At 66.3% G+C, this 50,521-nt stretch overlaps 1 protein-coding gene across 1 annotated transcript; it reads left to right on the top strand.

Moving 5' to 3' along the window:
• Positions 1–2,593: 2,593 nt before the first annotated feature.
• LOC135173984 (myosin-binding protein C, fast-type-like) lies at positions 2,594–47,835 on the top strand (the record flags this gene model as incomplete). The annotated part of the gene is made up of 14 exons (XM_064141215.1): positions 2,594–2,760; positions 7,784–7,949; positions 13,805–13,911; positions 14,353–14,382; positions 16,526–16,665; positions 20,872–21,031; positions 26,423–26,527; positions 31,655–31,843; positions 35,209–35,343; positions 36,861–37,028; positions 38,336–38,424; positions 39,288–39,483; positions 43,998–44,137; positions 47,676–47,835. Coding segments are annotated over 14 exons (1,952 nt in total), but the record flags the coding sequence as incomplete, so codon positions are not given.
• Positions 47,836–50,521: the final 2,686 nt, after the last annotated feature.

Here is a 50,521-nt window from a genome sequence, read left to right as displayed (position 1 = left end):
TCCTCCTCCTCCTCCTCCTCCTCCTCCTCCTCCTCCTCCTCCTCCTCCTCCTCCTCCCCCACCACCACCTCCTCCTCCTCCTCCTCCTCCTCCTCCTCCTCCCTCACCTCCACTTCCATCATCTCCACCTCCACCACCCTCTCCATCATCACTTCCACCTCCACCATCTCCACCTCCACCTCCACTTCCTCCACCACCCTTTGTCCACCACCTCCATCATCACCTCCACCTCCACTTCCACCTCCAGCTCCTCCAGCTCCAGCTCCCTCACCTCCACTTCCACCACCCTTTGTCCACCACCTCCATCATCTCTTCCACCTCCTCCACCTCCTCCACCTCCACTTCCTCCACCACCTCTCATCATTTGTCCACCGTCTCCACCTCCACCACCTCCACCTCCACTTCCACCTCCTCCATATCCATCACCTCCTCCTCCACCTCCACTTCCTCCGCCACTTCCACCACCCTCTGTCCACCACCTCCACCTCCACCTCCACTTCCTCCACCACCCCTTGTCCACCACCTCCACCACCTCCATCATCACCTCCACCTCCACCACCTCCACTTCCACCACCTCCACCTCCATCTCCACTTCCTCCTCCACCACTTCCACCACCCTTTGTCCACCACCACCATCATCACTTCCACCTCCACCTCCACCATCTCTACCTCCACCACCTCCACCTCCATCTCCACTTCCTCCACCATTTCCACCACCCTTTGTCCACCATCTCCACCTCCACTTCCACCTCCACCTCCTCCACCTCCACCTCCACTTCCTCCACCACTCTTTGTCCACCACCTCTACCTCCTCCACCTCTACTTCCACCTCCACCACCTCCACCTCCATCTCCACTTCCTCCTCCACCACTTCCACCACCCTTTGTCCACCACCTCCATCATCACTTCCACATCCACTTCCACCATCTCTACCTCCACCACCTCCACCTCCATCTCCACTTCCTCCACCATTTCCACCACCCTTTGTCCACCATCTCCACCTCCACTTCCACCTCCACCTCCTCCACCTCCACCTCCACCTCCACTTCCTCCACCACTCTTTGTCCACCACCTCTACCTCCTCCACCTCTACTTCCTCCTCCACCACTTCCACCATCCTTTGTCCACCACCTCCACCCCCTCCACCTCCACCCCCTCCATCACCCCCTCCCCCCCCCAGGCTGAAGGGTGGGGTGGAGCTGACCCGGGAGGAGACCTTCAAGTACCGCTTCAAGAAGGACCTCCTCCTCCACCTCCTCCTCCACCTCCACTTCCTCCACCACTCTTTGTCCACCACCTCCACCTCCTCCACCTCCACTTCCACCTCCACCTCCTCCATCTCCACCTCCACTTCCTCCACCACTTCCTCCACCACTCTTTGTCCGTCACCTCCACCTCCACCTCCATCTCCACCTCCTCCATCATCACTTCCACCTCCACCTCCTCCACCTCCACCACCCTTTGTCCACCGTCTCCATTATCACTTCCACCTCCTCCACCTCCACCTCCACTTCCTCCACCACTCTTTGTCCACCACCTCTACCTCCTCCACCTCTACTTCCTCCTCCACCACTTCCACCATCCTTTGTCCACCATCTCCGCCTCCACTTCCACCTCCACTTCCTCCACCACTCTTTGTCCACCACCTCCACCACCTCCATCATCACTTCCACCTCCTCCACCTCCAACTCTATCGCCTCCACCTCCACCACCTCCATCATCACTTCCACCTCCACCTCCACCACCCCACCCTCCACCTCCTCCACCTCCACTTCCACCTCCACCTCCACCACCTCCATCATCACTTCCACCTCCACCTCCACCACCCCACCCTCCACCTCCTCCACCTCCACTTCCACCTCCACCTCCACCACCTCCACCTCCACCTCCACTTCCACCTCCACCTCCACCACCACTTCCTCCACCACTCTTTGTCCACCTCCTCCACCTCCACCTCCACCTCCACCACTTCCATCATCACTTCCACCTCCACCTCCTCCACCTCCACCACCCTTTGTCCACCGTCTCCATTATCACTTCCACCTCCTCCACCTCCACCTCCACTTCCTCCACCACTCTTTGTCCACCACCTCTACCTCCTCCACCTCTACTTCCTCCTCCACCACTTCCACCATCCTTTGTCCACCATCTCCGCCTCCACTTCCACCTCCACTTCCTCCATCTCCACCTCCACCACCTCCACCTCCACTTCCTCCACCACTCTTTGTCCACCACCTCCACCACCTCCATCATCACTTCCACCTCCACCTCCTCCACCTCCAACTCTATCGCCTCCACCTCCACCACCTCCATCATCACTTCCACCTCCACCTCCACCACCCCACCCTCCACCTCCTCCACCTCCACTTCCACCTCCACCTCCACCACCTCCACCTCCACCTCCACTTCCACCTCCACCTCCACCACCTCCACCTCCACCTCCACCTCCACCACCTCCATCATCACTTCCACCTCCACCTCCACCATCTCCACCTCCACCTCCACCTCCTCCACCTCCACTTCCACCGCCACCTCCTCCACCACTCCTTGTCCACCACCTCCACCCCCTCCACCTCCACCCCTCCCCCCCCAGGCTGAAGGATGGGGTGGAGCTGACCCGGGAGGAGACCTTCAAGTACCGCTTCAAGAAGGACGGGAGGAAGCACTTCCTCATCATCAACGAGGCCACCCTGGAGGACTCAGGGCGCTACAAGATCATGACCAACGGCGGCGAGAGCGAGGCTGACGTCAGCGTGGAAGGTCTCCTGCTCCCCTCCCCCACCCACCCAGCCCCAACACCCCCCCAGGGCCTCCTGCACAGCCTGCCCAGGGAGCCTCAGAGCTGCTCTGCAGTCCTGCAGGCTCTGAGGGGTCTTTGGGAGGTGCTGGAGGGGTCTGGGAGGCTTCCAGAAGGTGCTGGAGGTGTTTGAGAGGCTTCCAGAAGGTGCTGGAGGTGTCTGAGAGGCATCCAGAAGGTCCTACAGATGTCTGAGAGGTCCTGGAGGCATCTGAGAGGGAGCTTGAGAGGTTCTGTGGAGTCCTGCAGGTTCTGAGGGGTCTTTGGAAGGTGCTGGAGGTGTCTGAGAGGCTTCCAGAAGGTGCTGGAGGTGTCTGAGAGGGAGCTTGAGAGCTTCTCTGGAGTGCTGCAGGCTCTGAGGGGTCTCTAGAAGGTGCTGGAGGTGTCTGAGAGGCATCCAGAAGGTGCTGGAGGTGTCTGAGAGGCATCCAGAAGGTGCTGGAGGTGTTTGAGAGGCATCCAGAAGGTCCTAAAGGTGTCTGAGAGGTCCTGGAGGCATCTGAGAGGGAGCTTGAGAGCTGCTCTGGAGTCCTGCAGGTTCTGAGGGGTCTCTAGAAGGTGCTGGAGGTGTCTGAGAGGCTTCCAGAAGGTGCTGGAGGTGTCTGAGAGGCTTCCAGAAGGTGCTGGAGGTGTCTGGGAGGGAGCTTGAGAGGTTCTGTGGAGTCCTGCAGGTCCCTCAGGAGCTCCTGCAGGTTCTGAGAGGGCTTTGGAAGGTCCTGGAGGTGTCTGAGAGGCATCCAGAAGGTGCTGGAGGTGTTTGAGAGGCTTCCAGAAGGTGCTGGAGGTGTCTGAGAGGTCCTTGAGCCATCTGAGAGGGAGCTTGAGAGGTTCTGTGGAGTCCTGCAGGTCCCCTCAGGAGCTCCTGCAGGTTCTGAGGGGTCCTTAGAAGGTGCTGGAGGTGTCTGAGAGGCTTCCAGAAGGTGCTGGAGGTGTCTGGGAGGGAGCTTGAGAGGTTCTGTGGAGTCCTGGAGGTCCCTCAGGAGCTCCTGCAGGCTCTGAGGGGTCTCTAGAAGGTGCTGGAGGTGTCTGGGAGGCATCCAGAAGGTGCTGGAGGTGTTTGAGAGGCATCCAGAAGGTCCTACAGATGTCTGAGAGGTCCTGGAGCCATCTGAGAGGGAGTTTGAGAGGTTCTGTGGAGTCCTGCAGGTTCTGAGGGGTCTTTGGAAGGTGCTGGAGGTGTTTGAGAGGCATCCAGAAGGTGCTGGAGGTGTCTGAGAGGTCCTGGAGGCATCTGGGAGGGAGCTTGAGAGGTTCTCTGGAGTCCTGCAGGTCCCCTCAGGAGCTCCTGCGTGTTCTGAGAGGGCTTTGGAAGGTCCTAGAGGTGTCTGGGAGGGAGCTTGAGAGCTTCTCCGGTGTCCTGCAGGTTCTGAGGGGTCTTTAGAAGGTGCTGGAGGTGTCTGAGAGGCCTCCAGAAGGTCCTGGAGGTGTCTGAGAGGCATCTAGAAGGTGCTGGAGGTGTCTGAGAGGGAGCTTGAGAGGTTCTCTGGAGTTCTGCAGGTCTCCTCAGGAGCTCCTGCAGGTTCTGAGGGGTGTTTGGAAGGTGCTGGAGGTGCCTGAGAGGCATCCAAAAGGTCCTGGACATGTTTGGGAGGGAGCTTGAGAGGCTCTGTGGAGTCCTGGAGGTCTCTCAGGAGCTCCTGCAGGCTCTGAGTGGTCTTTGGAAGGTGCTGGAGGTGTCTGAGAGGTCCTGGAGGCATCTGGGAGGGAGCTTGAGAGGACCTCTCGGAGCCTCCATTGGTGGAGACCTCAAAGATGACCTCTTGGAGCCTCCGTGGGGACCACCTCCAGGAGGACCTCTTGGAGCCTCCCTTGGTGGACTCCTCCTGGAGCCTCCATTGGGAACACCTCAGAGAGGACCTCTTGGAGCCTCCATGGGGACCACCTCCAGGAGGACCTCTTGGAGCCTCCATGGGGACCACCTTAGAGATGACCTCTTGGAGCCTCAATTGGTGGACTCCTTCTGGAGCCTCCATGGGGAACACCTCAGAGAGGACCTCTTGGAGCCTCCATTGATGGAGACCTCTTGGAGCCTCCATTGGCAGAGACTTCTTGGAGCCTCCATTGGAGGAGACCTCCTGGAGCCTCCATGGGGAAGACCTCAGAGAGGACCTATTGGAGCCTCCATTAATGGAGATTCCTTGGAGCTTCCATGGGGACCACATCCAGGAGGACCTCTTGGAGCCTCTCTTGGTGGACTCCTCTTGAAGCCTCCATTGGTGGTCTCCTCTTGGAGCCTCCATTGGCAGAGACTTCTTGGAGCCTCAATTGGTGGAGACCTCTTGGAGCCTCCATGGGGAAGACCTTAGAGAGGACCTCTTGGAGCCTCCCTTGGCAGGGACCTCTTGGAGCCTCCATGGAGACCACCTCAGAGAGGACCTTTTGGAGTCTCCATTGATGGAGACCTCTTGGAGCCTCCATTGGAGGACACCTCTCAGAGCCTCCATGGGGAAGACCTCAGAGAGGACCTCTTGGAGCCTCCATGGGTGGACTTCTCCTGGAGCCTCCATGGGGACCACCTCCAGGAGGACCTCTCTGAGCCTCCCTTGGTGGACTCCTCCTGGAGTCTCCATGGGGAAGACCTCCAGGAGGACCTCTTGGAGCCTCCATTGATGGAGACCTCTTGGAGCCTCCATTGGAGGAGACCTCCTGGAGACTCCATGGGGAACCACTCAGAGAGGACCTCTTGGAGCCTCCCTTGGTGGAGTCCTCCTGCAGCCTCCATGGGGAACACCTCCAGGAGGACCTCTTGGAGCCTCCATGGGGACCACCTCCAGGAGGACCTCTCTGAGCCTCCCTTGGTGGACTCCTCCTGGAGCCTCCCTGGGGACCACCTCCAGGAGGACCTCTTGGAGCCTCTATGGGGACCACCTCCAGGAGGACCTCTCTGAGCCTCCCTTGGTGGACTCCTCCTGGACCCTCCATTGGGGACCACCTCCAGGAGGACCTCTTGGAGCCTCCTTTGGTGGACTCCTCCTGCAGCCTCCATGGGGACCACCTCAGAGAGGACCTCTTGGAGCCTCCCTTGGTAGACTCCTCCTGGAGCCTCCATTGGGAACACCTCAGAGAGGACCTCTTGGAGCCTCCCTTGGTGGACTCCTCTTGAAGCCTCCATTGGCAGAGACTTCTTGGAGCCTCAGTTGGTGGAGACCTCTTGGAGCCTCCAAGGGGAACACCTCCAGGAGGACTTCTTGGAGCCTCCATTGGTGGACTCCTTCTGGAGCCTCCCTGGGGACCACCTCCAGGAGGACCTCTTGGAGCCTCCATGGGGAAGACCTCAGAGAGGACCTCTTGGAGCCTCCATTGGCAGAGACCTCTTGGAGCTTCCATTGGCAGAGACTACTTGGAGCCTCCATTGGTGGACTCCTCCTGGAGCCTCCATGGAGATCACCTCAGAGAGGACCTTTTGGAGCCTCCATTGATGGAGACCTCTTGGAGCCTCCCTTGGTGGTCTCCTCTTGGAGCCTCCATTGGCAGAGACTTCTTGGAGCCTCAATTGGCAGGGACCTCTTGGAGCCTCCATGGAGACCACCTCAGAGAGGACCTTTTGGAGCCTCCCTTGGTGGACTCCTCCTGCAGCCTCCATGGGGAACACCTCCAGGAGGACCTCTCTGAGCATCCATTGGTGGAGACCTCTTGGAGCCTCCATGGGGAACACCTCAGAGAGGATCTCTTGGATCCTCCATTAATGGAGATCCCTTGGAGATTCCATGGGGACCACCTCAGAGAGGACCTCTTGGAGCCTCCATGGGGACCACCTCAGAGAGGACCTCTTGGAGCCTCCCTTGGTGGACTCCTCCTGAAGCCTCCATGGGGAGCACCTCCAGGAGGACCTCTTGGAGCCTCCATTGATGGAGACCTCTCAGAGCCTCCCTTGGTGGACTCCTCCTGCAGCCTCCCTGGGGACCACCTCCAGGAGGATCTCTCAGAGCCTCCCTTGGTGGACTCCTCCTGCAGCCTCCCTGGGGACCACCTCCAGGAGGACCTCTCAGAGCCTCCCTTGGTGGACTCCTCCTGCAGCCTCCATGGGGAACACCTCAGAGAGGACCTCTTGGAGCCTCCATTGATGGAGTCCTCCTGCAGCCTCCCTTGGTGGACTCCTCCTGGAGCCTCCCTGAGGACCACCTCCAGGAGGACCTCTTGGAGCCTCCCTTGGGGGAGACCTCTTTAAGCCTCCCTGGGGACCACCTCCAGGAGGACCTCTTGGAGCCTCCCTTGGTGGACTCCTCCTGGAGCCTCCCTGGGGACCACCTCCAGGAGAACCTCTTGGAGCCTCCCTGGGGACCACCTTAGGGATGACCTCTTGGAGCCTCAATTGGTGGACTCCTCCTAGAGCTTCCATGGGGAAGACCTCAGAGAGGACCTCTTGGAGCCTCCATTGATGGAGACCTCTTGGAGCCTCAATTGGTGGAGACCTCCAGGAGGACCTCTTGAAGCCTCCATGGGGAGCACCTCCAGGAGGACCTCTTGGAGCCTTCATGGGGACCACCTTAGAGAGGACCTCTTGGAGCCTCCCTTGATGGAGACCTCTTGGAGCCTCCATTGATGGAGACCTCTTGGAGCCTCCCTTGATGGAGACCTCTTGGAGCCTCCCTTGGTGGACTCCTCCTGGAGCCTCCATGGGGACCACCTCCAGGAGGACCTCTTGGAGCCTCCCTTGGGGGAGACCTCTTTAAGCCTCCATGGGGACCACCTCCAGGAGGACCTCTTGGAGCCTCCCTTGGTGGACTCCTCCTGGAGCCTCCCTGAGGACCACCTCCAGGAGGACCTCTTGGAGCCTCCCTTGGTGGACTCCTCCTGCAGCCTCCCTGGGGACCACCTCCAGGAGGACCTCTCTGAGCCTCCCCTGGCCAGAGGCTCCCCAGGGGCTGCTCTCTCGCTGCCTGCAGCGGTGGCAGAGGAGCCCCTGGGGAGGCCCTGGGGGGGCCCTGGGGAGGCCCTGGGGGGGCCGTGGTGGCCTCAGCTGAGGCTCTGTGGCGCCCCCTGCAGAGAAGCAGCTGGAGGTGCTGCAGGACATCGCCGACCTGACGGTGCAGGCCTCGGACCAGGCAGTGTTCAAGTGCGAGGTCTCGGACGAGAAGGTCACAGGGAGGTGGTTCAAGAACGGGGTGGAGGTGAAGCCCTCCAAGAGGATCCACATCACCCACATGGGCAGGTGGGTGGGCACCTGGGCAGGGGTGGGCACAGGGTGGGCATGGGGAGGGAGGTGGAGGTGCCAGGGAGGAGCTCAGAGGGGATTGGAGGTGCCAAGAATGGGTTGGAGGTGCCAAGGAGGAGCTCAAAATGGTCTGGAGGTGCCAAGGAGGAGCTCAGAGGGGGTTGGAGGTGCCAAGGAGGAGCTCAGAGGGGGTTGGAGGTGCAGGTTGGAGGTGAAGCCCTCCAAGAGGATCCACATCACCCACATGGGCAGGTGGGTGGGCACCTGGGCAGGGGTGGGCACCTGGGCAAGGGTGGGCACCGGGGGGGAGCAGGGGAGGAGGGAGATGGAGGTGCCAAGGAGGAGCTCAGAGGGGATGGAGGTGCCAAGGTGGAGGTGAAGCCCTCCAAGAGGATCCACATCACCCACACGGGCAGGTGGGTGGGCACCTGGGCAGGGGTGGGCACCCGGGGGGGGAGCAGGGGAGGTGTCAAGGAGGAGCTCAGAGGGGTTGGAGGTGCCAAGGAGGATCTCAGAGAGGGTTTGGAGGTGCCAAGAGTAGGTTGAAGGTGTCAACGTAGAGCTCAGAGAGGGTTGGAGGTGGCTGAGGAGGGGTTGGAGGTGCCAAGGTGGAGCTGAGGAGGGGTTGGAGGTGCCAAGAGTAGGTTGGAGGTGCCAAGGAGGAGCTGAGGAGGGGTTGGAGGTGCCAAGAGTAGGTTGGAGGTGCCAAGGAGGAGCTCAGGAGGGGTTGGAGGTGCCAAGAGTAGGTTGGAGGTGCCAAGGAGGAGCTCAGGAGGGGTTGGAGGTGGCTGAGGATGGGTTGGAGGTGGTTCAAGAGCAGGGTGGAGGTGAAGCCCTCCAAGAGGATCCACATCACCCACATGGGCAGGTGGGTGGGCACCTGGGCAGGGGTGGGCACCTGGGCAAGGGTGGGCACCGGGGGGGAGCAGGGGAGGAGGGCGATGGAGGTGCCAAGGAGGAGCTCAGAGGGGATGGAGGTGCCAAGGTGGAGCTGAGGAGGGGTTGGAGGTGCCAAGGAGGAGCTCAGAGGGGTTGGAGGTGCAGGGTGGAGGTGAAGCCCTCCAAGAGGATCCACATCACCCACACGGGCAGGTGGGTGGGCACCTGGGCAAGGGTGGGCACGGGGAGGGAGGTGGAGGTAGAGAGGAGGAGCTCAGAGGGGGTTGGAGGTGCCAAGGAGGAGCTCAGAGGGGGTTGGAGGTGCCAAGGAGGAGGTGAGGAGGGGTTGGAGGTGCCAAGGTGGAGCTGAGGAGGGGTTGGAGGTGCCAAGGTGGAGCTCAGAGGGGGTTGGAGGGGCAGGGTGGAGGTGAAGCCCACCAAGAGGATCCACATCACCCACATGGGCAGGTGGGTGGGCACCTGGGGTGGGGGACAGGGCTAGGGAGGGGGTTGGAGGTGCCAAGGTGGAGCTCAAAATGGTCTGGAGGTGCAAGGGATGAGCTGAGAAGAGTTTGGAGATGGCTGGGGAGGGATTGGAGGTGCCAAGAATGTGTTGGAGGTGCCAAGGAGGAGGTGAGGAGGGGTTGGAAGTGCCAAGGTGGAGCTCAGAGGGGGTTGGAGGTGCCAAGGAGGAGCTCAGAGGGGGTTGGAGGTGGCTGAGGAGGGGTTGGAGGTGCCAAGGAGGAGCTCAGAGGGGGTTGGAGGTGCCAAGGTGGAGCTCAGAGGGGGTTGGAGGTGGCTGGAGAGGGGTTGGAGGTGCCAAGGAGGCACTCAGAGGGGGTTGGAGGTGCCAAGGTGGAGCTGAGAAGGGTTGGGAGGTGCCAAGGTGCAACTCAGAGGGGGTTGGAGGTGATTGGGGAGGGGTTGGAGGTGCCAAGGAGGAGCTCAGAGGGAGTTTGGAGGTGGCTGGGGAGGGGTTGAAGGTGGCAAGGTGGAGCTCAGAGAGGTTGGAGGTGCCAAGGTGGAGCTCAGAGGGGGTTTGGAGGTGCCAAGAGTAGGTTGGAGGTGCCAAGGAGGAGCTCAGGAGGGTTTGGAGGTGGCTGAGGAGGGGTTGGAGGTGCCAAGGAGGAGCTCAGAGTGGGTTGGAGGTGCCAAGGTGGAGGTGAAGCCCTCCAAGAGGATCCACATCACCCACATGGGCAGGTGGGTGGGCACCTGGGCAAGGGTGGGCACCAGGGGTGGGGGGCAGGGCTGGGGAGGGGGTTGGAGGTGCCAGGGAGGAGCTGAGAAGGGTTGAGAGGTGCCAAGAGTAGGTTGAAGGAGCCAAGGAGGAGCTGAGGAGGGGTTGGAGGTGCCAAGGAGGAGCTCAGAGAGGGTTTGGAGGTGCCAAGAGTAGGTTGAAGGAGCCAAGGAGGAGCTGAGGAGGGGTTGGAGGTGCCAAGGAGGAGCTCAGAGAGGGTTTGGAGGTGCCAAGAGTAGGTTGGAGGTGCCAAGGACAGGTTGGAGGTGCCAAGGAGGAGCTCAGAGGGGTTGGAGGTGGCTGAGGAGGGGTTGGAGGTGCCAAGGTGGAGGTGAAGCCCTCCAAGAGGATCCACATCACCCACACGGGCAGGTGGGTGGGCACCTGGGCAGGGGTGGGCACGGGGTGGGAGGTGGAGGTGCCAGGGAGGAGCTCAGAGGGGATTGGAGGTGCCAAGAGTAGGTTGGAGGTGCCAAGGAGGAGCTCAGGAGGGGTTGGAGGTGGCTGACGAGGGGTTGGAGGTGATTGGGGAGGGGTTGGAGGTGCCAAGAATGGGTTGGAGGTGCCAAGGAGGAGCTCAGAGGGGTTGGAGGTGCAGGGTGGAGGTGAAGCCCTCCAAGAGGATCCACATCACCCACACGGGCAGGTGGGTGGGCACCTGGGCAAGGGTGGGCACCAGGGGTGGGGGGCAGGGCTGGGGAGGGGGTTGGAGGTGCCAGGGAGGAGCTCAGAGGGGATTGGAGGTGCCAAGGAGGAGGTGAGGAGGGGTTGGAGGTGCCAAGGTGGAGCTGAGGAGGGGTTGGAGGTGGCAAGGAGGAGCTCAGAGGGGTTGGAGGTGCCAAGGAGGAGCTCAGAGGGGATTGGAGGTGCCAAGGAGGAGCTCAGAGGGGTTGGAGGTGCCAAGGTGGAGCTCAGAGGGGGTTGGAGGGGCAGGGTGGAGGTGAAGCCCTCCAAGAGGATCCACATCACCCACACGGGCAGGTGGGTGGGCACCTGGGGTGGGGGACAGGGCTAGGGAGGGGGTTGGAGGTGCCAAGGTGGAGCTCAAAATGGTCTGGAGGTGCCAAGGATGAGCTGAGAAGAGTTTGGAGATGGCTGGGGAGGGATTGGAGGTGCCAAGAATGTGTTGGAGGTGCCAAGGAGGAGCTGAGGAGGAGTTGGAAGTGCCAAGGTGGAGCTCAGAGGGGGTTGGAGGTGCCAAGGAGGAGCTGAGGAGGGGGTTGGAGGTGGCTGAGGAGGGGTTGGAGGTGCCAAGGAGGAGCTCAGAGGGGGTTGGAGGTGTCAAGAATGGGTTGGAGGTGCCAAGGTGGAGCTCAGAGGGGGTTGGAGGTGGCTGGAGAGGGGTTGGAGGTGCCAAGGAGGCACTCAGAGGGGGTTGGAGGTGCCAAGGTGGAGCTGAGAAGGGTTGGGAGGTGCCAAGGTGCAACTCAGAGGGGGTTGGAGGTGCCAAGGAGGAGCTCAGAGGGAGTTTGGAGGTGGCTGGGGAGGGGTTGAAGGTGGCAAGGTGGAGCTCAGAGAGGTTGGAGGTGCCAATGAGGAGCTCAGAGGGGGTTGGAGGTGCCAAGGAAGAGCTCAGAGAGGGTTTGGAAGTGCCAAGAGTAGGTTGGAGGTGCCAAGGAGGAGCTCAGAGGGGGTTGGAGGTGCCAAGGAGGAGGTGAGGAGGGGTTGGAGGTGCCAAGGAGGAGCTCAGAGGGGTTGGAGGTGCCAAGGTGGAGGTGAAGCCCTCAAAGAGGATCCACATCACCCACACGGGCAGGTGGGTGGGCACCTGGGCAAGGGTGGGCACCGGGGGGGAGCAGGGGAGGTACCAGGGAGGAGCTGAGAAGGGTTGGGAGGTGCCAAGAGTAGGTTGGAGGTGCCAAGGAGGAGCTGGAGAGGGGTTGGAAGTGCCAAGGAGGCACTCAGAGGGGGTTGGAGGTGCCAAGCTGGAGCTGAGGAGGGGTTGGAGGTGCCAAGAGTAGGTTGGAGGTGCCAAGGTGGAGCTCAGGGGGGGTTGGAGGTGCCAAGGTGGAGCTCAGAGAGGATCTGGAGGTGCCAAGAGTAGGTTGAAGGTGCCAAGGTGGAGCTCAGAGGGGTTGGAGGTGCCAAGGAGGAGCTCAGGAGGGGTTGGAGGTGCCAAGGAGGAGCTCAGAGGGGTTGGAGGAGCCAAGGAGGAGCTCAGAGAGGGTTGGAGGTGCCAGGGAGGAGCTGAGGTGGATTTTGGTGCCAACCAAGGGCATCTGGGTGGCATTTGGTGCCCCTGTGACCATCTGGAGTCATTTCTGGTGCCACCCATGGGCACCTGGGGTGGCATTTGGTGCCCCTGTGGGCATCTGGAGTCACCTCTGGTGCCACCCATGGGCACCTGGGGTGGCATTTGGGGCCCCTGTGGGCATCAGGAATCACTTCTGGTGCCCCTATGGGCATCTGGGGTGGCATTTGGTGCCCCTGTGGGCATCAGGAATCACTTCTGGTGCCCCTATGGGCATCTGGGGTGGCATTTGGTGCCCCTGTGGGCATCTGGAGTCACCTCTGGTGCCACCCATGGGCATCTGAGGTGGCATTTGGTGCCCCTGTGGGCATCTGAGGTGGCATTTGCTGCCTCTGTGGGCATCTGGAGTCACTTCTGGTGCCACCCATGGGCATCTGGGGTGGCATTTGGTGCCCCTGTAGGCATCTGGAGTCACCTCTGGTGCCCCCATGGGCATCTGAGGTGGCATTTGGTGCCCCTGTAGGCATCTGAAGTGGCTTTTCGTGCCCCCAAGGGCATCTGGGGTGCCCCTGTAGGCACCTGAGGTGTCTCCTGGTGCCACCCATGGGCATCTGAGGTGGCATTTTCTGCCCCTGTGGGCATCTGAGGTGGCATTTGCTGCCCCTTTGGGCATCTGGGGTGGCATTTGGTGACCCCATGGGCATCAGGAGTCACTTCTGGTGCCCCTGTGGGCATCTGGGGTGGCATTTGGTGCCCCTGTGGGCATCAGGAGTCACTTCTGGTGCCACCCATGGGCATCTCAGGTGGCATTTGGTGCCCCTGTGGGCATCTGGGGTGGCATTTGCTGCCTCTGTGGGCATCTGAGGTGGCATTTGGTGCCCCCGTGGGCATCTGGAGTCATTTCTGGTGCCCCTGTGGGCATATGGAGTCACTTCTGGTGCCTCTGTGGGCATCTGGGGTGGCATTTGGTGCCCCCATGGACATCTGGAGTGACTCCTGGTGCCACCCATGGGCATCTGGGGTGGCATTTGGTGCCCCTGTGGGCATCTGGAGTCACTTCTGGTGCCCCCGTGGGCATCTGGAGCCACTTCTGGTGCCCCTATGGGCATCTGAGGTGGCATTTGGTGCCTCTGTGACCATCTGGAGTCACCTCTGGTGCCACCCATGGGCATCTGGGGTGGCATTTGCTGCCCCTGTGGGCATCTGGGGTGGCATTTGGTGCCCCTGTGGGCATCTGAGGTGGCACTTGGTGCCCCCATGGGCATCTGGGGTGGCATTTGTTTCCCCTGTGGGCATCTGGGGTGGCATTTGGTGCCCCTGTGGGCATCTGGGGTGGCATTTGGTGCCCCTGTGGGCATCTGGAGTCACCTCTGGTGCCACCCATGGGCACCTGGGGTGGCATTTGGGTGGCTCCATGGGATTTGGGGTTGCTCCTGGTGCCCCCATGGGCATCTGGGGTGGCATTTGGTGCCTCTGTGACCATCTGGAGTCACCTCTGGTGCCACCCATGGGCATCTGAGGTGGCATTTGGTGCCCCCCCAGGATCCACAAGCTGGTGATCGATGATGTGAGGCCTGAGGACGAAGGGGACTACACCTTCGTGCCCGATGGCTATGCCCTGTCCCTCTCTGCCAAGCTCAACTTCCTGGGTGGGCACCGCGGGGGGCACCTGGGGGGGCTGGGGATGGCACTTGGGGGGCTGGGGATGGCACTTGGGGGGCACTTGGGGGCACTTATGGGGCACTTGGGGGCACTTCTGGGGCTGGGGGTGGCACTTGGAGGGCACTTAGGGGCACTTATGGGGCTGAGGGTGGCACTTGGGGGGCACCAGAGGTCACCTGTGGTGCAGGGTGGCACTTATGGGGCTGGGGATGGCACTTGGGGGGCACTTGGGGGCACTTATGGGGCTGGGGGTGGCACTTGGGGGGCACTTTGGGGCACTTATGGGGCACTTGTGGGCTGGGGGTGGCACTTGGGGGGCACTTGTGGGGCTGGGGGTGGCACTTGAGGGGCTGGGGGTGGCACTTGGGGGGCACTGGTGGGTCCCAGAGGTGCCCATTTAATGCCCTCCCCAACTTGTCCCCCCCCAGAGATCAAGGTCGAGTATGTGCCAAAGCAAGGTGAGGAGCTGGGAGGGCACTGGGAGGGCACTGGGAGGGCACTGGGGAGGCACTGGTGGCACTGATTGGTGGCACTGGTGGCCCTGGGATGGCACTGGTGGCACTGATGGGTGCCAATGGTGGCCCTGAGAGGGCACTGGGAGGGCACTGATTGGTGGCCCTGGGATGGCACTGGAGGCACTGATTGGTGGCACTGGTGGCACTGGGAGGGCACTGGGAGGGCACTGGTGGCACTGATGGGTGCCAATGGTGGCCCTGGGAGGGCACTGGTGGCACTGGGAGGGCACTGCTGGCACTGATTGGTGCCACTGGTGGCACTGAGATGCTGCCAGGGTGGCACTGATGGCACTGAGGTGGCACTAAGGTGACACTGCAGCCACTGGGGTGGCACTGGGGTGGCATTGGAGTGCCATTGGGGTGGCCCTGAGGTGGCCCTGAGGTGGCCCTGAGGTGGCACTGAGGTGGCACTGGGATGGCACTGAGGTGGCACTAGGGGTACTAGGGTGGCACTAGGGTGTCACTAATGTCACTGGAGTCACTGGGGTGGCACTAGGGTGGCACTGGGGTGGCACTGGAGTCACTGGGGTGGCACTAGGGTGGCACTGGGGTGAATGGGGTGGCACTGGGTGGCACTAGTGGCACTGAGGTGGCATTGGGTTGGCACTAGTGGCACTGGGGTGGCACTGGGGTGGCACTGGGGTGGCACTAATGTCACTGGGATGGCACTGGGGTGCCACTGGAGTCAGTGGGGTGGCACTGGGTTGGCACTAGGGGTACTGGGGTGGCATTAGGGTGCCCCTAGTGGCACTGGGGTGGCACTGGAGTGGCATTGGGTTGGCACTAGGGGTACTGGGTTGGCACTGGGGTGGCATTGGGGTGGCACTGGGGTGTCACTAGGGTGCCACTAGTGGCACTGGGGTGGCATTGGGTTGGCACTGGGGTGTCAGTAGGGTGCCACTAATGGCACTGAGGTGGCACTGGAGCGAATGGGATGTCAATAGGGTGCCACTAGTGTCACTGGGGTGGCACTGGGTTGGCACTGGGGTGTCACTGGGGTGGCATTGGGTGTCACTGGGTGGCACTACTGGCACTGGGGTGGCACTGGGGTGCCACTAGTGTAATTAGGGTGGCACTAGGTTGGCACTGAGTTGGCACTAGGGGCACTGGGGTGGCATTTGGGTGCCACTGGTGGCACTGGGGTGAATGGGGTGGCACTGGGGTGCCACTAATGTCACTGGGGTGGCAGTGGGGTTGGCAGCGGGGTTGGCAGTGGGGTTGGCAATGGGGTTGGCAGTGGGGTTGGCAGTGGGGTTGGCACCGGGGTTGGCACCGGCATTGGCACCGGGGTTGGCAGTGGGGTTGGCAGCGGGGTTGGCACCGGATTGGCAGTGGGTTGGCAGTGGGTTGGCACTGGCTTGGCACCGGCGTTGGCACTGGGGTTGGCACTGGGGGTGACACTGGCGTTGGCACCGGGGTTGGCAGTGGGTTGGCAGTGGGTTGGCAGTGGGGTTGCCACTGGGTTGGCAGTGGGTTGGCAGTGGGTTGGCAGTGGGGTTGGCACCGGTGTTGGCAGTGGGGTTGCCACTGGGTTGGCAGTGGGTTGGCAGTGGGTTGGCAGTGGGGTTGGCACCGGCGTTGGCACTGGGGTTGGCACCGGGGTTGGCAGTGGGTTGGCAGTGGGTTGGCAGTGGGGTTGGCAGTGGGGTTGGCACTGAGGTTGGCAGTGGGGTTGGCACCGGCGTTGGCACTGGGTTGGCAGCGGGGTTGGCACTGGGTTGGCACAGGGGTTGACACTGGCTTGGCACCGGCATTGGCACTGGGGTTGGCACTGGGGGTGACACCGGGGTTGGCACTGGGTTGGCAGTGGGGTTGGCAGTGGGGTTGGCAGTGGGGTTGGCACTGGGTTGACACCGGCGTTGGCACTGGGGTTGGCACTGGGGGTGGCACCGGCGTTGGCACCGGGGTTGGCACTGGATTTGGAACCAGGGCTGGCAGTGGGATTGGCACTGGGTTGGCAGTGGGGTTGGCACCGGGCTTGGCACCGGGGTTGGCAGTGGGGTTGGCAGCGGGCTTGCCACTGGGTTGGCACCGGGGTTGGCAGTGGGTTGGCAGTGAGGTTGGCACCGGTGCCCGCTGCCCGCAGAGCCGCCCAAGATCCACCTGGAGTGCTCGGGGGCGGCGGCAGAGCAGGTGGTGGTGGTGGTGGCCGGGAACAAACTGCGCCTGGATGTGCCCATCAGCGGCGAGCCCGCGCCCAGCGTCAGCTGGCACAAGGACCAGCAGGTGGCGCCCACCACCCCCTCCCCTGCCCCCGACCCACCACCCCCTCCCCTGCCCCCGACCCACCACCCTCTCCCCTGCCCCCGACCCCCGACCCTCTCCCCTGCCCCCGACCCCCCTCTGCCCTCCCCACGATCCTCTCCCCCTGCCCTCTCCCCCCCGACCCTCTCCCCTGCCCCCCTCTGTCCTCCCCTGACCCTCTCCCCTGTGCCCCCCCGACCCTCTCCCCCTGTCCCCTCTCCCCTCTCCCTGTCCTTTGCCCCCACTCCCCCGGCCCCCTCTGCCCTCCCCACGATCCTCTCCCTCTGCCCCCCCTGCACCCCCCCGACCCTTTCCCCTGCACCCCGCACCCCCCGACCCTCTCCCTTATGCCCCCGACCCTCTCCCACCTCTGCCCTCCCCTCTGACCCTCTCCCCCTGCCCCCCTGCCCTCCCCCAACCCTCTCCCCTGCCCCCCTGCCCTCCCCACGATCCTCTCCTTCTGCCCCCTCTGCATCCCCTGCCCTCCCCCGACCCTCTCCCCCTGCACCCTCCCCCCCTCCGCCCTCCCCACGATCCTCTCCCTCTGTCCCCTCTGCACCCCCTGCACCCTGTCCTCCCCCGACCCTCTCCCCTGTGCCCCCCCGACCCTCTCCCCCCCGTCCCCTCTCCCCCGCGCCCCCCCCTTCCCCTCCCCTCTGTCCCCCTCTCCACTCCCCCTGTCCTTTGCCCCCACTCCCCCTGCCCCCTCTGCCCTCCCCACGATCCTCTCCCTCTGCCCCCCCTGCGCCCCCCCGACCCTCTCCCCTGCACCCCTCACCCCCCGACCCTCTCCCTTATGCTCCCCGACCCTCTCCCACCTCTGCCCTCCCCTCTGACCCTCTCCCCCTGCCCCCCTGCCCTCCCCCGACCCTCTCCCCCTGCCCCCTCCCCCCCTCTGCCCTCCCCTGACCCTCTCCCTCTGCCCCCTCTGCACCCCCTGCCCCCTCCCCCCCCTCTACCCTCCCCCGTCCCTCTCCCCCTGCACCCTCACCCCCTGCCCTCCCCGACCCTCTCCCCCTGTCCTCTCCATCCTGCCCCCTCTGCCCTCCCCCGACCCTCTCCCCCTGCTCCCTCCCCCCCTCTGCCCTCCCCACGATCCTCTCCCTCTGCCCCCCCTGCACCCTTCCCTCCCCCGACCCTCCCCTTGCCCCCTCCCCGACCCTCTCCCCCTGCCCCCCCTGCACCCCCAGACCCTCTCCCCTGCGCCCCCCCCACCCCTCTCCCTCTGTCCCCTCCCCTCTGTCCCCTCTCCTCTTCCCCTGTCCTTTGCTCCCACTCCCCCTGCCCCCTCTGCCCTCCCCCCGACCCTCTCCTTCTGCCCCCTCTGCACCCCCTGCCCTCCCCCCGACCCTCGATGTCCCCAACCCCTCCTCACCCCATTGGGTGCCCCCTGGGTGCCCCCAGCCCCCCCAGCGCCCCCTCCCCGTGCCCACAGGGGCTCAGTGCTGGGGCAGGGACAGGACCCTGCATGTCCCCAAGGTCCCCAATGTCCCCTGGGTGCCCCCAGCGCCCCCTCCCCCGTGCCAGGGACAGGTCCCTGCATGTCCCCAAGCCCCTCCACGCCCCCTTGGGTGCCCCCAGTGCCCCCTCCCCGTGCCCGCAGGGGCTCAGTGCTGGGGCAGGGACAGGACCCTCGATGTCCCCAAGGCCCCCAATGTCCCCTGGGTGCCCCCAGCCCCCCCCCAGCGCCCCGTGCCCGCTGTGCCCGCAGGAGCTGAGTGCCACCGAGGGCAGGGTGCGGCTGGAGCAGGGACAGGACCCTGCATGTCCCCAACCCCTCCTCACCGCTTGGGTGTCCCCAAATGCCCCCTGGGTGTCCCCAGCGCCCCCTCCCCGTGCCAGGGACAGGACCCTGCATGTCCCCAAGGTCCCCAATGTCCCCTGGGTGCCCCCAGTGCCCCCTCCCCTGTGCCAGGGACAGGACCCTGCATGTCCCCAAGGTCCCCAATGTCCCCTGGGTGTCCCCAGTGCCCCCTCCCCTGTGCCAGGGACAGGACCCTGCATGTCCCCAACCCCTCCTCACCCCCTTGGGTGCCCCCAATGTCCCCAGTGCCCCTTCCCCGTGCCCGCAGCAGCTCAGTGCCACCCCGGGCAGGGCATAGCTGCAGCAGGGACAGGACCCTGCATGTCCCCAAGGTCCCCAATGCCCCCTGGGTGTCCCCAGTGCCCCCTCCCCGTGCCAGCTGTGCCCTCAGCAGCTCAGTGCTGCGGCAGGGACAGGACCCTGCATGTCCCCAAGGTCCCCAAGCCCCCTGGGTGTCCCCAGTGCCCCCTCCCCCGTGCCAGGGACAGGACCCTCGATGTCCCCAAGCCCTCCACACCCCCCTGGGTGCCCCCTGGGTGCCCCCTCCCCGTGCCAGCTGTGCCCGCAGGGGCTCAGTGCTGGGGCAGGGACAGGACCCTGCATGTCCCCAACCCCTCCTCACCCCCTTGGGTGCCCCCAATGTCCCCAGTGCCCCCTCCCCGTGCCCGCAGCAGCTCAGTGCCACCCCGAGCAGGGCACAGCTGCGGCAGGGACAGGACCCTGCATGTCCCCAACCCCTCCACGCCCCCTATGGTGCCCCCAGTGCCCCCTCCCCGTGCCAGTTGTGCCCACAGCAGCTCAGTGCTGGGGCAGGGACAGGACCCTGCATGTCCCCAAGGTCCCCAATGCCCCCTGGGTGCCCCCAGTGCCCCCTCCCCCGTGCCAGGGACAGGACCCTGCATGTCCCCAAGGTCCCCAAGCCCCCTTGGGTGCCCCAAATGTCCCCTGAGTGCCCCCAGTGCCCCCTCCCCGTGCCAGCTGTGCCCGCAGCAGCTCAGTGCTGGGGCAGGGGCAGGACCCTGCATGTCCCCAAGGTCCCCAAGCCCCCTTGGGTGCCCCCAGCGCCCACTGCCCCGTGCCAGCTGTGCCCACAGCAGCTCAGTGCTGCAGCAGGGACAGGATCCTCGATGTCCCCAAGCCCTCCTCACCCCTTGGGTGCCCCCTGGGTGCCCCCAGTGCCCCCTCCCCTGTGCCAGGGACAGGACCCTGCATGTCCCCAAGGTCCCCAAGCCCCATTGGGTGCCCCCAGTGCCCCTTCCCCCGTGCCAGGGACAGGTCCCTCGATGTCCCCAACCCCTCCACGCCCCCTTGGGTGCCCCCAGCGCCCCCCCAGCGCCCCGTGCCCGCTGTGCCCGCAGGAGCTGAGTGCCACCGAGGGCAGGGTGCGGCTGGAGCAGGGACAGGACCCTGCATGTCCCCAAGGTCCCCAAGCCCCCAACGTCCCTAATGCCCCCTGGGTGTCCCCAGTGCCCCCTCCCCGTGCCCACAGCAGCTCAGTGCCACCCCGGGCAGGGCACAGCTGCGGCAGGGACAGGACCCTGCATGTCCCCAACCCCTCCTCACCCCATTGGGTGCCCCCTGGGTGCCCCCAGCCCCCCCAGCGCCCCCTCCCCTTGCCCACAGGGGCTCAGTGCTGGGGCAGGGACAGGACCCTGCATGTCCCCAAGGTCCCCAAGCCCCCTTGGATGCCCCCAGTGCCCCCTCCCCCGTGCCAGGGACAGGTCCCTCGATGTCCCCAACCCCTCCACGCCCTCTTGGGTGCCCCCAGCGCCCCCTCCCCGTGCCAGCTGTGCCCGCAGGGGCTCAGTGCTGGGGCAGGGACAGGACCCTGCATGTCCCCAACCCCTCCACACCCCTTGGGTGCCCCCAGCGCCCCCTCCCCGTGCCAGCTGTGCCCGCAGGGGCTCAGTGCTAGGGCAGGGACAGGTCCCTCGATGTCCCCAAGCCCTCCACACCCTCTTGGGTGCCCCCAGCGCCCCCTCCCCCGTCCCAGGGACAGGACCCTGCATGTCCCCAACCCCTCCACGCCCCCTTGGGTGCCCCCAGCGCCCCCCCAGCGCCCCGTGCCCGCTGTGCCCGCAGGAGCTGAGTGCCACCGAGGGCAGGGTGCGGCTGGAGCAGGGACAGGACCCTGCATGTCCCCAACCCCTCCTCACCCCTTGGGTGCCCCAAATGCCCCCTGGGTGCCCCCAGCGCCCCCTCCCCCGTGCCAGGGACAGGACCCTCGATGTCCCCAAGCCCCTCCACACCCCCTCAGTGTCCCCAATGTCCCCTGCGTGTCCCCAGTGCCCCCTCCCCCGTGCCAGGGACAGGTCCCTCGATGTCCCCAACCCCTCCACGTCCCCTTGGGTGCCCCCAGCGCCCCGTGCCCGCTGTGCCCGCAGGAGCTGAGTGCCACCGAGGGCAGGGTGCGGCTGGAGCAGCGCCAGGACCTGAGCAGCTTTGTCATCGAGAGCGCCGAGCGCGGGGACGAAGGCAGCTACCGGATCCGAGTGACAAACCCCGCGGGGGAGGACACTGCCAGCATCCGCCTCAGGGTCGTGGGTACGGACACGGGGGGGGGGCTGGGGACACTGAGGGGACACTGCCAGCATCCGCCTCAGGGTCGTGGGTACGGACACGGGGTGGGGCTGGGGGGTCACAGGGGACATTGGGGACACCCAGGGGACATTGGGGACAGCACAGGGGGTCTGGGTGGGACACTGAGGGGACATTGGGGACACCCAGGGGACATTGGGGACACTGCCAGCATCCGCCTCAGGGTCGTGGGTACAGACACGGGGGGGCACAGGGGACATTGGGGACACCCAGGGGACATTAGGGACAGCAAAGGGGACATTGGGGACACTGCCAGCATCTGCCTCAGGGTCGTGGGTGAGGACCTGGGGGGGCACAGGGGACATTGGGGACACTGAGGGGACATTGGGGACACTGCCAGCATCTGCCTCAGGGTCGTGGGTGAGCACCCGGGGGGGCACAGGGGACATTGGGGACATTGGGGACACCCAGGGGACGTTGGGGACATTGAGGGGATATTGGGGACAGCACCGGGGGTCTGGGGGGGACACTGAGGGGACACTGGGGACAGCACAGGGGACATTGGGGACACTGTTAGCATCTGCCTCAGGGTCGTGGGTGAGGACCTGGGGGGTCTGGGGGGGACACTGAGGGGACACTGGGGACAGCACAGGGGACATTGGGGACACTGTTAGCATCTGCCTCAGGGTCGTGGGTGAGGACCTGGGGGGGGCTGGGGACGTTGGGGACAGCAAAGTGGGGGCTGTGGACACCCAGGGGACATTGGGGACACTGCCAGCATCCACCTCAGGGTCGTGGGTGAGGACCTGGGGGGGCTGGGGGGGCACAGGGGACACTGGGGACACTGAGGGGACATTGGGGACAGCAAAGGGGATCTGGGGGGGACACTGAGGGGACACTGGGGACACCCAGGGGACATTGGGGACAGCAAAGGGGACATTGGGGACACTGCCAGCATCCGCCTCAGGGTCGTGGGTACAGACACGGGGGGGGGATGGGGACATTGGGGACACCCAGGGGACATTAGGGACAGCAAAGGGGACATTGGGGACACTGCCAGCATCTGCCTCAGGGTCGTGGGTGAGGACCTGGGGGGGCACAGGAGACATTGGGGACACTGAGGGGACATTGGGGACAGCAAAGGGGGTCTGGGGGGGACACCCAGGGGACATTGGGGACAGCACAGGGAGGCTGGGGACACCCAGGGGACATTTGGGACACTGCCAGCATCTGCCTCAGGGTCGTGGGTGAGGACCTGGGGGGGCTGGGGGGGCACAGAGGACATTGGGGACACTGAGGGGACATTGGGGACACTGCCAGCATCCGCCTCAGGGTCGTGGGTACGGACACGGGGCGGGGATGGGGACATTGGGGACACTGAGGGGACATTGGGGACAGCAAAGGGGGTCTGAGTGGGACACTGAGGGGACATTGGGGACACTGAGGGGACGTTGGGGACACTGAGGGGACGTTGGGGACACTGCCAGCATCTGCCTCAGGGTCGTGGGTACAGACACGGGGGGCTGGGGGCACCCAGGGGACATTGGGGACAGCACAGGGAGGCTGGGGACACCCAGGGGACATTTGGGACACTGCCAGCATCTGCCTCAGGGTCGTGGGTGAGCTCCTGGGGGGCCTGGGGGGGACACTGAGGGGACATTGGGGACAGCACAGGGGGTCTGGGGAGGACACCCAGGGGACGTTGGGGACACTGCCAGCATCTGCCTCAGGGTCGTGGGTGAGCACCCGGGGGGGCTGGGGGCACTGAGGGGACATTGGAGACAACAAAGGGGGTCTGGGGACGCCCAGGGGACATTGGGGACAGCACAGGGAGGCTGAGGACACCCAGGGGACATTTGGGACACTGCCAGCATCTGCCTCAGGGTCGTGGGTATGGACACGGGGGGGCTGGGGACACTGAGGGGACATTGGGGACACTGAGGGGACATTGGGGACACTGAGGGGACACTGTCAGCATCTGCCTCAGGGTCGTGGGTAAGCTCCTGGGGGGGCACAGAGGACATTGGGGACACTGAGGGGACATTGGGGACACTGCCAGCATCCGCCTCAGGGTCGTGGGTACAGACACGGGGGGGCTGGGGGCACTGAGGGGACATTGGGGACACTGAGGGGACATTGGGGACACTGAGGGGACATTGGGGACAGCAAAGGGGGTCTGGGGGGGACACCCAGGGGACATTGGGGACAGCACAGGGGGGCTGGGGACACCTAGAGGGGGCTGGGGACACCCAAGCGAGGGGGGGCTGGGAACATTGGGGACACCCAGGGGACGCTGGGGACAGCACAGGGGACATTGGGGACACCCAGGGGACATTGGGGACACCCAGGGGACGCTGGGGACACCCAGGGGACATTGGGGACACCCAGGGGACGTTGGGGACAGCACAGGGGGTCTGGGGGGGGACACTGAGGGGGGGCTGGGGACATCAAGGGGACATTGGGGACAGCACAGGGGGACACTGGGGACAGCAAAGGGGGGCTGGGGGGGGACACTGAGGGGGGGCTGGAGACATTGGGGGGGCTCTGGGGACCTGGGGACAGGACAAGGAGGGGCTGGGGACACCCAGGCGAGGGGGGGCTGGGGACGTTGGGGACAGCACAGGGGGTCTGGGGGGGACACCCAGGGGACATTGGGGACACTGCCAGCATCTGCCTCAGGGTCGTGGGTGAGCTCCTGGGGGGGCTGGGGACACTGAGGGGACATTGGGGACAGCAAAGGGGGGCTGGGGGGGACACTGAGGGGACATTTGGGACACTGAGGGGACATTGGGGACACCCAGGGGACATTGGGGACACTGCCAGCATCCGCCTCAGGGTCGTGGGTACGGACACGGGGGGGCTGGGAGGGCACAGGGGACATTGGGGACACCCAGGGGACATTGGGGACACTGCCAGCATCCGCCTCAGGGCCGTGGGTACGGACATGGGGGGGCTGGGAGGGCACAGGGGACATTGGGGACACCCAGGGGACATTGGGGACACTGCCAGCATCTGCCTCAGGGCCGTGGGTACGGACATGGGGGGGCTGGGAGGGCACAGGGGACATTGGGGACACCCAGGGGACATTGGGGACACTGCCAGCATCTGCCTCAGGGCCGTGGGTGAGCACCCGGGGGGGCTGGGGGGGCACAGGGGACACTGGGGACAGCACAGGGGACATTGGGGACACGGAGGGGACATTGGGGACACTGTTAGCATCTGCCTCAGGGTCGTGGGTGAGGACCTGGGGGGGGCTGGGGACATTGGGGACAGCAAAGTGGGGGCTGTGGACACCCAGGGGACATTGGGGACACTGCCAGCATCCACCTCAGGGTCGTGGGTGAGGACCTGGGGGGGCTGGGGGGGCACATTGGGGACACTGGGGACACCCAGGGGACATTGGGGACAGCAAAGGGGATCTGGGGGGGACACTGAGGGGACACTGGGGACACCCTGGGGACATTGGGGACGCTGCCAGCATCCGCCTCAGGGTCGTGGGTACGGACACGGGGGGGCTGGGGGGGGCACAGGGGACACTGGGGACACCCAGGGGACATTGGGGACAGCAAAGGGGACATTGGGGACAGCAAAGGGGACATTCGGGACACTGCCAGCATCTGCCTCAGGGTCGTGGGTGAGGACCTGGGGGGGCACAGGGGACATTGGGGACACTGAGGGGACATTGGGGACAGCAAAGGGGACATTGGGGACACCCAGGGGACATTGGGGGCACTGCCAGCATCCGCCTCAGGGTCGTGGGTGAGGACCTGGGGGGGCACAGGGGACATTGGGGACACTGAGGGGACATTGGGGACAGCAAAGGGGACATTGGGGACACTGCCAGCATCTGCCTCAGGGTCGTGGGTGAGGACCTGGGGGGGCACAGGGGACATTGGGGACACCCAGGGGACATTGGGGACACTGCCAGCATCTGCCTCAGGGCCGTGGGTGAGCACCCGGGGGGGCTGGGGGGGCACAGGGGACACTGGGGACAGCACAGGGGACATTGGGGACACGGAGGGGACATTGGGGACACTGTTAGCATCTGCCTCAGGGTCGTGGGTGAGGACCTGGGGGGGGCTGGGGACATTGGGGACAGCAAAGGGGGGGCTGTGGACACCCAGGGGACATTGGGGACACTGCCAGCATCCACCTCAGGGTCGTGGGTGAGGACCTGGGGGGGCTGGGGGGGCACATTGGGGACACTGGGGACACCCAGGGGACATTGGGGACAGCAAAGGGGATCTGGGGGGGACACTGAGGGGACACTGGGGACACCCTGGGGACATTGGGGACGCTGCCAGCATCCGCCTCAGGGTCGTGGGTACGGACACGGGGGGGCTGGGGGGGCACAGGGGACACTGGGGACACCCAGGGGACATTGGGGACAGCAAAGGGGACATTGGGGACAGCAAAGGGGACATTCGGGACACTGCCAGCATCTGCCTCAGGGTCGTGGGTGAGGACCTGGGGGGGCACAGGGGACATTGGGGACACTGAGGGGACATTGGGGACAGCAAAGGGGACATTGGGGACACCCAGGGGACATTGGGGGCACTGCCAGCATCCGCCTCAGGGTCGTGGGTGAGGACCTGGGGGGGCACAGGGGACATTGGGGACACTGAGGGGACATTGGGGACAGCAAAGGGGACATTGGGGACACTGCCAGCATCTGCCTCAGGGTCGTGGGTGAGGACCTGGGGGGGCACAGGGGACATTGGGGACACCCAGGGGACATTGGGGACACTGCCAGCATCTGCCTCAGGGCCGTGGGTGAGCACCCGGGGGGGCTGGGGGGGCACAGGGGACACTGGGGACAGCACAGGGGACATTGGGGACACTGTTAGCATCTGCCTCAGGGTCGTGGGTGAGGACCTGGGGGGGGCTGGGGACATTGGGGACAGCAAAGTGGGGGCTGTGGACACCCAGGGGACATTGGGGACACTGCCAGCATCCCCCTCGGGGTCGTGGGTGAGGACCTGGGGGGGCTGGGGGGGCACATTGGGGACAGCAGAGGGGTGCTGGGGGGGACACCCAGGGGACATTGGGGACAGCACAGGGGGGCTGGGGGGGACACCCAGGGGACATTGGGGACAGCACAGGGGGGCTGGGGGGGGACACTGAGGGAGGGCTGGGGACATTGGGGGGCGTTGGGGACCTGGGGACAGCACGGGGGGGGGGGACACCAGGGTGGGGAGGGGGGATGGGGACCTTGGGGACAGCACAGGGGGGGGCTGGGGACACCCAGGGGGCAGCAAGGGGGGGGTGGGGTTGGGGACAGCGAGAGGATGCTGTGGGCACTGGGGGGGGGGGGCAGGGTGCCCGCGGGCGGTGGCCGCGCAGGGCAGTGCCAATGTCCCCTCCTGTCCCCTCCTGTCCCCTCCTGTCCCCCCCCAGACGTCCCTGACCCCCCCGAGGCCGTGCGGGTGACGTCGGTGGGCGAGGACTGGGCTGTGGTGGAGTGGCAGCCGCCAGCCTACGACGGGGGACAGCCTGTGATAGGTGGGCACCCCTGGCACCCCTGTGCCACCCCTGTGCCACCCCTGTGCCACCCCTGCCACCTGCACCCCTTTCTGTGCTCCCCCTGCCACCTGTGCCACCTGTGCCACCTGTGCTACCTGTGTCACCTCTGCCACCTGTGCCAATTGTGCCACCCCTGTGCCAGCCCTGTGCCACCCCTGCCACCTGTGCTACATGTGCCACCCTTGCCACCTGCACCCCCTTCTGTGCCACCCCTGCCACCTGTGCCACCTATGCCACCTGTGCCAATTGTGCCACCCCTGTGCCACCCCTGTGCCACCCCTGACACCCCTGTGCCACCCCTGTGCCTCCCCTGTGCCACCCCTGTGCCACCCCTGGCACCCCTGTGCCACCCCTGTGCCATCCCTGGCACCCCTGGCACCCCTGTGCCACCCCTGTGCCACCCCTGGCACCCCTGTGCCACCCCTGTGCCTCCCCTGTGCCACCCCTGTGTCACCCCTGGCACCCCTGTGCCACCCCTGTGCCACCCCTGACACCCCTGTGCTACCCCTGGCACTCCTGCCACCTGTGCTACATGTGCCACCCTTGCCACCTGCACCCCCTTCTGTGCCACCACTGCCACCTGTGCCACCTATGCCACCTGTGCCAATTGTGCCACCCCTGTGCCACCCCTGTGCCACCCCTGCATCTGCACCCCCTTCTGTGCTACCTGTGCCACCCCTGCCTCCTGTGCTACCTGTGCCACCCCTGCCTCCTGTGTCACCTGTGCCACCCCTGCCACCCCTGTGCCACCCCTGTGCCTCCCCTGTGGCACCCCTGCCACCCCTGTGCCACCCCTGTGCCTCCCCTGTGGCACCCCTGACACCTGTGCCACCCCTGGCACCCCTGGCACCCCTGGCACCCCGTGCCTCCCCTGTGCCACCCCTGTGCCATCCCTGTGCCACCCCTGCATCTGCACCCCCTTCTGTGCTACCTGTGCCACCCCTGCCACCTGTGTCTCCTGTGCTTCCTGTGCCACCTGTGCTACCTGTGCCACCCCTGGCACCCCTGGCACCCCTGGCACCCCTGTGCCACCCCTGTGCCACCCCTGCCAACCCTGTGCCACCCCTGCATCTGCACGCCCTTCTGTGCTACCTGTGCCACCCCTGCCTCCTGTGTCACCTGTGCCACCCCTGTGCCACCCCTGCCACCCCTGCCACCCCTGTGCTACCCCTGTGCCTCCCCTGTGCCACCCCTGTGCCACCCCTGGCACCCCTGTGCCACCCCTGCCACCCCTGCCACCTGTGCCATCTGTGTCACCTGTGCCACCTGTGCCACCCCTGCCACCTGTGCTACCTGTGCCACGTTTGTCATCTGTGCCACCTGTGCTACATGTGCCACCCCTGCATCTGCACCCCTTCTATGCCACCTGTGCCACCCTTGCCACCTGCACCCCCTCCTGTGCCCCCTGTGCCACCTCTGCCACCTGTGCCACTCCGGCCACCTGTGCCACCTGTGCCCCCCCTGCCACCTGCACCCTTTTCTGTGCTCCCCCTGCCACCTGTGCCACCTGTGCCACCTGTGCCACCTGTGCTACCTGTGCCACCCCTGCCACCTGTGCTACCTGTGCCACCCCTGGCACCCCTGCACCTGCAACCCCTTTGGTGCCACCTGTGCCCATACCCGTGCCCCCTGTGCCCACGCCCGTGCCAGTGCCCGCAGGGTACCTGCTGGAGCGCAAGCAGCAGGGCTCGGGGCGCTGGGTGGAGCTCAACTGCGAGGCACTTCTGTGCCCTCTGTGCCCCCTGTACCCCTTTCTGTGCCCTCTGTGTCCTCTGTACCCTCTCTTCTCCCTCTGTCCCTGTACCCCCGTGCCCTTCATGCCCACCCCCGTGCCAGTGCCCGCAGGGTCCCTGCTGCAGCGGCAGGATCAGAGCTGCCTGCGCTGGGTGGAGCTCAACTGCGAGGCGCTTCTGTGCCCTCTGTGCCCTCTCTACCCCCTTCTGTGCCCTCTCTGCTCCCTCTGCCCATGCCCATGCCCACCCCCGTGCCAGTGCCCGCAGGGTCCCTGCTGCAGCGGCAGGATCAGAGCTGCCTGCGCTGGGTGGAGCTCAACTTTGAGGCACTTTTGTGCCCTCTCTGCTCCCTCTGCTGCCTCTGCTGCCTCTGCCCCTGTATCCCCCGTGCCCCCCGTGCCCCCTGTGCCCACCGTGCCCGCAGGGTACCTGCTGGAGCGCAAGAAGCAGGGCTCGGGGCGCTGGATGAAGCTGAACTGCGAGGCATTTCTGTGCCCTCTATGCCCTCTCTGCTCCCTCTGCTGCCTCTGCCCCTGTACCCCCCGTGCCCCCCGTGCCCCCTGTGCCCACGCCGGTGCCCATGCCCGCAGGGTCCCTGCTGCAGCGGCAGGATCAGAGCTGCCTGCGCTGGGTGGAGCTCAACTCCGAGGCACTTCTGTGCCCTCTGTACGCCCTTCTGTGCCCTCTCTGCCCCCTTTGCCCATGCCCATGCCCACCCCCGTGCCAGTGCCTGCAGGGTCCCTGCTGCAGCGGCAGGATCAGAGCTGCCTGCGCTGGGTGGAGCTGAACTCCGAGGCACTTCTGTGCCTTCTGTGCCCTCTGTACCCCCTTCTGTGCCCATGCCCGTGCCCGTACCCATACCCATACCCACTCCCGTGCCCACGCCGGTGCCCCTTGGTGCCCGCAGGGTACCTGCTGGAGCGCAAGCAGCAGGGCTCGGGGCGCTGGGTGGAGCTGAACTCCGAGGCACTTCTGTGCCCTCTGTACCCTCTCTGCTCCCTCTGCTGCCTCTGCCCCTGTACCCCCCGTGCCCCCTGTGCCCACCCCCGTGCCAGTGCCCGCAGGGTCCCTGCTGCAGCGGCAGGATCAGAGCTGCCTGCGCTGGGTGGAGCTCAACTTCGAGGCACTTCTGTGCCTTCTGTGCCCTCTGTACCCCCTTCTGTGCCCATGCCCGTGCCCGTACTCATACCCATACCCACTCCCGTGCCCACGCCGGTGCCCGCCGTGCCCGCAGGGTCCCTGCTGGAGTGCAAGCAGCAGGGCTCGGGGCGCTGGGTGGAGCTGAACTCCGAGGCACTTCTGTGCCCTCTGTGCCCTCTCTGGTCCTTCTGCTGCCTCTGTCCCTGTACCCCCTGTGCCCTCTGTGCCAGTGCCCGCAGGGTCCCTGCTGCAGCGGCAGGATCAGAGCTGCCTGCGCTGGGTGAAGCTCAACTGCGAGGCACTTCTGTGCTTTCTGTGCCCTCTGTGCTCCCTTCTGTGCCCTCTGTGCCCCCTTCTGTGCCCTCTCTGCTCCCTCTGCCCATGCCCATGCCCACCCCCGTGCCAGTGCCCACAGGGTCCCTGCTGCATCGGCAGGATCAGAGCTGCCTGCGCTGGGTGGAGCTCAACTTTGAGGCACTTTTGTGCCCTCTCTGCTCCCTCTGCTGCCTCTGCTGCCTCTGCCCCTGTATCCCCCGTGCCCCCCGTGCCCCCTGTGCCCACCGTGCCCGCAGGGTACCTGCTGGAGCGCAAGCAGCAGGGCTCGGGGCGCTGGGTGGAGCTGAACTTCGAGGCACTTCTGTGCCTTCTGTGCCCTCTATACTCTCTCTCCTCCCTCTGCCCATGCCCATACCCACCCCCGTGCCCCCCCCCGTGCCTGCTGTGCCTGCAGGGTACCTGCTAGAGCAGGATCAGAGCTGCCTGCGCTGGGTGGAGCTCAACTCCGAGGCACTTCTGTGCCCTCTATGCCCTCTCTACCCCCTTCTGTGCCCTCTATGCCCTCTCTACCCCCTTCTGTGCCCTCTCTGCTCCCTCTACCCATGCCCATACCCACTCCCGTGCCCACCCCCGTGCCCGTGCCCGCAGGGTACCTGCTGGAGCGCAAGAAGCAGGGCTCGGGGCGCTGGGTGGAGCTCAACTTCGAGGCACTTCTGTGCCCCCTGTACCCTCTCTGCTCCCTCTGCTCCCTCTGCTGCCTCTGCCCCTGTACCCCCCGTGCCCCCTGTGCCCACGCCGGTGCCCATGCCCGCAGGGTCCCTGCTGCAGCGGCAGGATCAGAGCTGCCTGCGCTGGGTGGAGCTCAACTCCGAGGCGCTTCTGTGCCGTCTATGCCCTCTGTACCCCTTTCTTTGCCCTCTGTACCCTTTCTGCTCCCTCTGCCCATGCCCATACCCACTCCCGTGCCCACGCCGGTGCCCCTTGGTGCCCGCAGGGTACCTGCTGGAGCGCAAGCAGCAGGGCTCGGGGCGCTGGGTGGAGCTCAACTTCGAGGCACTTCTGTGCTCTCTATGCCCTCTGTACCCCTTTCTGTGCCCCCTGTGCCCTCTGTGCCCCTTTCTGTGCCCATGCCCGTGCCCATGCCCACCCCGGTGCCCCCTGGTGCCCGCAGGGTACCTGCTGGAGCGCAAGCAGCAGGGCTCGGGGCGCTGGGTGGAGCTGAACTTCGAGGTGCTTCTGTGCCCTCTGTGTCCTCTGTACCCCCTTCTGTGCCCTCTGTGCCCTCTCTGCTCCCTCTGCCCATGCCCATGCCCACCCCCGTGCCAGTGCCCGCAGGGTCCCTGCTGCAGCGGCAGGATCAGAGCTGCCTGCGCTGGGTGGAGCTCAACTGCGAGGCACTTCTGTGCCTTCTGTGCCCTCTGTGCCCTCTCTTCTCCCTCTGCCCATGCCCATACCCACTCCCGTGCCCACCCCCGTGCCCGTGCCCGCAGGGTCCCTGCTGGAGCGCAGGAAGCAGGGCTCGGGGCGCTGGGTGGAGCTCAACTTCGAGGCACTTCTGTGCACCCTGTGCCCCTTTCTGTGCCCTCTGTGCCCTCTCTGCTCCCTATACCCATGCCCGTGCCCACCCCCGTGCCCGTGCCCGCAGGGTCCCTGCTGCAGCGGCAGGATCAGAGCTGCCTGCGCTGGGTGGAGTTCAACTTTGAGGCACTTCTGTGCCCTCTGTGCCCTCTCTGCTCCCTCTGCTGCCTCTGCTGCCTTTGCCCCTGTACCCCCCGTGCCCCCTGTGCCCACGCCCGTGCCCGTGCCCGCAGGGTACCTGCTGGAGCGCAAGAAGCAGGGCTCGGGGCGCTGGATGAAGCTGAACTTCGAGGCGCTTCTGTGCCCTCTGTGCCCTCTCTGCTCCCTCTACCCGTGCCCATACCCACTCCCGTGCCCACGCCGGTGCCCATGCCCGCAGGGTACCTGCTGGAGCGCAAGAAGCAGGGCTCGGGGCGCTGGATGAAGCTGAACTTCGAGGCGCTGGCGGCGCTGCGCTTCGAGGCTCGCAGGATGATCGAGGGAGTCCTCTACGAGCTCAGAGTCTTCGCCCAAAATGCCATCGGCGTCTCCCAGCCCAGCCTCAACTCCCAGCCCTTCATGCCCATCGGTGCCCGCTGCTGGGGGGGGCGGGCAGGGGCACTGGGAGGGCACTGGGAGGGAGTGGGAGGGGTTGGGAGAGGTTGGAGGGGAACTGGGAGGGACTGGGAGGGCACTGGGAGGGGATGGGAGAAGCTGGGAGGGGCTGGGAGGCAATAGGAGGGGCTGGAAGGGCACTGGGAGGGCACTGGGAGGGGATGGGAGGGGCTGGGAGGGGATGGGAGGGGATGGGAGGGGATGGGAGGGGATGGGAGGGGATGGGAGGGGATGGGAGAGGTTGGAAGGGCACTAGGAGGGGATGGGAGGGAGTGGGAGGGGATGGAAGGAGATGGGAGGGGACTGGGAGGGGATGGGAGAGGATGGGAGAGGATGGGAGGGAGTGGGAGGGTCTGGGATGGACTGGGAGGGGTTGGAAGGGCACTAGGAGGGGATGGGAGGGAGTGGGAGGAGATGGGAGGGAGTGGGAGGGGATGGGAGGGGATGGGAGAGGATGGGAGGGGATGGGAGGGGACTGGGAGGGGATGGGAGGGAGTGGGAGGGGATGGGAGGGAGTGGGAGGGGATGGGAGGGGGTGGGAGGGAGTGGGAGGGGATGGGAGGGGATGGGAGGGGATGGGAGAGGATGGGAGGGGATGGGAGGGGATGGGAGGGGATGGGAGAGGATGGGAGGGGATGGGAGGGGATGGGAGGGGATGGGAGGGGATGGGAGGGGATGGGAGGGGATGGGAGAGGTTGGAAGGGCACTGGGAGGGGATGGGAGGAGCTGGGAGGGGATGGGAGGGGATGGGAGGGGATGGGAGGGGATGGGAGGGGTTGGAAGGGCACTAGGAGGGGATGGGAGGGAGTGGGAGGGGATGGGAGGGGATGGGAGAGGTTGGAAGGGCACTACGAGGGGATGGGAGGGAGTGGGAGGGGATGGGAGGAGATGGGAGGGGACTGGGAGGGGATGGGATAGGATGGGAGAGGATGGGAGGGGATGGGAGAGGATGGGAGAGGATGGGAGGGAGTGGGAGGGGATGGGAGAGGATGGGAGGGGATGGGAGAGGATGGGAGGGGATGGGAGGGGATGGGAGGGGATGGGAGAGGATGGGAGGGGATGGGAGGGGACTGGGAGGGGATGGGAGGGAGTGGGAGGGGATGGGAGGGAGTGGGAGGGGATGGGAGGGGGTGGGAGGGAGTGGGAGGGGATGGGAGGGGATGGGAGGGGATGGGAGGGGATGGGAGGGGATGGGAGAGGATGGGAGGGGATGGGAGGGGATGGGAGGGGATGGGAGGGGATGGGAGGGGATGGGAGGGGATGGGAGAGGATGGGAGGGGATGGGAGGGGATGGGAGGGGATGGGAGGGGATGGGAGAGGTTGGAAGGGCACTGGGAGGGGATGGGAGGAGCTGGGAGGGGATGGGAGGGGATGGGAGGGGATGGGAGGGGATGGGAGGGGATGGGAGGGGATGGGAGGGGTTGGAAGGGCACTAGGAGGGGATGGGAGGGAGTGGGAGGGGATGGGAGGGGATGGGAGAGGTTGGAAGGGCACTACGAGGGGATGGGAGGGAGTGGGAGGGGATGGGAGGAGATGGGAGGGGACTGGGAGGGGATGGGATAGGATGGGAGAGGATGGGAGGGAGTGGGAGGGTCTGGGATGGACTGGGAGGGGTTGGAAGGGCACTAGGAGGGGATGGGAGGGAGTGGGAGGGGATGGGAGGGGATGGGAGGGGATGGGAGGAGATGGGAGGGGATGGGAGGGGATGGGAGGGGATGGGAGGGGGTGGGAGGGGATGGGAGGGGATGGGAGGGGATGGGAGGAGATGGGAGGGGATGGGAGGGGATGGGAGGGGATGGGAGGGGGTGGGAGGGGATGGGAGGGGATGGGAGGGGATGGGAGGGAGTGGGAGGGGATGGGAGGGGGTGGGAGGGGATGGGAGGGGATGGGAGGGGATGGGAGGGGATGGGAGAGGATGGGAGGGGATGGGAGGGGATGGGAGAGGATGGGAGAGGATGGGAGAGGATGGGAGGGGATGGGAGAGGATGGGAGGGGATGGGAGGGGATGGGAGAGGATGGGAGGGGATGGGAGAGGATGGGAGGGAGTGGGAGGGGATGGGAGAGGATGGGAGAGGATGGGAGGGGATGGGAGAGGATGGGAGGGGATGGGAGGGGATGGGAGAGGATGGGAGGGGATGGGAGAGGATGGGAGGGAGTGGGAGGGGATGGGAGAGGATGGGAGAGGATGGGAGGGGATGGGAGAGGATGGGAGGGGATGGGAGGGGATGGGAGAGGATGGGAGGGGATGGGAGGGGATGGGAGGGGATGGGAGGGGATGGGAGAGGATGGGAGAGGATGGGAGGGGATGGGAGGGGATGGGAGGGGATGGGAGGGGATGGGAGGGGATGGGAGAGGATGGGAGGGGATGGGAGAGGATGGGAGGGAGTGGGAGGGGATGGGAGGGGATGGGAGAGGATGGGAGGGGATGGGAGGGACTGGGAGGGGATGGGAGGGGATGGGAGGGGATGGGAGGGGATGGGAGGGGATGGGAGGGGATGGGAGGGGATGGGAGGGGATGGGAGGAGATGGGAGGGGATGGGAGGGGATGGGAGGGGATGGGAGAGGCACTGGGAGGAGCTGGGAGGGCACTGGGATGGACTGGAAGGGGATGGGAGAGGATGGGAGGGGATGGGAGGGGAACTGGGAGGGCACTGGGAGGGGCACTGGGAGGGCACTGGGAGGGCGCTGGGAGGGCACTGGGAGGGGCACTGGGAGGGGACTGGGAGGGCACTGGGAGGGGCACTGGGAGGGGACTGGGAGGGGCACTGGGAGGGGCACTGGGTGGGGCACTGGGAGGGGACTGGGAGGGGCACAGGGAGGGGCACTCGGAGGGGCACTGGGAGGGCACTGGAAGGGGACTGGGAGGGGACTGGGTGGGGACTGGGAGGGGCACTGGGAGGGGACTGGGAGGGGACTGGGGGGGGACTGGGTGGGGACTGGGAGGGCACTGGGAGGGGACTGGGAGGGGACTGTGGGGGGTCTAAAAGGGTCTGGGGGGGTCCCGAGTGGGTCTGGGGGGGTCTGGGAGGGGTCTAAAAGGGTCTGGGGGGGTCCTGAGTGGGTCTGGGAGGTCTTGAGTGGATCTGGGGGGGTCTAAAAGGGTCTGGGGGGGTCCCGAATGGGTCTGGGGGGGTCCTGAGTGGGTCTGGGGGGGTCCCGAGTGGGTCTGGGGAGGTCCTGAGTGGGTCTGGAGAGGTCCTGAGTGGGTCGGGGGTGCCCGAGGGAGGTCCGGGGGGGGGGTCCCGAGTGGCTCCCGAGTGGGTGGTCCCCAGGGGGCAGGGTTTTGGGTGGGTGGGTGGGGGTGCTGTGTCTCTGACGTCACTTTTGCCCCCCCCCCAGCCCCCACGAGCGAGCCCACGCACCTGGTGCTGGATGACGTCACCGACACCACGGCCACGCTCAAGTGGCGCCCCCCCGAGCGCGTGGGGGCTGGGGGCATCGACGGCTACCTGGTGGAGTACTGCAAGGAGGGAGGTGCGTGGGGGGGGGGGTCACGCGTGGGGGGGGGGCTGGGAGCTGGGGGAGGGGCGTGGCCGTGTGTGTGGGGGGGGGGGTGAGGGTGGAGGTTTGTCTGTGTGTTTGGGGGGGGTTCGTGAGTGGGGGGGGTCGTGCGTGGGGGGGGGGCTCGGGGGAGGTGTGTGAGTGTCCGTGCGTGGGGGGGGGTTCTTGCGTGGGGGGAGGGTGAGGGGGCGTGTCCGTGCGTGGGCGGGGGTCGTGCGGGGGGGGGTGGGGGCTGAGAGGGGGGAGGGTGTCCCCGTGCGTGGGGGGGGGGCTTACAAGGGGGGGTGTGTGTCCGTGCGTGGGGGGGGGGATCCGTGCGTGGGGGGGCTGTGAGGGGGGGTGTGAGGGAGGGAGTCTGTGCGTGGCGGTGGTTTCATGCTTGGGGGTGGGTTCATGCGTGGGGGGGGGGGTCCGTGTGTTGGGGGTCCATGCGTGGGGGGGTTCGTACGTGGGGGGGGGGGGGGCTGAGGGGGCGTGTCCATGCGTGGGGAGGTCGTGCGTGGGGGGGCTGTGAGGGGGGGTTGTGTGTCCGTACGTGGGGGGATTCGTGCGTGGGGGGGGTGCTGAGGGGGCGTGTCCGTGCGTGGGGGGGTCGTGCGTGTGGGGGGTCGTGAGTGGGGGGTCTGTGAGGGGGGGGGTGTGTGTTCGTGTGTGGGGGGGCTTCATGCGTGGGGGGGGGGGGGGGCTTAGAGTGGTCCTGACACTTCGTGGGGGGGTCCCTAACTCTTGGGGGGGGGTCCTCAAATTTAGATGGAGTGGCCTCAAATTTGGGGGGGGGGGTCCTTAAATGAGGGGGGGGGTCGGAGCCTTGGGTGGGGGTCGTGGATCCATTGGGGTGGGGAGGGGTCGCGGGTGGGGGAGGGGGCAGGGTCGTAGTGGGGAGGGGAGGAAGGGGAAAAGAGAGACCCCCCCCCGGGGGGGGTTGTGAGGGGGAGACTGTGAGGGAGGGGGGTCCGTGCGTGGGGGGGGTTGGTGCGTGGGGGGAGGGTCGTGCGGGGGGGGGTTGTGGGGGGGGGTCAGTGAGGGAGGGGGTCCGTGCGTGGGGGGGTTTGGTGCGTGGGGGGCGGGTCGTGCGGGGGGGGGGTTCATGCGTGGGGGGACTGAGCGGGGGGGGTTTCGTGCGTGGGGGGGTTCGTGCGTGGGGGGCTGGGGGGTGTGTGTGTCCGTGCGGAGGGGGGGACTGTGAGGGAGGGGTCCGTGCGTGGGGGGGGTGCTGAGGGTGGAGGTTCGTGCGTGGGGGGGGGGGGGGTTCGTGTGTGTGTGTGGTCTGTGCGTGGGGGGTTTCGTGCGTGGGGGTGGGGGTCGTGCGTGGGGGGCTTGGGGGGGGGGGGTGTGTGTCCGTGGGGGGGGGGCTGTGAGGGGGGGGCTGTGGGGGGGATGTTCGTGCGTGGGGGGTCTGTGAGGGTGGAGGTTCGTGGGGGGGGGGTGGGGGAGGGGCAGGTTCGTGTCCCTCCAACCCTCTCCCCGCCCCCCCCCCCCCCCCCCCGCAGAGGACACCTGGACCCCCGCCCACGAGGGGCTGGTGGAGCGCTGCGGCGTGACCGTGCGTGGGCTGCCCACGGGCGAGAGGCTCCTGTTCAGGGTGCGGGCAGTGAACATCGCCGGCAAGAGCCCCCCCGCGGCGCTGCCGCAGCCTGTGACCATCCGAGAGATCGTGGGTGGGTGCGGGGGGGGCTGGGGGGGGATTGGGGGTGGGGAGGGGGTCCTAGGGGGGGCTGGAGGGGTCCGGAGGGGTTTTGGGGGGGTCTGAAGGGGGCTTAGGGGGGGCTGGAGGAGGTGGGGAGGGGTTGGGGGGGTCTGGAGGGGGTTTGGGGGGGTCTGGAAGGGGTCGGGAGGGCTTGGGGGGGGGTCTGAAGGGATTGGGGAGGGCTTAGGGGGGGTCTGGAGGGGGTTTGGGGGGGGTCTGGAGGGGGGTGGGGGGGCTGAAGGGGGTGGGGAGGTCTTGGGGGGGTCTGAAGGGGGCTTGGGGGGGTCTGGAGGGGTTGGGGAGGGCTTAGGAGGGGTCTGGAGGGGGTTTGGGGGGGGTCTGAAGAGGGTGGGGAGGGCTTGGGGGGGGTCTGGAGGGGGTTTGGGGGGTCTGGAGGGGGTCGTGAGGGGTCTGGGTGGGGGCTTGGGGGGGCTAAAGGGGGCTTAGGGGGGTCAGGAGGGGGTTTGGGGGAGCTGGAGGGGGTGGGGAGGGGGTTTGGGGGGGCTGAAGGGGGTCTGGGGGGGGCTGAAGGGGGTCGGGAGAGGTCTGGGGGGGTCTATGGGTCTGGGGGGGTCAGGAGGGGTCTATGGGTCTGGGGGGGCTCAGGGGGGTCAGGAGGGGTCTATGGGTCTGGGGGGGGTCAGGGGGTCAGGGGGGGTCTATGGGGTCTGAGGGGGGCTCAGGGGGGGTCAGGAGGGGTCTATGAGTCTGGGGGGGCCCAGCAGGGCTCAGGGGGGGTCTATGGGTCTGGGGGGGCTCAGGGCGGTCAGGAGGGGTCTATGGGTCTGGGGGGGCTCAGGGGGGGTCTATGGGTCTGGGGGGGCTCAGGAGGGGTCTATGGGTCTGGGGGGGCTCAGGGGGGGTCAGGGGGGGTCTATGGGGTCTGAGGGGGCTCAGGGGGGGTCAGGGGGGTCTATGGGGTCAGGGGGGCTCAGGGGGGGTCTCTGGTGTCTGGGGGGGTCAGGAGGGGTCTCTGGGTCTGGGGGGGTCAGGGGGGGTCTCTGTTTCTGGGGGGGTCAGGAGGGGTCTATAGGGTCTGGGGGGGCTCAGGAGGGGTCTATGGGGTCAGGGGGGCTCAGGGGGGGTCTCTGGGTCTGGGGGGGTCTCTGGGTCTCTGGGTCTGGGGGGGTCAGGGGGGGTCTATGGGTCAGGGGGGGTCAGGAGGGGGTCTGTACGTTCTGGGGGGGTCAGGAGGGGTCTGTACGTTCTGGGGTGGGTCAGGGGGGGTCCGATGTGAGGAGGGGGTCTGAGGGGGGTCCCTGCCCCCCCCCCCCGCAGAGCGCCCCCGGATCCGCCTGCCCAGGCAGCTGCGGCAGAGCTACGTGCGGAGGGTGGGGGAGCAGGTGAACCTCGTGATCCCCTTCCAGGTGTGTGGGGGGGGCCGGGGGGGTCCGGGGGGGGTCCGGGGGGGGTCCGGGGGGGGTGCTGGGCGGGGCAGGTGAACCTCGTGATCCCCTTCCAGGTGTGGGGGGGGGGCTGGAGGGTCTGGGGGGGGTCTAGGGGGAGCAGGTGAACCTCGTGATCCCCTTCCAGGTGCGGGGGGGGGTCCGGGGGGGGTCTAGGGGGGTTCTCGGGGGGGGTCTGGGGGGGGCAGGTGAACCTCGTGATCCCCTTCCAGGTGTGTGGGGGGGGGTCCGAGGGGGTCCGGGGGGGGCTGGGAGGGTCCGGGCGGGGTCTAGGGGGGGCCTAGGGGGGGTCTCGGGGGGGTCTCGGGGGGGTCTGGGGGCACTGATGGTGTCTGGGGGGGGGCGGGAGTGGCGGGGGGGGACAGGTGAACCTCGTGATCCCCTTCCAGGTGCGGGGGGGGGCACCGAGGGGGTCAGGGTGGGGCTGGGAGGGGTCAGAGAGGCTTTGGGGGGGGGTCCTGGGGGGGGTGGGATGGTCTCAGCCCCATGGAGGTATGGGGTCTAGGGGGGGGGTCTGGGGGCGCTTATGATGTCTAGGGGGGGTCTGGGGGGGCACTTATGGTGTCCAAGGGGGGGTCTGGGGGGCACTGATGGTGTCTGGGGGGGGGTCTGGGGGGCACTTATGGTGTCTGGGGGGCACTGATGGTGTCCAAGGGGGGGGTCTGGGGGGCACTTATGGTGTCCAAGGGGGGTCTGGGGGCACTTATGGTGCCTAAGGGGGGGTCTGGGGGGCACTTCTGATGTCCGGGGGGGGGCGTCTGGTGCTGCCCCCCAGCGCCATGGGGCAGTCCCACACCTCCCCTCCCCCCCCCCCCCCCCGCCAGGGCAAGCCCCGCCCGGTGGTGACCTGGAGCAAGGAGGGCTCGGAGCAGCTGGGCCCAGATGTGCAGTTCAGGAACTCGGCCTCGGACTCAGTGTTCTTCATCCGCGCGGCCGCCAGGGCCCACTCCGGAACCTTCCGCATGAGGCTGCAGGTGGAGAACCTCAGCGACGAGGCCGAGCTCAAGCTGCGAGTCGTGGGTGAGCCCTGGGGGGTGGGGCTGAGAGAGGAGACAGAGATGCAGTTCCGCCAGCGGCCGCGGGGGGGAGCGGGAGGGAGAGGAGGCCAAGCTGCAGTTCCGCCAGTGGCCGCTGGGGGGAGCTGGAGGGAGAGGAGGCCAAGCTGCAGTTCCGTCAGTGGCCGCTGGGGGGCGATAGGGAGGGAGACTGAGTGAGGGGAACAAGCTGCAGTTCCATCAGTGACCGCTGGGGGGAGCAGGAGGGAGAAGAGGTCAAGCTGCAGTTTCACCAGTGGCCGCTGGGGGCCGATAGGGAGGGAGACTGAGTGAGGAGGTCAAGCTGCAGTTCTGCCAGTGGCCGCTGGGGGGAGCTGGAGGGAGAGGAGGTCAAGCTGCAGTTCAGCGAGTGACCGCTGGGGGGCGATAGGGAGGGAGAATGAGTGAGGGTAACAAGCTGCAGTTCCGTAAGTGGCCGCTGGGGGGCGATAGGGAGGGAGAATGAGTGAGGGGAAAAAGCTGCAGTTCCGCCAGTGACCGCCGGGGGGCGACAGAGAGTGGACTCTGAGCGAAGAGGCTCAGCTGCAGTACCGACAGTGAGCTCTGGGGGGCGCTAGGGAGTGACGAGAAGGAGCTGGAGGGAGACTGAGCACAGAGGCCAAGCTGCAGTTCCATCAGTGACCGCTGGGGGCGATAGGGAGGGAGACTGAGTGAGGGGAACAAGTTGCAGTTCGATCAGTGACCGCTGGGGGCGATAGGGAGGGAGAGTGAGCACAGAGGCCAAGCTGCAGTTCCATCTGTGGCCGCTGGGGGGCGATAGGGAGGGAGACTGAGTGAGGAGGTTAAGCTGCAGTTCCATCAGTGACCACTGGGGGGAGCTGGAGGGAGACTGAGCAGAGGCCAAGCTGCAGTTCCATCAGTGACCGCCGGGGGCGATAGGGAGGGAGACTGAGCAGAGGCCAAGCTGCAGTTCCTCCAGTGACCGCTGGGGGGCGACAGGGAGGGAGAAGGAGTGAGGAGGTAAAGCTGCAGTTCTGGCAGTGACCGCTGGGGGGAGTGGGAGGGAGAGGAGGTCAAGCTGCAGTTCCGTCAGTGGCCGCTGGGGGGCGATAGGGAGGGGACCCCGAGCGAAGAGGCTCAGCTGCAGTTCCGACAGTGAGCTCTGGGGGGCGCTGCGGAGTGATGAGAGGGAGCTGGAGGGAGCCTGAGCACAGAGGCCAAGCTGCAGTTCCATCAGTGGCCGCTGGGGGGCGATAGAGAGGGAGGCTGAGTGAGGAGGTTAAGCTGCGGTTCCGTCAGTGACCGCTGGGGGGCGATAGGGAGGGAGGCTGAGTGAGGAGGTTAAGCTGCAGTTCCCTCAGTGACCGCTGGGGGGAGCTGGAGGGAGTGGGAGAGGCTGAGGCTGAGCTGCAGCTCCCTCCGTGGGCAGCAGGAGGCGCTGGTGGGCGCTGGGCAGGGGCTGGCAGGGAGCAGCCGCGGGTGGGCAGCAGGGGGTGCTGTGGGTGGGCAGCAGAGGGTGCTGCGGGTGGGCAGCAGGGGGTGCTGTGGGTGGGCAGCAGAGGGTGCTGCGGGTGGGCAGCAGGGGGCACTGTGGGTGGGCAGCAGGGGGCATTGCGGGTGGGCAGCAGGGGGCGCTGTAGGTGGGCAGCTGGGGGCAATGTGGGTGGGCAGCAGGGGGCAATGCGGGTGGGCAGCAGGGGGCATTGCGGGTGGGCAGCAGGGGGCCCTGTAGGTGGGCAGCAGGGGGCACTGTGGGTGGGCAGCTGGGGGCAATGTGGGTGGGCAGCAGGGGGCACTGTGGGTGGGCAGCTGGGGGCAATGTGGGTGGGCAGCAGGGGGCGCTGTAGGTGGGCAGCAGGGGGCACTGTGGGTGGGCAGCAGGGGGCGCTGTAGGTGGGCAGCAGGGGGCATTGCGGGTGGGCAGCAGGGGGCGCTGTAGGTGGGCAGCAGGGGGCACTGTGGGTGGGCAGCAGGGGGCGCTGTAGGTGGGCAGCAGGGGGCGCTGTGGGTGGGCAGCAGGGGGCGCTGTAGGTGGGCAGCAGGGGGCAATGAGGGTGGGCAGCTGGGGGCAATGTGGGTGGGCAGCTGGGGGCACTGTGGGTGGGCAGCTGGGGGCAATGTGGGTGGGCAGCAGGGGGCACTGTGGGTGGGCAGCTGGGGGCAATGTGGGTGGGCTGGGGGCAATGTGGGTGGGCAGCAGGGGGCGCTGTAGGTGGGCAGCAGGGGGCATTGCGGGTGGGCAGCAGGGGGCACTGTGGGTGGGCAGCAGGGGGCGCTGTAGGTGGGCAGCAAGGGGCATTGCGGGTGGGCAGCAGGGGGCGCTGTGGGTGGGCAGCAAGGGGCAATGAGGGTGGGCAGCAGGGGGCACTGTGGGTGGGCAGCAAGGGGCAATGAGGGTGGGCAGCAGGGGGCACTGTGGGTGGGCAGCAAGGGGCAATGAGGGTGGGCAGCAGGGGGTACTGCGGGTGGGCACCAGGGGGCACTGCAGGGTCACAGTGGAGCACACAGGGAGGGGGAGTTGGGCTCAGGGCAGCTGATGGCAGCCACAGGAGCACTGCCGCTGGGCACCCGCGGGCGTAGAGGGCACAGGGCACCAGTGGGCACAGGGGACACAGGGCACCAGCAGGCACAGGGGGCACAGCAGGCACAGGGGGCACAGGGCACCAGCGGGCACAGGGACACAGTGGGCACAGGAGGCACAGGGCACCAGCAGGCACTGGAGGCACAGGGCACCATTGGGCACAGGGGGCACAGGGGACCAGCAGGCACAGGGGTACAGGGCACCAGTGGGCATAGGGTACCAGTGGGCACAGGGCACAAGTGGGCACAGGGACACAGGGCACCAGCGGGCACAGGGGGCACAGGGTACCAGCGGGCACAGGGGGCACAGGGTACCAGCAGGCATAGGGGGCACAGGGCACCAGCGGGCACAGGGGGCACAGGGTACCAGCGGGCACAGGGTACCAGTGGGCACAGGGGACCAGCAGGCACAGAGGGCACTGGGGACCAGCAGGTATAGGGGGCACAGGGCACCAGTGGGCACAGGGTACCAGCAGGCATAGGGGGCACAGGGCACCAGCGGGCACAGGGGGCACAGGATACCAGCGGGCACAGGGTACCAGCAGGCATAGGGGGCACAGGGGACCAGCAGGCACAGGGGGCACAGAGGGCACAGCGGGCACAGGGGGCACAGGGCACCCAGTACTGGTCCATGCTGCTCTGTACTGGTCTGCACTGGTCCATTTGGTCCTTATGGGTCTGTACTGGTCCATACTGGTCCACACTGGTCTGTACTTGTCTGTACTGGTCCGTGCTGGTCTGCGCTGGTCCATGCTGGCCCATACTGGTCTGTGCTGGTCCGTACCGGTCTGTACTGGTCCGTGCTGGTCTGCGCTGGTCCATGCTGGTCTGCACTGGTCCATGCTGGCCCATACTGGTCTGTGCTGGTCCGTACCGGTCTGTACTGGTCCGTGCTGGTCTGTACTGGTCCATGCTGGCCCATACTGGTCTGTGCTGGTCCGTACCAGTCTGTACTGGTCCATGCTGGTCTGTACTGGCCCTTACCGGCCCATACCAGTCTGTACTGGTCCATGCTGGTCTGTACTGGTCTGTACTGGTCTGTACTGGTCCCTGTTGGTCCATACTGGTCTGTGCTGGTCCGTACCAGTCTGTACTGGTCCGTGCTGGTCTGTACTGGTCCATACTGGTCTGTGCTGGTCCATACTGGTCTGTACTGGTCCATACTGGTCTGTACTGGTCCATACTGGTCCATATTGGCCTATGCTGGTCCGTACCAGTCTGTACTGGTCCGTGCTGGTCTGTACTGGTCCATGCTGGTCTGTACTGGCCCTTACCGGCCCATACCGGTCCCTACTGGTCCGTACTGGTCCCTACTGGTCTGGACTGGTCCGTACTGGTCTGTGCTGGTCCGTACCAGTCTGTACTGTTCCGTGCTGGTCCATACTGGTCCGTACTGGTCTATACTGGTCCATACTGGTCCGTACTGGTTCCTACTGATCCATACTGGTCCATGCTGGTCTGTACCGGCCCGTACCGGCCCGTACCGGTCCGTACTGGTCCCTACTGGTCCGTGCTGGTCCATACGGGTCCGTACTGGTCCTTACTGGTCCCTACTGGTCCATACTGGTCCCTACTGGTCCATACTGGTCCGTACTGGTCCGTACTGGTCAGTGCTGGTCTGTGCTGCACTGTACTGGTCTGTACTGACCCATGCTGGTCTGTACCGGCCTGTACCGGTCCGTGCTGATCTGTACCAGTCTGTGCTGGTCTCTACCGGTCCGTACTGGTCCGTACTGGTCCGTGCTGGTCTGTGCTGCACTGTACTGGTCCATGCTGGTCCGTACTGGTCCATACTGGTCCATACTGGTCCATACTGGTCTGTACTGGTCCGTACTGGTCCGTACCAGTCCATACTGGTCCGTACTGGTCTGTGTTGCACTGTACTGGCCCGTACTGGTCTGTACTGGTCCGTACCGGTCGGTACCGGTGGGAGCTGGCGCTGACTGGGGCGGGTTGCAGAGCGGCCTGGGCCGCCGCGGGCGGTGCAGGTGAAGGAGGTTTGGGGCTTCAATGCGCTGCTGGAGTGGGAGCCGCCCGCGGACGACGGCAACGCCGAGGTGACAGGGTACAGCGTGGAGAAGGCTGACACCAGGAGCATGGTGAGGGAGCCCCCCCCCACGAGTGACCCTCCACGGACCCCCCACTGACCCATGAGTGACCCACGAGTGACCCACGGGGCACCCCCCACTGACCCCCCACGGACCCACGAGTGAACCCCCACAGACCCAAGAGTGACCCATGGGGCATCCCCCAACTGACCTCCCACTGACCCCCCACTGACCCCCCACTGACCCATGAGTGACCACCAAGTGACCCCCACTGACCCCTGAGTGACCCCCACTGACCCCCCACGGGCCCACGAGTGACCCATGGGGCATCCCCCTACTGACCTCCCACTGACCTCCCACTGACCCCCCACTGACCCCCCACTGACCCCCCACTGACCTCCCACTGAACCACGAGTGACCCCCCACGGACCCCCCACGGACCCACAAGTGACTCCCCAGTGACCTCTGAGTGACCCACAAGTGACCCCCCATGGACCCCCCACTGACCCACGAGTGAATCCTGATTGACTCCTGAGTGACCCCCCAGTGACCCCTGAGTGACCCACGAGTGACCCCCAATGACCCATGAGTGACCCCCCACAGACCCACGAGTGACCGACGTGGCACCCCCCACTGAACCCCCTCTGACTCCCCACTGACCCCTCACTGACCCACGAGTGACCCCTGAGTGACCCATGAGTGCCCCCCCACGGACCCTCCACGGACCCACGAGTGACCCCCCTCTGACCCCCCCCATGGACCCCCACTGACCCACGAGTGACCTACGGGGCACCCCCCACTGACCCCCCACTGACCCATGAGTGACCACCAAGTGACCCCCCACTGACCCCCCACGGACCCACGAGTGACCCACGAGTGACCCCCCCACTGACCCCCCCACTGACACCCCCACTGACACCCCACTGACCCCCCACTGACCCCCCACAGACCCATGAGTGACCACCAAGTGACCCCCCACTGACCCCCCACGGACCCACGAGTGACCCACGAGTGACCCCCCCACTGACACCCCCACTGACACCCCACTGACCCACGAGTGACCCCCCCACTGACCCCCCACTGACCCCCCACTGACCCAAGAGTGACCCACGAGTGACCCCACTGATCCCCCCACTGACCCCCCACTGACCCCCCAGTGACCCCCCACGGACCCACGAGTGACCCCCCCTGAGTGACCCCTGAGTGACCCCCAATGATCCCGGAGTGACCCAAAAGTGACCCCCAGGTGCCCCCAGGACCCCACAACTGCCCCCAGGTCCCCCCTAACTGCCCCCAGGACCCCCACAACTGCCTCTAGGACCCCAATAACTGCCCCTAGCACCCCCATAAGTGCCCCCAGGACCCCCATAACTGCCCCCCCCGCCCATCTGTGCCCCCCCAGGAGTGGTTCCGGGTGCTGGAGCACACCAGGCTGCCCCATAACTGCCCCTGGGACCTCAATAACTGCCCCCAGGACCCCCACAACTGCCCCTGGGACCCCAATAACTGCCCCCAGGACCCCCACAACTGCCCCTAGGACCCCAATAACTGCCCCCAGGACCCCCACAACTGCCCCTAGGACCCCAATAACTGCCCCTAGAACCCCCATAACTGCCCCCAGGACCCCCATAACTGCCCCCAGGACCCCAATAACTGCCCCCAGGACCCCCATAACTGCCCCCAGGACCCAAATAACTGCCCCCATGACCCTATAACTGCCCCCAGGACCCCCATAACTGCCCCTAGGGCCCCAATAACTGCCCATGGGACCCCTATAACTGCCCCCAGGACCCCATAACTGCCCCTAGGACCCCCATAACTGCCCCCCCAGCCCGTTTGTGCCTCCCCAGGAGTGGTTCCAGGTGCTGGAGCACACCAGGCTGCCCCATAACTGCCCCCAGGACCCCATAACTGCCCCCAGGACCCCCATAACAGCCTCTAGGACCCCCATAACTGCCCCCAGGACCCCCATAACTGCCCCCAGGACCCCATAACTGCCCCCAGGACCCCCATAACTGCCCCTAGGACACAAATAACTGCCCCTAGGACGCCCTTAACTGCCCCCAGCACCCCCATAAGTGCCCCTAGCACCCCCATAAGTGCCCCCCCCGCCCGTTTGTGCCCCCCTAGGAGTGGTTCTGGGTGCTGGAGCACACCAGGCTGCCCCATAACAGCCCCTGGGACCCCCATATGTGCCCCTAGGACCCCCTTAACTGCCCCAGGACCCCCACAACTGCCCCTGGGACCCCCATAACTGCCCCCAGGACCCCCATAACTGCCCCTAGGACCCCAATAACTGCCCCCAGGGCCCCTATAACTGCCCCCAGGACCCCAATAACTGCCCCTAGGACCCCATATCTGCCCCCAGGACCCCCATAATAGCCTCTAGGACCCCAATAACTGCCCCTAGGACCCCCATAAGTGCCCCCCCCCGGCCGTTTGTGCCCCCCCAGGAGTGGTTCCGGGTGCTGGAGCACACCAGGCTGCCCCATAACTGCCCCCAGGACCCCAATAACTGCCCCCAGGACCCCCATAACTGCCCCTAGGACCCCCCATAACTGCCCCAGGACCCCCATAACTGCCCCTAGCACCCCAATAACTGTCCCCAGAACCCCCACAACTTCCCCCATGACCCCATAACTGCCCATGGGACCCCCATAACTGCCCCCAGGACCCCCATAACTGCCCCCAGGACCCCAATAACTGCCCCCAGGACCCCCAAAACTGCCCCCAGGTCCCCCACAACTGCCCCTAGGACCCCAATAACTGCCCCCAGGACCCCCATAATTGCCCCTAGGACCCCCATAACAGCCTCTAGCACCCCAATAACTGCCCCTGAGACCCCATAACTGCCCCCAGGACCCCCATAACTGCCCCCAGGACCCCCACAACTGCTCCCAGGACCCCCATAACTGCCCCTAGGACCCCCACAACTGCCCCCAGGACCCCAATAACTGCCCCCAGGACCCCATAACTACCCCCAGGACCCCCATAACTGCCCCCCCCGGCAGTTTGTGCCCCCCCAGGAGTGGTTCCTGATGCTGGAGCACACCAGGCTGCCCCATAACTGCCCCCAGGACCCCCATAACTGCCCCTAGGACCCCCATAAGTGCCCCCCCCCCGCCCATTTTTGCCCCCCCAGGAGTGGTTCCGGGTGCTGGAGCACACCAGGCTGCCCCATAACTGCCCCCAGGACCCCCATAACAGCCTCTAGCACCCCCACAAGTGCCCCCCCAGCCCATTTGTGCCCCCCCAGGAGTGGTTCCGGGTGCTGGAGCACACCAGGCTGCCCCATAACTGCCCCTGAGACCCCAATAACAGTCCCCAGGACCCCCACAACTGCCCCTAGGACCCCCATAACTGCCCCCAGGACCCCCATAACTGCCTCTAGCACCCCCACAAGTGCCCCCCCCAGCCCGTTTGTGCCCCCCCAGGAGTGGTTCCGGGTGCTGGAGCACACCAGGCTGCCCCATAACTGCCCCTGTGACCCCAATAACTGCCCCCAGGACCCCCATAACTGCCCCCAGGACCCCCATAACAGCCTCTAGCACCCCCACAAGTGCCCCCCCAGCCCATTTTGCCCCCCCAGGAGTGGTTCCGGGTGCTGGAGCACACCAGGCTGCCTCGCTGCACAGTCTCTGAGCTGGTGCTGGGCAATGAGTATCTGTTCAGGGTCTTCAGCCACAACATGGTGGGGGCCAGCGAGACCCCAGGGCTCTCCTCCAACACTGCCAAGATCCCCCGGGCAGGTACTGGGGGGGGGCACCCCCGGGGGGGGTCCTAATGGGGAGGGAAGGAGGTGGAGGAGGTGCTAAGGGGGTCTGGGGGGGTCTTTAGGGGGCCCTAAGGGGATCTGGGGGGGTCCTGAGGGGTCTGGGGGGGTCTTTAGGGGGTCCTAAGGGGGTCTGGGGGGGGTCGCGAGGGGGTGTGAGGGGGTTCTGAGGGGTCTGGGGGGGTCCTGGGGGGTCTGGGAAGGTCTTTAGGGGGTCCTAAGGGGGTCTGGGGGGGTCCTAAGGGGGATGGAAGGAGGTGGAGGAGGTGCTAAGGGGGTCTGGGGGGGTCGTGAGGGGTCTAGGGGGGGTCCTGAGTGGCCTGAGGGAGTCTGGGGGTGTCTTAAAGGGGTCTGGGGGGGTCTTTAGGGGGTCCTAATGGGGATGGAAGGAGGTGGAGGAGGTGCTAAGGGGGTCTGAGGGGATCTTAAGGGGGTCCTAAGGGGGTCTGGGGGGGTCCTGAGGGGTCTGGGGGGGTCCTAAGGGGGTCTGAGTGGTGCTGGGATGTCTGGGGGGGGTCTTTAGGGGGTAATAAAGGGGTCTGGGGGTGTCCTAAAGGGGTCTGAGGGGGTCTTTAGGGGGTCCTAAGGGGGTTTGGGGGGGCCCTGAGGGGTCTGGGGGGGTCTTTAGGGGGTCCTAAGGGGGTCTTTAGGGGGTCCTGAGGGGTCTTTGGGGGGATCCTAAAGGGGTCTGGGGGGGTCTTTAGGGGGTCCTAGGGGGGTCTGGGGGGGTCCTGAGTGGTCCTGAGGGGTCTGAGGGGGCCCTGAAGGGGTCTGGGGTGGTCTTTAGGGGGTCCTAAGGGTGTCTGGGGGTGTCCTAAAAGGGGTCGGGGGGGGGGGTCTTTAGGGGGTCCTAAGGGGATATGGGGGGGTCGTGAGGGGTCTGGGGGGGTCTTTAGGGGGTCCTAAGGGGGTCTGGGGGGGTCCTGAGGGGTCTGAGGGGGTCCTGAGGGGGTCTGGGGGGGTCCCGAGGGGTCTGGGGGGGTCTTTAGGGGGTCCTAAGGGGGTCTGGGGGGGTCCTGAGGGGCCTGGGGGAGTCCTAAGGGAGTCTGGGGGGGTCTTAAAGGGGTCTGGGGGGGTCTTTAGGGGGTCTTAATGGGGAGGGAAGGAGGTGGAGGAGGTGCTAAGGGGATCTGGGGGGGGTCCTGAGGGGTCTGGGGGGGTCTTTAGGGGGTTCTAAAGGGGATGGAAGGAGGTGGAGGAGGTGCTAAGGGGATCTGGGGGGGTCCTGAGGGGTCTGGGGGGGTCTTTAGGGGGTTCTAAAGGGGTCTAGGGGGGTCCTAAGGGTGTCTGGGGGGGTCTTTAGGGGGTCCTAAGGGGGTCTGGGGGGGTCCTGAGGGGTCTGGGGGGGTCTTTAGGGGGTCCTAAGGGGGTCTGGGGGGGTCCTGAAGGGGTCTGGGGGGGTCTTTAGGGGGTCCTAAGGGGGTCTGGGAGGGTGTTTAGGGGGTCCTAATGGGGATGGAAGGAGGTGGAGGAGGTGCTAAGGGGGTCTGGGGGGGTCCTGAGGGGGTGTGTGGGGGTCTTTAGGGGGTCCTGAGGGGTCTGGGGGGGTCTTGAAGGGTCCTAGGGGGGTCTTTAGGGGGTCCTAAGGGGGTCTGGGGGGGTCCTGAGGGGTCTGAGGAGGTCCTGAAGGGGTCTGGGGGGGTCTTTAGGGGTCCTAGGGGGGTCCGGGGGAGGTCTCCTCCAACACTGCCAAGATCCCCCGGGCAGGTATTGGGGGGGGGCACCCCCGGGGGGAGGCTCTGCAGGGGGTCCGGGGGGGTCCTAATGGGGTCTGAGGGGGTCCTAAGGGAGTCTGGGGGTGTCCTAAAGGGGTCTGGGAGGGTCTTTAGGGGGTCCGAGGGGGTCTGGGGGGGGGCTTTAGAGGGTCCTAAGGGGGTCGGGGGGGGGGTCCTGAGAGGTCTGGGGGGGTCCTGAGGGGGACTGGGGGCGTCCTAAAGGGGTCTGGGGGGGTCCTAAGGGAGTCTGAGGGGGTCTGGGGGGGTCTCTGGGGTGTCCTAAGGAGGTTTGGGTCGGTCTAGGGGGGGGTCCTGGGGAGGTCTGGGGGCCCTTGTGGGGGGCTCTTTGGGGGGGTTTTGGGGGGGCTCTTTGGGAGTATTCTGAGGAGGCTTTGGGGGGGTCCTGGGGAGGTTTTGAGGGGCTCCGGGGGGGGGGGGGTCTTTGGGGGGGAGTCTTTGGGGGGGGTCCTGAGGAGGTTTTGGGGGCCTCCTGGGGGGGGGTCTTTGGGGGGCTTTTGGGGGGGGCTCTTGGGGGGGGGTCCTGGGGAGATTTGGGGGCTCCTGGGGGGGGTCTTTGGGTGCCTCCTGGGGGGGGCCTTTGGGGGGGGGGATGCCTTTGGGGGCCTCCTGGGGGGGGCCTTTGGGGGGGGTCCTGAGGAAGTTTGGGGGCTCCTGGGAGGGGTCTTTGGGGGTCTCCTGGGGGGGGCCTTTGGGGGTATTCTGAGGAGGCTCTGGGGGGGGCCTTTGGGGGGGGTCTATAGGGGCTCTTGGGGGGGGTCTTTAGGAGCCTCCTGGGGGGGGCTCTTTGGGGGTATTCTGAGGAGGCTTTGGGGGGGGCCTTTGGGGGGGGGGGATGTCTTTGGGGGGGGGGGGGTGGATCCCGGGGAGCCTTTTTTTTTGGGGGGGGGGGGAGGGGTTTGCTAATTGGAGGAGGGGGTTTTGGGGGGG

This window comes from Pogoniulus pusillus, unplaced genomic scaffold (assembly GCF_015220805.1).
Source record: "Pogoniulus pusillus isolate bPogPus1 unplaced genomic scaffold, bPogPus1.pri scaffold_178_arrow_ctg1, whole genome shotgun sequence".
In the NCBI taxonomy this organism is placed as follows: domain Eukaryota; kingdom Metazoa; phylum Chordata; class Aves; order Piciformes; family Lybiidae; genus Pogoniulus; species Pogoniulus pusillus.
Note: the sequence above shows the minus strand (reverse complement) of the source record. Positions and strands in the feature narration are given on the sequence as shown.